We start from the raw sequence: 72,089 nt of genomic DNA on the forward strand, positions 1-72,089 counted from the left end.
ATACGCTAGTTCTGGGCACTGGACCCCTGGCGCTATACACACCTGGTTTGAGCTCCGAGACCTATTCCGTAGCAACTTCCAGGGCACCTTCGTCGAGCCAGTAACCTACAGAAGCCTATTCACTATCAGACAGGAGCTAGACGAAACCCTCCAGGATTACTTATGAAAGTTCTCCTAGATCAAGGCCCAGATTAGGGGCATATCAGACTCTTCGGTCATCGATGTTGTGATCCAGGGCCTGGCCAAAGGCCCCCTATATGATTGGTTGAACTAATGTCCCACACGCACGGTGGAAGTCCTTATGAGAAAATTCGAGGAATATACAGGTGCAAAGGAGGAAAAACTCCGCCATAGGCACTCGCAACCTACCGAGAGTCAAACTCAAGAAGTCACACTCACAGGCAGGACCATCACAGGCCCCCTCTCCCCTAGCGAAGAGGGGCTTCGAGGAGGCTCATACCTCCGGGTCCCAAAGGGGGCAGCAGTGCCAATGCTAAAACATCAGCATAATCAATCTTAGCCACAGGGCTCCAAACCAAAACCACCCTAGGGGACGCGGCCGAGGATGTCTCGGAGGCATCTCGAAGCGAGGCTGCTCTCCGAACCTAAGTTCCGAGGAAGAATCCTGGTGCACTCTACATGGTGCGGGACAAGGACAAAACACCGACAACTGTCGGACCCTCACTACCTTCTGAAAAGAATACCTCGGGAGGCAAGCAGTCTTCGCCTCAACTGAGGGGGCCACCAAGGAGTGGTCCGAAGATCATAGGCTATCGGCTAGCCGACGGGTTGATCATCTGGCCTTGTAGAACCCTCCGCAGCTGGCCCTACCTTCTCCGCCCCGGTCATCCATAAAGTGATACAACAACGAGGGGGCACGAGGCAAATAGATCATCCTTGCTATAACCGGCAGAGGGAGCTTTGGCTATGCTTTGAATGGTAGCAGCGAGACTACGCGCGCGGGGTGCACCACATCGGAGCAACCAGTATCCATCGATAGGCCCCCGAATGGACCGTTGCCCTCATGAAATTCACCATCGACGGCTCCGAGGGGATGAAATTTCCCCACTCTGATCCTCTGGTCATCTCAGTCAACATCACTAAAGTCGAGGTCCGTAGAATACTGGTTGACAAAAATAGCTCGATGAACCTCCTATTCATACATGCCTTTAACCAGCTTCGAATCCGACGGAGCCGGCTCTCGTCAGGCCACAAACCCCTCCAGAGGTTCAATGGGGCCCCCATCGACGCGCTAGTCCAGATAGAACTCCCAATCATCTTCAGTGCAGGCCCCGCAGCACGGACAGAAGTAATCACCTTCGACGTTGTGGACGTGCCTTACGCCTACAATGCCATTCTGGGATGAGAAACCCTAAACAAATTCAGAGCCATACCCAATCACAATTACCTCTGCTTGAAAATGCACGGACCCCAGGGATTGATAGCCATTCATGGTGACCAATACCTAGCTAGGCACATCAAGTACGCGTACCCTGCTCCACTCCCTGGTCACCACATCCATGCAGTAACCCAAGAGGGCTCCAAGGACCCTTCATCGGCGTATCCCGGGCACGACGGCCATTCATACATCAAGAGGGAGACATAAAGCATGTCCCCATACATCGAGACCAACCCGACCGGGCCTTCCAAATAAGGGTAGACCTCACCTCTGAGTAGGAAGCCCAGCTTCTGGCCGTCCTACAGCGTAACCTCAACAAATTCGCATGGTCACCGTAGGACATCCCAGGAATCGACCACTGCATTATTGAACACTCTCTCCAAGTCGACCCGAAGGCCCGTCCTGTACGCTAGGGGCTTCATAAACTCTCCCAGATCAGGTAGAAGCTGCAAAAGAGGAGGTCTAGAAGCTACTAAAGGCCAGTGTAATCCGAGAGGTAATCCACTCTGATTGGCTCTCCAACACCGTCCTGGTCAAGAAACATAGCGGAAAGTGGCGTATGTGCATTGATTTCACATCGCCAAACAAAGTATGCCCCCTCAGGACCCGTACCCTCTTCCTCACATCGATCAGCTAGTAGATTTCACCGCCGGTTGCGAGCTGCTAAGCTTCCTAGACACATACTCTGGGTACCACTAGGTGTGGAATGCGATAAAGGGTGAGAGCAAGACCAGCTTCATTACCCCCTTCGGGGGATACTGTTATGTCCGAATGCCTTTCGGTCTTCAAAATTGTGGGGCCACCTTCTCTTGCCTACTGCACAAGGTACTGCCAAAACCTACATGGATGATATTGTGGTAAAAGCTGGCTTGAAACCAACCATGTTGCCGACTTGCAAGAAACATTTGATAGCCTCCAGGCTGTAGGCATATGGCTGAACTCGGAGGAAGTGCGTATTCGGCGCCAAGGTGGGAAAGATGCTGGGATATCTCGTCTCCCAGAGAGGCATTGATGCCAACCCTGGCAAGATTTGTGCCATCACAGAGATGTCACCTCCCACCAATCCAAAAGAAGTACAATCCTTGGTCGGCCACCTCACAGCACTTAGCCGCTTCCTAGCCAAATTCGCCGAGCATAGCTTCCCCGTCTTAGAAATGTTGAGGGGCTCTGAACCATTCAACTGGACTTTGGAGTGCCAGGCAGCATTCGACGCCCTCTAGACCCACCTTTCACACCTCAAAACACTCTCAAAGCCCCTTTACGGTGAAGGGCTGCTCCTAAACTTGTTCGTCTCTGCCTCTGCTGTCAGCACCACCCTGGTACGGGAGGAGAAGAGTGACAATCACTCTGCTCAAAGGGTCATATACTATGTCTCGGAGGCCTTAGCCGGGGCCAAGGTGCGCTACACCGAGCTTGAAAAAATAGCATACGCTCTGCTGATGGCCTCAAGCAAACTTTGGCATTACTTCCTTGCCTACATCATCACTATCCCAACCTCTTACTAATCGAGCAAGAGATCGACTTACCCCAACAAGTACAGAAAGAGTTTCTTCTAAGGAGAAAACTCAAGCTTGGAGACAAAGTTTGAGAGGAAGGAACACCACAAATGTATTGATAGTAAAAAAATGGACCGGGATAGGGGGAGTATCATAAGAAGACTTTGTGATTGTGCTCTTCCGTGCCGTGTTGAGCATGCTCCTTGTGACCTCTCTTTTCCCAATAACCACGACCCCCTATTTATAGGGTAGTACATAGCTTAGTGGACAAGTTATCACGATGTACAAATATCTAGGACCTGGCTGAATTATTGGGCCTTATCCTGGACAACTACCTTTTACCCTACATAGAAGATAAATATCTACCGTGGTAACTATTGTGGTGTCTGCCCCTTGAGGGGTGAGCCAGTTGGCAATTGCGGCCCAGCGTCGCTCTACTGGGGGTGTTAGGACGACTTGCATCTCGCTAGGGTGTGAGGATAAGCACCACTTGCACTGACATTAATCGCCCGTCACCTCGCGTCAGATCGGCTGCAATGGGTGTCCTTTCTTCCTTGATATTATCTTCGGAGGCCGGCTACATCTTTAGGCTTCGGAAGGCTGCATGGGAACCGGAGGGGTCGCCTGAAGGGGTCTGCAGCCTCCGGGGATAAGGCCTCTTGCTGAGTCTGAAGGCTGAAGGCTCTGGAGGGACTTGCTATAGCTTCAAGTCTTCGGAAGACCACGTAAGTGGCGGATAGGTGGCATGAAGGGGTTCATAGCCTCCAGGGAAATGGCCTCCTATTGAGTACTGAGGCCGAAGGCTCTGGAGGGACCTTTGATAGTGATCGTCAACCATTATTCTAAGGCTGGTCTGTTTCCCCCCAACAGTACCCCCTCATGCTCTAGCCTCGATGTTTGGAAGGGTGAGAGGATCTAGAGGAAAACTAACTCCAGCCTAGGTTTGTAATAAGAATGCCCAAAGGCCATTCCCCATCCCTGAGGAGCTTTTCGGCGGAAACTGCTGGCGTTGATGGTGAGGCTCAAGGCTGATGGTGCATTGGTGGTGGTGGCACACCCTGGGGTTATGCTGAGGTCAGATGTGCAGCCGGCATCGAAGTCGAAGTCGAAGAGCGAAGACGTATTAGCATAGGAGGCACGCTCTGGAGCCTATTGGAGTTGGTGTATGCGGTATCGGGACCCGAGGCCGGAGGGGTGTCGGTGGAGGTAATGTGGTCCGGGGTCCATGCCTAGGCCAATTTAGATTCTTTGGACTTTTTTGGTGATGGGTCTTCTCACCATTTGAGTTTCTAACTAGATAATGTGTGGGTTCATTTAGGGTCTTGTGCCCATGTCCCTGGCATGCGCCGAAAGGAGTCTAACTCATTAACATGACGGGACGTTCATGCAAGAAAACATGGCGTTACCGTGGGATGTTACCATGTCTCAGTGGAATGACCGGGATATGGCCACGGTCCCTCAGAGATTAATATGGGGCGCCATGGAGTGATGCCGCATTGGTTCCTCTTCTCCTCCTGGGCATACGTTGCTGCTTGGCATAGATATAAAGCTGGGGTCACCCGGCTAGATTTGCCACTGCCCCACGAGCGAGCACTCAACCTTGACTTTGAACATGGCATCATCTTCCTCCTCATCCTCTTCGGAAATGTCGATGATCTCAACTACTTCTACTGGGGCTGGGCCATCTCGGCCACTAGCGGTGGCGCCAGTGGCCGTCCTGCTTCCATCCCTGCAGGGTGGACAGCTATCACACCCAGTTTCAATGGACAAAACCAAGTGTGGCTTATGTGTGCCCAGGAAGTTAACACACATAAGGACGTCATAGGTGAAGTAGCAAAAGCAAATACTTTTATTAAATAAATGTTCACTTCTTACAGAATAAAGACTTCACCTAAACAACCTCAAAAATTAAACTAAACGACAGCATCTAAACGACGGCAACGGAACAAAAACATCGGCGGCTAAGCACTCCACAAGCACCAACTGGAAGACAAACTCCTAGAACACCAGGTCCTCATCTTGGAAATCTTCAAAATCTTCCACTGAGCAGCATATATTTTTGTAGGAGAAAGCAAGGGTGAGCACATAGAGCACTCAGCAAGTGTGGGAAAATAATGACATGCAGGCTTATATCAAGAATAGGCTAACATATGGTATATGTGCGTAAATGCGAGTAATGAAAACACATTTGAACTCAAAAACATTAAGCAGTTATTAAATGAATGTAACCCAAACAGTTCAGCATCCAGCATCCAAGGCTCCCCACCTTGCACACCATAACCGTCTAGTACTCCTTGTACTTTATCCAAAACCATCTAGTACTCCCTGTACCAGAACCATCATCAACTAGTACTCCCTATACCAAAACCATAACCATAACCCTCTAATCATGTGAGGATCCAAGTCTCTCATATCCGTGAGCACGGCTGTTATATCAGTTTTACACTATGCAGAGGTTGTCCATCTTTCCCCACGAGTCAGTGAATTCCATGTTGTCGTGTTTGCAAGACACTTAACACACGTCAGTGGTGTGCCGCCAAGCATCACTGTATGACACTTTCCACTAACTAGAGACTAACCCAGTATGTATCTACCCACTAGGTTTCACCGCCAGGCTTTATGCGAGTTCAACTCCTACCCAGAAGCCCCCTTTTGTGCTGACCTAACACACACTGGATAGACTCTAATCAGTATGTCAAGCCTTACCCATATCAGCCTCGTGGTTGGTACGTTACTTCTTGGGTTGTCGCTCCACGAACCGGTCCTTACTTAGGTTACTTGAGCACACACTAAACCAATATCATAACCATGATAACCATCAAAACCACTTTGCTCAAGGCATAAGGTTCCATGTTGCTAGACCATTAACAAAATAACGACCATTGTTGTATATGTTCATTAGTCAAGATTATGACACTTCTCAACATCCCAAAAGCATGGCTAAGCAATCTACCCATAAAAGACACCTAACCATAAACCATCTAGGTTCCAAGGGATGATAAGGGAAAATCTAGGGGAAACCCTAACATAGGTGACTACCCATCATATTGACACTACATGCAATTTTGTAAAACAAAACATTTAAAAACAAAGGTTCAAGATGATCAAGGACACTTGTCTTCTCCTTGCTGCTGCTCAGTGTATTCCTGCTCCTGGTCTTGATGTTCCTCAATTTGATCCGGGCGTTGTCGGCTGATCGCACAATAACCAACAAACAAACAAACAAGATACACCAAGAACAAAGAACAAAACAAAAGAACAACGAGATAAAATCTGTTTAGAAAGAAAGAGCACTGAAAAACTAATCTATCGACGCAAGAATCGCCTAAAACGGAGCTACGACGAAAATGTTAGGGCTAAAACAAAACTAGGGTTTAATCTGAAAAAGAAAAGGGCTTATTTTGAATAAAACAGAAAGTTTAGGGACCTTTTTGTAAAAACAAGGGACCTAATTGTAATTATGAAAAAAGATCAAGGACTAATATGTAAAAAGGTAGGTGCTTTTTGCTAAAAACAAAGAAGTTCGGGGGCTTTCTTGCAAAATTACCAATTAAAAGGATTATCTAAAATTATTTTTAGATTGAAAAACCTCTTTTATAATGTGGCTGCTGACTGGTTTGACACATGGGCAAGAGAGTTGAGATGGTAGCTGAGGTGGCAGGATGACGTGGCAAAACGGCTGACTGGGTTCAAGTATAAACACTTGGCGCTACACTATTGGTTGCTGAAGGGGTACGTTCGGATCTAATCTCGGCCGCACAAAACAGATCCGGCAACTCAAAGGAGCTTAGCTATTGGAGAAGGATGTCACGGCGGCGCCGAGGGGGTTCGCGGCGGTGCAAGGCCGTGAAACTCGCCAGAATCAGCTCCAGCTTGCCGGCGGAGATGACGAGCGGCGAAATCCGAAGAGGGAAGCATGACAGATCTGGTTTAGGGCTTACCTTGGGCAGGGCGGCATGGATGGGCTCGACGACGGAAGGGGCGGCGGAGAACCTCGGGATCTTGTCAGGAAGGGGTCTCCGGCGGTGCAGGAGCCAAGGCGAGAAGGTTTATTCTTTTCTCTTTTTTTTTTCTAAACTCAATTTCAAATTCAAATTCAAAACAAATCCATTTCAAATAAAATCCATCAAAAGCCAAATAAAAATCATATTTGCCTAATTCAGCATGAATGCATAATAATCAATTATATCCTATGTCCAATATATTTTTCTTTTATATAAAATAGAATTTTACCCTTTTTAATTATTTAAACTCATATTAAATTCTAGCAAATTTTAAGAAATTTCTAAAGGTGGAAAAATTAGGGTGTTACAAACCTACCCCCTTTGGAATGAATCTCGCCCTCGAGATTCACATGGAGCAGAGAAGAGATGAGGAAACTCCGCCTTCAGATCTTCTTCTCTTTCCCAAGTTGCTTCATCTTCCGAGTGGTGACTCCATTGCACTTTGCACATTGGTATTACCTTGGTTCTGGTTACTCTTTCCGATCTCTCAAGAATCTTCTCAGGATACTGTGTATAGGAGAGATCTCCCTGAACATCCAGTTCCTCCATTGGTAATTGTTCCTCCGGCACTCGAAGACACTTCTTCAACTGGGAAACATGGAAGACATCGTGCACATATGATAGTTGAGGCGGTAATTCCAACTGATAAGCTACTTCTCCTCTCTTATCTAATATCTTGAAGGGTCCAATGAATCTTAGTGATAACTTTCCTTTAACCTTAAACCTATGAAAACCTCTTATAGGTGAAACCTTAAGATAGACGAAATCTCCAATTTCGAAAACCAATTCTCTTCGCTTGTTATCAGCATAACTTTTTTGTCTACATTGTGCAATCATCAGATTTTCTTGAATCATTCAAGAACAATGGTGTTCTATATTTCCTTCCATACAAGGCTTCAAATGCGGACATTTGGAGGCTTGTCTGATATCTGTTGTTATACGAGAACTCTGCATATGGCAGACTTTCTTCCCAACCCTTACTATACTTCAGAGCACACGCTCTTAGCATATCCTCGAGTATCTGATTTACCCTTTCTGTCTGACCATCCGTTTGACGGTGATAGCCAGAACTAAAATTCAGCTTCGTGTCCATAGACTCATGTAGCTTTTGCCAAAACATGGAGGTAAACTGAGTTCCTCTATCCGAAACAATTTTCTTTGGTACTCCATGCAAACATACTATTCTCGTCATATACAACTCTGCTAGTCTAGCTCCACTATATGTAGTCTTTACTGGAATAAAATGGGCGACCTTAGTTAAACGATCGATTACAACCCATATAGAATCATATCCATTATGGGTACAGGGCAATCCGACAATGAAATCCATACCAATCTCCTCCCATTTCCATTTAGGTATCTTCAAGGGTTGCAGTAATCCTATTGGTCTCTGATGTTTTGCTTTGACTTTCTGAAAAGGATCACACAGGGCTACGTATTCTGCAACTTCTCTTCTTATTCCATACCACCAATAACGACTCTTAAGATCATGATACATCTTTGTACTTCCAGGGTGAATAGAATATGCTGATTCATGAGCTTCTCTCAGAACCATCCTTTTAATATCCTCCCGGTTAGGCACGCAAATTCTCTTTTTGAACCACACAGTACCTTGACTATCATCCGTAAAACCTGGAGCTTTATCCTTCTTAATAAGTTGTCTAATTTCTTTGAGCTTCTTGTCTTCCAGTTGACTTTTCCAAATTTCTTGTTCAAGAGTGCAATCTATTCCCATGGTGGTTGTTTCCATATCTGCCACAAATCCAAGGTTGAGCTTCTCAAACTCTTTCCATAACCCAGGTTGACTATCTTGAACCATCACCAAGTTGCTATAACCCTTCCGGCTCAAAGCATCGGCTACAACATTTGCTTTTCTTGGATGGTAGTGAATTCCCACATCATAGTCCTTAATTAGCTTCAACCATCTGCGCTGACAAAGGTTTAGATCCAGTTGAGTGAAAATATACTTTAAACTCTTATGATCCGTGTATATTTCACATCGTTTTCCGATGAGATAATGCCTCCAAATCTTCAATGCATGAACCACAGCTGCTAATTCTAAATCATGTGTAGGGCAGTCCTCTTCATGCTTACTTAATTGTCTTGACGCATAGGCCACGACTCTACCTTCTTGCATGAGAACACATCCAAGTCCTTGTCATGAAGCATCACAGTAGATATCGAAGTTCTTGCTAATGTTGGGTAGAATTAGCATTGGGGCCATAGTCAATCTCTTCTTCAATTCTTCAAAACTTGCTTGACAAGCAGGGCTCCACTTAAAAACCACATTTTTCTGAAGCAAAGAAGTAAGAGGTCGGGCTATCCTAGGGAACCCTTCTATAAAACGGCGATAGTATCCTGCTAGTCCAAGAAAACTCCTGATCTCTGACACGTTGGTAGGTGGCAACCAATTCAATACATCCTTTACTTTACTGGGATCTACTGCTACACCTCCAACGATTAAGATATGGCCAAGAAATGCGACTTGATCTAACCAAAAATCACACTTGCTAATCTTGGCATACAACTGATGTTCTCTGAGTGTCTGCAGCATAATTCTTAAATGTTCTTCATGTTCTTCTTCACTTCTAGAGAAAATTAGAGTATCATCAATGAACACCACTACAAAATTGTCCAAATAATCCATAAATACCTTGTTCATGAGATTCATGAAGTAGGCTGGAGCATTGGTTAATCCGAATGACATAACAGTATACTCATATAGCCCATATCGGGTACTAAAGGCAGTCTCTAGTACATCTGATAGTGGAATCTTTAGCTGATAGTATCCAGACCTTAGATCAATCTTGGAGAACACTCGGGCTCCTCTCATCTGATCAAACAAATCCTCAATCCAGGGCAACGGGTACTTGTTCTTAATGGTTACCTCAATGAGCGCTCTGTAATCTACACACATCCTTCGGCTACTATCCTTCTTATCCATGAAAAGAACTGGGGCTCCCCAAGGTGACGCACTTGGTCTAATGAAACCTTTACTTAACTGTTCTTGGATTTGCTTCTTTAACTCAACTAGGTCGTTAGCCGACATTCTATATGGCCTTTTTGCTATAGGGGTCGTACCAGGTACCAACTCAATGACAAACTCAACTTCTTGATCAGGTGGCATACCTGGCAATTCCTCAGGGAAGACATCGGGAAACTCACAAACTACCCTGATCTGATAAATGGCTGTTCCTTCAAGCGAATTGAGAGATCGATCCTCTGTTGCTGGTAGAGTAGCCACGAACTCAACTTTGGTACCTTCTACATTGGTTAAGTGAACTGCCCTTCTAGCACATTCTATAATTCCGTTGAACTTGGCTAACCAATCCATTCCAAGGATAACATCTATGCCCTTGGTTTCTGTGAGGAACCGTCCAAATAGTATTCTAATTAATCATCAGGAGGATCATTATTCATAATCACAACCTCGACGATTAACCAGAATACCATTCCGGTAGTCCCGGCACGTGTTTTGTGCCCAGGATCGGAACACATGCCTTCCAACTCAAATATCACAACACAGTTTAATAGAGAGCAAATAATTAAACTAGATTACAATTATTAAACATGCAACTGCTTCCACAATTTACAACAAAAGAGGAACAACAACAACTATGCAGCGGAAGAAAAACCTATACAACAAAAGAGTATGGAGCCGTATGCCCTTAGGCTCCATACCAAAAGCGCCGGAGTTCGGAGTAGAAGGTGCTACTCCTGCCCGCCACCCTGACCGGCAGGCACAAAGTAGCCGAACACAGCCTCTTCCTCGCCAACCTGAGAACCTGAAAACAACTTAAGGGCAGCACCCCTTAGTACGAAGGTACTAGCAAGTCTTACACAGTATGAGTATATATATTCTCGACTCCAAGGATCATGCATTTAAAGCTGTAGCAAGGATTAAGACATGTTTAAGTTCATTAAGCGGTAAGCAACCTAGACTCTAGGTGTAAGCAACTGACTTAACCAACCACCCACTCAAACCCTGCCAACCAACTGATCAGAACAGATATATAAACAACAAGTGTATAAAAGTAAACCATTACCACCAAACCGCCAACCACATCCCGACCAAACCACCCAAACCAACCATGCCACAACCCACATCGAAACTCTACGACCGAAACATGGTCGCTCGGTGGAGATAAGCGATAGCGATGCTCATGACTGAGAGCGTGGCAGTTCGAACTGATTATACACCCTGCAGGGGGATACTCCTGGACCCACACGACACAGGGACCATACGGCTTGTGCCACCCGCTAAGATGCACACAAGGGGGTACCCGTGACAACCTTTCCCAACCAGGCCCAACCATGTGGATCAACCATAGCTCGGCACGGCGGTATTAGAACTACTCCCCGAGCAAACTAATACCGCTAAAAGCTCAGACTCAAACCGGACTCACACCGTCTATGACGAGGCCCACATGACCACGTCTGCGAAGGTAATCGGCTTGCCTACCATTCTATCAGCATGTGGTGAGTAAGGTAAGTGCTAAAGCCGACTACACCGACGATCGGTGCTTAACCGGTGCAAGCGGTCTACGGTGTCCAGGTTCCCTTCCCGAACTGCCTGAGGACTCCTCGTGAGCAGATGACACCCCTAACACCGCCCACACCTCGTCTCAACTCACCATTCAACAACCGACACATCATCAACATAACCACAAATGTCAACAGGTAAAAAGCCCTAGGCTCGCGACAACGGTGGACGCCGTCGTCGACTTCTACCGGAAAGCCTAAGCACCCCTAAGCATAGCGAACTAAAATTAGACCGCGACGACACCACTAGGCTCCAATGGAATAACACATGACACGTGAACGAAATGGAAGAATGCATAGGCATAGGTTCTACCCAACTCGGAACCCGACACATGCAATGTATACATAAGCGTAGATAACATATTAGATTTTCAAGTAGACACGGTGCAATATGATAGATGCTTGCCTTGCTGCCCTAGCTGCTGCTCACAGCTACCCGAGTCACGATCACCACTGCGGGAACCTCCGGGGACAGACTCGTTCGCCTCGCTCGCCGGGTCGAAGCTCCCTAAAAGAATCACGCGTGCAATGTAATGAATATGAATGACATGCAATGAAAGACGCTTCACTGTAAGACAACAGTGGAGATGCAATGCACTTATGCCATGAGTTAAAAGCCTTAAGGATTTCCTTATTTGAATTATTGTTTAACATTTAACAACTTCCTAGATTGATTAAGCTTAACTCTAAGCTTAAACCTAAAAGAAAACTAACTATACTTAACACGAGGATAACTCTTTTAAGTGAACAGGGAACCCACTAATAGGATTTACACAATTTGATTTATGGACCAACCAATTATGAAATGATTAAAGATTGAAACCATTTTGATAATTCATTAATCCTCAATAAGCATTTCATAAACCCTAGCATTTTTAATGAACATGGCATAATTTAACAAGATTAACAAAATTGGATTTACCAATTTTGCACTTGTCCAAAATTGTTTATGAATTATTGAAGATTAAACACATTTCATTAATTGAATAAATTTAATTACATATTTCACAATACCTAGTATTTTTCATGTGCAGAGTATGGTGATACAAGGCCAACAAAATTAGTTTCATGAATTTTGGAGCTCTACATAAATTCCTATGCATTTTTCAAGTTTTCAGCCGATTTATCAACTCAACAGATATTCATTTCGCAATTTCCGATTTTCTCTAATATTCAAATGGGCCCACACCTTTTTCTACTGACCGGTGGGGCCGGCTCCCTTGACCGAAGTCAAAATCGGCCACGGCAGCTGCGCGCGCGCAACTGGAGGACTGCCGGTGGCCCTTGCGGTGGCTGCTAGCGGCGAGTGGTAGCCTGCACGGCTCGGCCGAGGGTGAAAACGGCACTAGCGCGAGCACGCGGTCACGGTGGGGGCACACGTCAACGCCGGCGATGGCCGGAGCACGGCGAGCGACGGCGAGGGGCAAAACTAGCACGGCGGCGGCACGACTTTGACACGCCGACGGCAAACGGCGACGTAATAAGCCCGGCCGAGCACACCAATACGTTCTACGTGAGCGCATAGAGCTAACGGTGCGCTTCCCGACTGACGAGCTCGATGGCGGCCCGACCGGCGGCGTGCATGGGGAGGCGGCGGTGATTCAACCACCGCGGAACACCGCGCCGGCGACGGGACAGAGAGAAGACAGCGCGCGCATAAGGTGTACAGGAGCATGGGGAAGCTCACCATGCAGCGGTTTAGGCCGGCGAGGCTGTAGAATAGCGGGGCGATGGAGGACGGCGGAGCTCGGCTGCCGCCGTTGGGGAAGAAGGCGCGGGCTGCTCCAACCCGTGCGGGAAACGACCGGGGAAGGAGGGGAAACGGCGGAGAAGGGCCTTGGCGATCCCCCTCTGTGCTCTACCTTACTCGGGCTCGGCGGAAAACACCGGCGGCGCGGTGATTTGGCCGGTGGCCAGTGCGTGTGCTCTGCGCTTTGCTTTCCGGCCGCGTGAGAGAAGGAGCAGAGAGAGAGAGAGAAAGCAGAGGGCGGGGAGGGGAAAAATAAGGCGCCCGGGGCTGAGATCTTTTGGCCGGAAATTGCGGCTTGGCGACCGACGTCAACAAAGGCGGCGCCGCATTGCTCTGTGAGAGCGGGAGAAGGGGGAGCAGAGGCAGTGTCTGAGCGAAGGGGATGACAGGTGGGGCCGTGAACAGTGCTGGCAATGCAAAATATCCCCACTACTTTAGCCATCCATTTGAATGCCTTCCCAAAGTCCAAAATTTGCAAAACAAATTTTGCTTGAAACTAAAACTCATAAGGAACCCATTTGAACTTGTTTGACTCAAAAAGCTTGCACCAATTTCAAATGAAAATTCTCCAAAGAGGCAAGCTTTTCTAACTTGTGTTGATTTTTATGCCTTTAAAACAATCCCCAAAAATTTGGGAAAATTCAATTATATTCTTATCCTGGCATCTACTAATTTCTAAAATTATCACCAGCCCTAGGTTCCATAGAAGTTTTAGGAGATGCTTCACAACGCATCAGTTAAACCCAGTTCAACTAAATTCGGTTTAATCCACACTGCAAGTCTATATGGCTCAAAACAAAAACAAATGATGCTCATTAGCACTTAATTACGTGTTTAGAAACTCTGGGCCGTGACAGTTTCCAAGACTATGAGATTCGCTGGGATGTCTACCCCCCTTATGCTAAGTCTTACCCTCAGACATATATATTTTGCGTTCAATTTCCCTCCAGGAGAGCTAATAAACATATTATTCTTCATCATAACCATAGGCAACCCATGTTTTGCAACATACTGAGTGGTTATAAAGGAATGCGAAGCTCCAAAATTAAACAAAACAAATGCAGGTCGGGAGTTAACGAGGAACATACTGTACACCACATCCTGAGCATCAATAGCTTCCTCTGCTGTGACATGATTGACTTTCCCATGAACATAATTCTGTTGTCTGCGATTGTTCTGACCGGGATTCTGACTCCCACTGTGTGACTGGGCTAAGGCTAGAGTTGACCTTGGTGTGTTGTTGGTTCTGGCCAGATCCTGCACCTTTTTAGGGCATTTATTCACATAGTGCCCTTCCTCTCCATAATAAAAACATCCTTTATTTGGGCCAGGAGTTGCTGGACTATTCTTGGCTTGAGGAGTAGCTGGTGGGGTTGACCAGGGCGTCTGATAGTTGGAGCGCTGAACAGGGGTTTGCGACTGAGTCCGGTACTGAATGTTAGAACGAAACATAGGGCCTTGCGAAGACATTTGTGTTGCTCCACAGGATCGTGTGTTGCTTCCTTGTCCTTGGAAAAACATCTTCCTTTTCTTCTCATCCAGTTGGCGGTGCTTGTGCTCAACTATTAGAGCTTTGTTCACCATTGCTTGGAAATTGGGAAACTCTTGTGGAAGTAGAGCATATTCTATGGCATCATTCAGAGCCTCCAGAAAACGTTCCTGCTTCTTTTCCTCTGTGTCCACTTCGTTGGGAGCATACCTGGACAGCTGAGTAAACTTGGTCATGTACTCCCTTACAGTCATTGGTCCTTGTTTCAGGCTCATGAACTCCTTCTTCTTCAGACGGACATCTCCAGATGACAGGTGATGAGTGCGGAAACTAGATTTAAACTCCATTCATGTGATAGCTACTGGATTTTCATGTGCAGCGTAGTATGCTTCCCACCAGTCTAGGGTTTGATCCGCGAGTTGATGTGAGGCGTAGAGAACCATCTCCCTATCGTTGCACTGAGCAACATGTAGCTTCCTTTCTATATTCTTTAGCCAATCATCTGCATCCATAGGTTCCACTATATGACTGAAGACTGGGGGGTTGAGTTCTTTGGAATTCTCCAAGTCTTGATGGTTGATGCGGTTGAGGAACATGATTTGGCTATTGCTGCTACATCTGCACCATGGTTTGGGCTAGATCTTGCAAGATATGAGTTTGCATAGCTATCTGTAGTTCCAAGGTTGTTGGAGGGGAAGGGGGTGGATTCTGGTTGTTGTTGTTCTCTTCTTGAGTATTAATACTCCTCCTTGTGTTAACCATCTGATTAGGGTTGAAGAAGGGAACAAGAGTAGATAAGCCAGTTTGGAAAAATAATTTAACTAAAGAAACCCATCTATATTATATTATATAGGAATAAAGATGCGTCTGTGGACAAGGTGCCAAAGCATTCCACAGCTCACATCAGCACTCAAACAAAAAACTCCAACTTGCACACTTAGCACCATAACGAAGCTCACACTAACAATATTATTATCCTTAACGATTACATCGACGCTTGGTTCTAACAAGGTTAAGACTACCTATAGAAAGATCATACTATTGGGACTCCTCTCTAATGCGGGACCCTGAGGGGGAGGAATCAACTGATCCATCCTCAAATGTGGCGAGGGTGTTGAGGTAGATCCTCTTGCGCAGGGGTGAGTGGATAGACAAGTCTTCTTTGTCATCTTCAGATCCTTCTTGATTGGCATCTTGTTCATCCTCAAGAAATGCGAAGACGAAGGCAAGGCGTTGGTGAACTTCTCCCAGCTCCCATAAAGCGCAGTCTAGTTCATCTTCCAAGGCCACAGTGAGGGCTACTTGTTCTCATAGCTTGGGGTTTTCTCCAAAGGGGCTCTTCACGAACGATTCATTACTTCCACAAGTTCTACGGGAACAATATGTATAAGGAGAGTTGTCCATCTTGCTGTTATATTGATCACAAACACGGGATATGGCGTGACGAGCTGCATCTCGAACACCAGCGGTGAAGGTTGCTCTTGGGACCATTGCTAAGTGAATGCCCACCACCCTTCGAACTTCCAAACCTTCATCTTGACTTCGCTCGTAATCATAGATAGTGACTTCAACCTTCTATTCCACATATCCAAAGAGTTGTTTCTTAAGTCCCCTGTAGACTGGCTTTTGTGTATGTCCAAGTCCAAAAAGTATCCCCCATAGTAGGTGGGGAGGGTGTCCAGCATCAAGGCCATCACTTTCATAGATGTCGGGAACGAGATCCATACTCTGGAAAGTGGGGTCACCAATCTCCTCTTCAGTTGGAACACGTTGAAGAATGGGTCGACATCCTCTGGTTGACTTGCGAGCAGTAAGTAGCTGGCGAACCATATATAAAGGAAGAGATGTGATATAAGAAATAAACTTATGGATAGCAAGAGACAATTATGAGAACTATGGAAAGGCTCTGATGGGTTTAGACGAACTAGGTAATTCCTTAAGACGACCATTCTATCTAGGCTTGCGATCCTACAGTCAACCTGACTCTGATACCACCTCTGTCACACCCGGTTTTAACGGACAAAACCAAGTGCGGCTTATGTGTGCCCAGCAAGTTAACACACATAAGGATGTCATATGTGAAGTAGCAAAAGCAAATACTTTTATTAAATAAACGTTCACTTCTTACAAAATAAAGACTTCACCTAAACAACCTCAAAGATTAAACTAAACGACAGCATCTAAACGACGGAAGCGGAACGAAAACATCGGTGACCAAGCACTGCACAAGCACCGACTGGAAGACATGCTCCTAGAACACCAGGTCGTCGTCTTGGAAATCTTCAAAATCTTCCACTGAGCAGCATATGTTTTTGTAGGAGAAATCAAGGGTGAGCACATAGAGCACTCAGCAAGTGTGGGAAAATAATGACATGCAGGCTTATATCAAGAATAGGCTAACACATGTTATATTTGCGTAAATGCGAGTAATGAAAACACATTTGGACTCAAAAACAATAAGCAGTTATTAATGAATGTAACCCAAATAGTTCAGCATCCAGCATACAAGGCTCCCCACCTTGCACACCATATTTGTCTAGTACGATCTCTTCCCGGGGGTACCCCCCAAAAGGAACCTTCTTCTCCTCAGCCATTTCATTTCGGGTTCCTTGTACTTTATCCAAAACCATCTAGTACTCCCTGTACAAGAACCATCATCAACTAGTACTCCCTGTACAAAAACCATAACCATCACCCTCTAATCATGTGAGGATCCAAGTCTCTCATATCCGTGAGCACGGCTGTTATAACAGTTTTACACTCTACAAAGGTTATCCATCTTTCCTCACGAGTCAGTGAATTCCATGTTGTCGTGTTTGCAAGACACTTAACACACGCCAGTGGTGTGCCGCCAAGAATCACTGTATGACACTTTCCACTAACCAGAGACTAACCCAGTATGTGTCTGCCCACTAGGTTTTACCGCCAGGCTTTACACGAGTTCAACTCCTACCCAGAAGCCTCCTTTTGTGCTAACCCAATACACACTGGATAGACTCTAATCAGTATGTCACGCCTTACCCATATCAGCCTCGTGATTGGTACGTTACTACTTGGGTTGTCGCTCCACAAACCGATCCTTACTTAGGTTACTTGAGCAAACACTAAACCAACATCATAACCATGATAACCATCAAAACCACTTTGCTCAAGGCCTAAGGTTCCATGTTGCTCAATTTGATCCGGGGCGTTGTTGGCTGAACGCACAATAACTGGAAAACAAACAAACAAGATACACCAAGAACAGAGCACAAAACAAAAGAACAACGAGATAAAATCTGTTTAGGAAGAAAGGGCACTAAAAAACAAATCTATCGGTGCAAGAATCGCCTAAAACGGAGCTACGACGAAAAAGTTAGGGCTAAAACAAAACTAGGGTTTAATCTAAAAAAGAAAAGGGCTTATTTTGAATAAAATAGAAAGTTCAGGGACCTTTTTGTAACAATAGGGTACTTGTAATTATGAAAAAGATCAGGGACTAATATCTAAAGAGGTAGGTGCTTTTTGCTAAAAACAGAGAAGTTCAGGGGCTTTCTTGCAAAATTACCATCTAAAAGGATTATCTGAAATTATTTTTAGATTGAAAAACTCTTTTATAATGTGGCTGCTGACTGGTTTGACACATAGACAAGAGAGTTGAGATGGAAGCTGAGGTGGCAGGATGACGTGGCAAAATGGCTGACTAGGTTCAAGTATAAACACTTGGCGCTATTCTATTGGTTGCTGAAGGGGTACGTTCGGATCTAATCTCGGCCGCACAAAAGAGATCCGATGACTCAAAGGAGCTCGGCTATCGGAGAAGGATGTCACGGCGGCACCGAGGGGGTTCGCGGTGGCGCACGGCCGGGAAGCTCGCCGGAATCGGCTCCAGCTCGCCGGCGGAGACGACGAGATGCGAAATCTGAAGAGGGAAGCATGGCAGATCTGTTTTAGGGCTCACCTTGGGTAGGGCAGCACGGGAAGGGCTTGGTGACAAAGGGACGGCGGAGGACCTCAGGATCTCGTCGGGAAGGGGTCTCCGGTGGTGCAGGAGCCAAGGCGACGGCGGGGAGAGATTTGATGGTCGGCCGCGGTTCTGCTAGGCTGCTCGGGTGAAGCTCAACGGTGCTAGGGCTACTCGGCGGCGTGCTCAACCGAAGGGCGGCGACAATGGTGGCAGTGGGGCTCGAGATCGGCGGATTTGGGACGACATGAGATCGGGAGAGGGGTTCTGCTTATATAGGCGGGGTCTGACGTGGAAAAAGGGGAAGGCGGCGGCTCATACTCCTCTCGGACTCGGTTGACGGCGTGGCGGTAGACTCCGGGTCGGAGACGACGGCGACGGCGAAGGCGGCTTCTGCGTAGGTGTCTTCGGCGCGTTCAACTGGGGTGCGCGACGCTGGGCTGGACCGAGGCCCAAGTGGAGGAAGACCGAGGCCGACTGGCTAGGCTGAGGCTGAAAGAAAAGAGAGAGAGGTTTGGGCTATGGGGAAGAAAAGGCAGCCCAAGAATTTTTATTCTTTTCTCTTTTTTTTACTCAATTTAAAATTCAAATTCAAAACAAATCCATTTCAAATAAAATCCATCAAAAGCCAAATAAAAATCCTATTTTCCTAATTCAACATGAATGCATAATAATCAATTATATCCTATGTCAAATATATTTTTCTTTTATATAAAATAGGATTTTACCCTTTTTAATTATTTAAACTCATATTAAATTCTAGCAAATTTTAAGAAATTTCTAAAGGTTGAAAAATTAGGGTGTTACAAGAGCTGCCTATTGCCCCTGCCCAACCCCCGGTTTGGGAGACTACGCCTGTCGAGATCATCGATATTTCTAACGATGATGAGGAGATTCACTGGGATCTCCTGCGGAGGGAGAGTGACAAGGAGGAGCAGGCTTCAATGCCGAGGGGGGCCGGGAAGAAGCAGGAGGAGGCCCCAATGGTGGTTCCTTTGGTTTCTTCTTCATCTTCTGATAGCTCGGGGGCCAGCTACTGTATCAGCTTCTGTGGCAGCAGGCCACGGATGAAGTGCATACGCTGCTCCATGCACAGACCCTACTGGGATCTGTAGGAGGCGAAGGTAGCCTTCGGGGGTGCTTCGTGGACATCCCTATTTTGCCGTTCAACTATGGCCCTACCGCAGGCCATAGTTGTCTCTTGCCACCTTGTACTCTTTGTCCCCCTGGTTTGCTCCTTCGGGGTTTGTCTCCTCTGTAGTGGCCTTTGTACTGTTTGCTTCTTTGTACGCATCCTCCGGATGCATGATTTGTTTAATAATATAATTTGGACCTTTGAGGGCGATTGTATCTCTTTTTGGGTCGAAGTGTAAGGGGATCCTTTGAGAAGGGGACCGGATGTCTTTGTGCCTTCGTAGGTGATGGCTAGTTTTTCGGATGACCAAGGTACCGAGCCTTCACATAGATCATAGCCAGTTTCATTCCTTCCAGGGGAGAGGTGGCCTCGGGAATCTGGTGGTAGTAGACACGTAGGGTAACAAAAGAGGGCCAGGTGAAGTAGTGGCTACCTCGTCATTTTCGGTTATTGCGTACTCTTCGGGTTCAGCGTTGGTAGGGCCTTCTTTCAAATTTGTTCTAGATTTCTAACCCAACGAAGTCCATCTGTGACCTTTGGAGACAAGCTCCGAAGGTGGTCCTCGACCCTCCGGGTTCCTAGGCGCTGCCCAGCTTCAGAGGCGATCCGTTTAAAGCCTAGCAACAGCGTTTCGGAGGTGAAGTTGAAGGCTAGATGGGAGAGATGGTCCTCAACCCTCTCGGCCCTTAGACGCTGCCTGGCTCCAGAGGTAGTCCATTCAAAGCCTGCTGACGGTGCGTCGAAGGCGAAGCCAAAGACTAGACGGGAGAGGTGGTCCTCGGCCCTTAGTCGCTGCTCGGCTCCGGACGTAATCCGTCCAAAGCCTGGCGATGACGCGTTGGAGGCGAAGCCGAAGGCTAGATGGGAGAGGTAGTCCTTGACTCCCTCGGCCCTTAGCCGCTACCCAGCTCTAGAGGTAATCCATCTGAAGCCCGGCGACAGCACGTCAGAGGTGAAGCCGAAGACTAGGCAGGAGAGGTGGTCCTCAACCCCCTCGGCCCTTAGCCGTTGCCTGGCTGCAGAGGTAATCTGTCCGAAACCTAGAGATGGTGTGTCAGAGGTGAAGCCGAAGGCTAGACAGGAGAGGTGGTCCTTTACCCCCTCGACCCTTAGTCGCTACTTGGCTCTAGAGGTAATCCGTCTGAAGCCTGGCAACATCACGTCAGAGGCAAAGCTGAAGACTAGACGGGAGAGCTAGTCCTCGACCCCCTCGCCCCTTAGCCGCTGCTTGGCTCTTGCAATAAATAGTTGGGATTCCATACTATTACCCGTGCCACACAAAGTGGGCTTTTACTTAATATTAGCATGATCTTCATAAACAACGTGTGAATCGTGTCTTAGGTGAGACTGTAGGGTAATGATCTTACCTTCGACCATATGTGTTTCAATCATGTGGGCAATACTTCTTCCTTCGGGGAGGGGGATTTATACCCCTTTCGTCTGTTGGTTGTGCCTGTCGGGGGCTAGTGGATTTTGCACCCCTCCGGTACGGAGGCGCTTGCCTTCGAGGTACCAGGGGATTTTGTCTGATAGGTTTTTTAGAACCTCTCCGTCTGGAAGATGTTTTTGGAAGACATTCCCACTTATGGGGTTTTTTTTGAAGATTCTCCATATTGCGGAGGTTTTTGGAAGGCTCTCCATCCTGTGCAACTTTTTGCAAGACACTCTGTCCTGTGGAGGTTTTGTAAGACTCTCTGTGTTACGAAGGTTTTGGGAGTCTCTCCGTTTTGGTGGAGGTTTTGCAAGACTCTCCCTTGTTTGTGGAGGTTTTTGTAAGACGCTCCATCTCGTGGAGGTTTTCGAAAGTCTCTCCATTTTTTGCTGGAGGCTTTGTAAGACTCTCCGTTTTTGCCGGAGCTTTCGCAGGACTCTCCATTTACTGTAGGTTTTGTAAGTTTCTCCATTTTTGCCGGAGGCTTTGTAAGACTCTCCTGTTTTGCCGAAGCTTTCACAGGACTCTCCGTTTCTGTCGGATGTTTTGTAAATTTTTTCGTTTTCGCCGAAGGCTTTGTAAGACTCTCTGGTTTTTGCCGGAGCTTTTGCAGGGTTCTCCGTTTTTGCCAGAGGTTTTGTAGGACTCTCTATTTTTGTCGGAGGTTTTGTAGGACTCTCTGTTTTTGCCAGAGGTTTTTTAGGTCTCTCCATTTTTTTCAGAGGTTTTACAGGACTCTCCGTTTTTGCCACAGGTTTTGTAGGTCTCTCCGTTTTTGCAGGAGGTTTTGTATCCCCTTTGGCATGTATTAATGCCAAAGGCTCTACATACTATCGGAGCTACGCAATACCTTCCTGGAAACCTAGCAGTATTGCCTTCCAGGTGACCTAGGCATGCTACGCCTGCGGTGTGTAGGCTTGTCGTGCTCCCGAGGAAAGGCCCCGGGTGCACCGCAACACTGTCCACCAAGAGTGTTCCCTGGTGCATGGCATTTATACGACTGAAGTTATGCAATACCTTCTAGAAAACCTAGGCTTGATGCCTTCGCGGTGACCTAGACATGCTACGCTCGCGGTATATAAGCATGTCGTGCAACGAGGATTCCTTGCGACAACATTCCTCAGAATAGCACATCCTCACATCAAGGTCATCCCTTGATATGCGGCATCCACTCTACCAAGGCTATGCAATGCCTTCCAGGACACCCTGGCATAATCTGCTCTCTGGGTGACCTAGGCATGTTGTGCTGCTACAGGTATGTGGGCTCCACTGCCTACCAGGGCAAAGCCTCGATAGACTGCCTAAAAGGGCTCCAGGAAACCTTTTTCAGGTGACTTTAGGTTTAGGCAAGCAATTCTTACAGGTGTGTGGGCGTGTCACATCTCTTGAAGAAATCCTTCGGGGGTGCCACAACTACATTACCAAGGAAGTCCCTTGATAACAGGCATCTATACACTATCGAGGCTATGCAATGCCTTCCAGGAAACCTAGGCTTGATGCCTTCGCGTTGACCTAGGTTTTCTGTGCCCGCGGTGTGTAGGCATGTCATACAAGGAGGATTCTTTGCGACAGCATTCCTAAGAGCACCGCATCTCCACCTCCGAGAACATCCCCCGGGCATGGCTTCGACACAACCAAGGCTATGTAATGCCTTCCAGGACACCCTGGCATAATCTGCCCTCTAGGTGACCAAGGCATGTGGCGCAGCTGTAGGTCTGTGGGCCTCACTATCTACCGAGACTATGCGATACCTTCCAGGAAACCAAAGCGGTCTTGCCTTCTAGGTGACCTAGGCATGCTGCGTCCACGGTACGTGAGTTTTTGCATGGTTATGTACTAGTTAAGTTTTGCAGTCTACTGTTGGTAATAAGGAGCTAATTGTAGTGTAAGACATAGCTAGGTCAGATGACTATTCCTAACTTATGTCGAATGAAGATGTAACTTAAGTTCTACTGCTTTTTGCTAAACAGGGACGTAGTCTAGATTTACCATTTTTGCCTAGTGGCTATCTATTGTAAAAACTTCTAGTAGTAAGGTTGGAGGCCTCCAACATATTTTGATTGTACTATACAAAAGATAGACCAACTAGGTAAACTATAAATAGGTAATAGTGGGCGTACCTTTGCCAGAATAAGGCCTCTATTATGAGGCTTGAAGGCCTCGAAGCCTACAACTAGGCCGGGAGAGGCGATCCTCAACCCCCTCGGCCCATAGCTGTTGCCTGGCTCTGAGGGTAACCCGTCCGGAGCCTGGCGACAACGTGTGTCGGAGGTGGAGCTGAAGGCTAGTTAGGAGAGGTATTCCTCGACCCCTTCGGCCATTAGCCATTGCCCTTCTCCAGAGGTAATCTATCTAGAGCCGGGCGATGGTGTTCTCGGACTCAGTCATCATCACTGGGATATTGCACCATCGGTAGCAGAGTTGGTGGCGATGGAGTGGGGTCGGAGGGCTAGGGATTTTCCCGGGAGTTTGCCCTGGGCTTCCGACCCTTGTGCCATCCTTCGCCAGTTACCTTTGTGGCCAGGAATGCTGCTTGACTTCCGAGGTACTCCTCCCGGAAGGTCGTGAGGGTTCGGCAGTCATTAGTGTTGTTACACCCTGGTCCGTGCAGGATACACCCATATGCCTCCGGGGTACCAGAGCTTCTGGTTGACGTTGAGGTCACTACTAGGGCTTGCATGCCCCAGAGCCCGTGGTTTCCCCAGGGCCTCCTTTCCTTTGGGGATACCGTCATGATCATCTAGTGAACCGATTTTCAGAGCTGGAGTGGCTCCAACTACACCTCCCTAGAAGAGGTGGACTTGGGGTTCCCTGCATGCAATTGGTGTCATGTGGGCTACGTCGGGGGCGCTAGTGGGGTCTGCGCACTCTGGAGCCTTGCGCCTCCTCGGAATCCTCTTTCGCTGACAGGACCCGAGGAGGACGCTGGGTGGACAGATTCTCTAAAAGTGTTGGCTCGCCTGGGGCATCCCAGGTGCTATCGAAGGAGATACTTTGGGACCAAGTCCAGGCGGGAACATTCTGGGCCTCGACCGCCTAGAACCACTGGAAGGCGACCTTCTTGGCTGTTACCACGGCCACGACGTCTTCTGGTGTAGAGAGGTCTTTGCCATGCAGAGGTTGGGAGGGCTCCATGCCATCTAGAGTTTCCGTACCGACCCAAGGTTTTGGGTCGGTCAAGGCTGGAGGAACGCCGTCCCAAACGACAGCGGGGTTGGAGGGTATACGTGGTGTGCATGGCTGAGACAGCCACGCATATGGTTGCATGGTTGCAATGATGGATATGGCGGCGAGCGCGTTGGTGGTTTTTTTGGTGGATTACTACCTCTCTTTAGCACTTCTGTGTCAAATCCCTACGGACAGTGCACTATGGGAGCAAGAGATCATCTTTCCCCATCAAGTATGATGAGAGTTTCTTCTAAGGGGGAGACTCAAGCTTGGAAACAAAGTTTGAGAGGAAAGACCACCACAAATATATTGATAGTAAAAATATGGACCGGGATAGGGGGAGTATCATAGGAAGACTTTGTGATTGTGCTCCTAAGTGATGTGTTGAGCGTGCTCCTTGTGACATCTCTTTGCCCAAATGATCACGATTATTGGGTAGTACATAGCTTAACGTACAAGTTATCACGATGTACAAATATCTACGATCTGGCTAGATTACTGGGCCATATCCTGGATAACTAACTTTTACCCTACATAGAAGATAAATATCTATCATGGTAACTATTCTGGTACCTACCCCCTGAGGGGTGAGCCAGTTGCCAAATGCGGCTCGGCACCGCTCTACCATGGGTGTTAGGATGACTTGCATCGCTTTGGGGTGTCAGGATAAGCACCACTTGCACCGGCATTAATCGCCCATCACCTCACGTCAAGTCGGTTGTAGGGGGTGTCCTTTCTTCCCTAATATTATCTGCGGAGGCTGGCTGCATCTTTAGGCTTCGGAAGGCCGCATGGGCACTGGAGGGGTGGCCCGAAGGGGTCCGCAGCCTTCAGGATAATGTCTCCTGCTGAGTCCGGAGGCCGAAGGCTCTAGAGGGACTTGCTAGAGCTTCGAGTCTTCAGAAGGCCACGTACGTGCCAGAGAGATGGCCCGAAGTGGTTCGAACCCTCTGGGAATAAGGCCTCCTACCGAGTCTGGAGGCCTAATGCTCTGGAGGGACCTTTAATAGTGATCGTCAACCATTATTCTCTGGTTGGTCTATTTTCCCCCCAACACTTACCCACTTGGCGACATGTTTTGCAACCTGGAGGCAACAGGACGCATCGGTAAATGGGAAGTAGAGCTAGCCCCCTTCGTGGTAAGGTTTGTGGCCCGCACCGCTATCCCAAATCTTGGCAAACTTCATTGCCGAATGGACTCCGGTGCCTGCCGAACCCACCACTACCCCTCCCCAAGACATCTGGACTATCCATGGGCGCTGGAGCCGGTGCTGTCCTCATCTCCCCCACATACCAGCAGGTCTAGTTTGCTCCTCATCAGGATTTCAAGACAACTAACAACATAGCCGAATATGAAGCCATCCTCTTGGGCATAGGGGGTAGCTAGAGTCATCATCCGGACCGACTCTCAGATCATTGTCGGCCACTTCGACAAAAGCTTCCAAGTTCAACATCCAGACATGGCAATATACCTCAAAGCCATTCGCAAAGCCGAAGCACACTTGCACTTCATATCAATACGCAACATACTACGAACGGACAACAGCCAGGAAGACGCCATGGCAAAAGCTGCTTCCACGGGCAAAGACCCACCTCTGGACACCTTCCTCGAGACTCTACACTAGCCGACTGCTAAAACTCTTGACGAGACAGCTGCCACCATCCTCCCCATCGTAACCACCAAGTGGAGAGCTCCCCTCTTATCCTTCCTCAGTGGAACAGAAGAGCTGGAAGACCCAATTGCAGTCCACCGCATTCAGCATCACGCCAGGGGTTGCCGTATTATAGAAGGCACCCTTTACAAAACAGGTGTCTGCACTCCCCTCCTTCGCCGCATCACCAGACAAGAAGGGGTCGACCTCATCTAGGAGATACATGAGGGCCTTTGTGGCAACCATTTAGTGCCCCACACCCTAGCCGGCAAGGCCCTCCGCCAGGGCCTCCAGAGGCCTACAATCATGTCCGATGCAGAAGACCTTGTCCGCACCTGCTAAGGATGCCAATGGATGGGATAACGAAGCCACCAGCCCCCGGTTCCCCTACAACCAATCACTCCCGTATGGCCCCTAGCTCGTTGGGGCATGAACCTAATCGGTCCATTCCCCATGCCAAAGGCAACCTTTAGTACGTGGTGGTAGCATTGGAGTACTTCTCCAAATGGATTGAGACCGAACCCCTCACGACGATCACATCAAAGAATGTTTAGAAATTCTTCTGGAAAACCATAATCTACCACTTCGGTGTCCCACGACAGCTCATGGTCGACAACGGCACACAATTAGACTCCGGGGCTTTTAGACAATTCTGCAATGACCTCGGTATCGAATTATGCTTTGCTGCAGTTCGACATCCTCAGTCCAACAGGGTCGTTGAATGGGCCAATGGCAACATTCTCTCTAGCTTAAACTGCTGACTCGTCGGCCTAGATTGAGGCCTGTGCATTGAGGAACTCCCCAAGGTTTTATGGTCCCTCCACACCACTATCATGCGAGCAATAGGGTTCACCCCTTTCCGCTTCCTATATGGCGACGAAGCCATGACCCCCACCGAGGTCAAGGGATGCTCACTCCGGGTACAACTAACACAAATTAATGGAGAAAGAGAACTCTCCCTTGATCTCACTAAAGCAACGCAACTCCATGCCGTCTAGAACCTCGATCACTACATCACGAAAACCAAGTCCTGGTATAATCCAAGGTTGCGCCATGAAACTTCAAACACGGCGACCTAGTACTTCGACATGCCCTAGCTCTGGAAAAACTGCACAACAAATGGGAAGGCCCATACCTGTCCTTATGTCTAACAGGTCCAGCTCCTACTGCCTAGCCAACATTGAAGGAACCTCCCTCCCACACAGTTGGAATGCAGAGACCCTCCGCAAATACTATGTGTAGGGGCCCCTAGGCTCCGCCCTCTCCAAAGGTCCAAGACAAATAAAACCGTAGATTACCCACCCACAAATAAAACACCAACCCTGCAAAAGCAAACCCACACAGAGCCTACGAAGACCCTCCGGCATCTTGAAGGCACTACCTCCGTGCTGAAGGGGTAACACCCTCCGGTACCTTGAAGGCACTGCCTCCGTGCCGGAGAAGTATATCCCTCCGCCATCTTTAAGAACTGGCTATCCTAAGTGGTGGAGAGGCAAAGACCGCTTCAGCATCTTGAAGGCTTAAGCCTCCGTCCTAGACAGGCATATATCCCTCTGTCATCTTTATGATCTAGCTAACCTACGTGACGGAGAGGCAAAGACCGCTCAAGCATCTTGAAGGCATTGCCTTCATCCTGGACAGGTATAAGACCGTCTGTCATCTTTAAGGCCTAGCTGACCTACATGGTAATGGGATAACCTTCCTGGCATCTTGAAGGCCTAGTCTCCATGCCAAAAAGGATTCACACAAAGTACTAATCCTCTAGCACCTTGAAGACTAAATGTCTCCGTGCCAAAATCATCTCACCCCTACAGTATCTTCCCTGCTCACACCTAACACTACGTTGTACCCCTCAGATCTCGCACCCCGTGGCCACTAACAAACCGCAAAATGCGAAGGGGCTAGGATAGGGGGCACAGGCTAAACATTGATACGATAACAAAGCATTGATGCGATAAATTATAAAAACACGAAAAAAACAAAGCTAACACAATGCAAATTTATTCATACACGGCATACAAAGAGTTTGCACTCAGCTAACTCCTGTACATCAAATCTATGCCTAGCAAACTTGCTAACCTATTACGCCTCCAAGGAACACTACGGGAGGATGAGGGCGCTCGACCGCCATGCCTCCTAGAAATACCACGGGACCTAGAGGATTGAACCCGGTAACTATGCACAGGGGGTCGACGTGAATCCCCTCCACAGAGGGAACCACTGCCTAAAGCTGAGCCACCTCGGCCTCGGGAAGATGAAGGATCCACTGGGAAGGGATACGAGTTGAAGGCTGAGAAATCTAGATCATCCTCCTCCTGCTCTTCTGGCGGGGACTCCGCAGCCTGCACCTCCTCCGCCTTCACCTCGACCAGGATTTCTAAAGGCACCCTTCCATCAGAATCCCGGGGGAGGACAAAGCATTGGAAGAAACATGAACCGGCAACCTCCCTGGCTATTCGAGCTGCACACCAGTTGTCCTTTACAACAAAACATACATCCGGGGTAGACACAAGGGGCTCTTCCGGCTCGGCCTTGACCAAGACATCAACAACCACCTTCGGATCCACACGCCCCTCAGAATCACGGGGCATAACAAAGTGACTCCACCGTCAGACAGATGGAGTGGCCCCAGATGCTCCGGACACACTCGATCCCTCGCTGGAGGCACCATCCCAAATACGAGCAAGGCCCCCTCCAGCTTTGAACCGACGTACCTATACACATAGATCGGACTCCAGTTAGCCTCAAAGGCATGAACACTCCAGAACAACACTGGTGAACCACAAGAAGGTAGACATGACTCCATTTAGATAAGAAAAAAGCCCAAATGATGAGTAATGTTGGCCTGATCTTCCGATAGGTAGCGATAAGTCGGTGGGTGGAGAACTCGACGTTGATGATCCAAAGGCTTCGGCCCGAACAGATCATCTCCCTTGCAATCACTACACCACAGCTCCGATGGTTATCAACCGTGTCGCGCGGTTGACCTCGCCAAGAAGGCTCAATCCCTGCAAGTGTACCGAGAACACAAGCAAGAACGTAGAAGATGCAATCTGAAATATTGTGAATTGAATTCAAGCACTCGAAGTCAGGGTTCCACAAACACTTGCGGCGGCCTAGTCGGTCCGGAACAAGAGTGAAAATCTCACAACTGTGTGTAGATCAATATCTAAGCAAAACCTAACCCTAATTAGGGCGGCGGCTACTGTATATAAAAGACTAGGGTCGGCCAAGGACCCCTGGACATGTCCCTAATAGACTCCAACACGTTACACGGCCTAACGGCCCAAAAGATGGTGGCGCAGCACCCTGACAGATTCTGGATGTCGCCTTGTTTTGATGATTCCTGTTGACGCAGAAAGAATTTGGACATGAGACTAGTTCCGTTAGAAAGCTTATCTCCTTAGCTTTCCAACCATGTGTAGAACGTCAAAAACGGAGTCCGTATGCGTCCTGGGCGATGATTTTAGTGCAGGATGGTCCTGGACTCCGAAACGGACTCGAACTTGATTGGACCTCCACCTTGGCTTGGGCGCCCTTGCTGTTCTTCTCCTGTGTTCCTAAGTAACAATACATCACAATTATTCAGTAGCATCCCATCCTTATCAAAATATAAAGGAACACTAAGGAACAAGCTCACCTCATGATTTAGTTGACGTGTACGAGCTCGTGTCAATGGACCTATTGTTGGAGGAATACTCGGTGTGTGTGTATCCGAAAGAGTGATGTCCTCATCACCAAATACATAAAGCAGACGGGGGTAGTCAACATACTAAGAATTTGACCCCCTTCCAAAAGAAAAAAAGCAAAACACAGACAGCCTGCAACATAGCTACACCTCTGAGGCATCGACACACGAAGACTGCTCTTGCTGGGCAATGGTGTGAAGCGAGAGGCCTCCAGAGGGCAGCGGTGTGCCTGCAGGCTCCGGATGAAGGGTCAGACCTCTCGACAAAGAACCCGGACAAAGACCTCCTGGAGCAGCTAGAGTCACCTAACATGCCATATAGCGTAGTGTCACACCCCGGGCGTGCCTTGCCCACAAGTTATGATAGAAGTTCTCCAGAGCCACGCGAATCTCCACTAGAGGTGCCTCGGGCCAAAAACCCTCAATCACGGAGTTCGGCACCTGCTGCTCCAGTACTTCCAGAGGACCAACCCCTTTGTGCAGCAGGGTTAGCTAGAGCGTTGCCGCCATGCGTGCGTGAGACCTCGCGTATGTCTTCGTAGCTTTAACCATGACCTTCGCGGCAGACCGAAGCCAGAAGAGCGGCATCACCAACGCCTCTGAGTTAGAAGGTAGTGGCGAACACCTAGCCCTAAGGCTGCTCAGAGCATCGGAGGTGATCCGGGCAACCTCCAACACAAGTGTAGCTAACCGCTGGTACTCTGAGCGCAGTGCTCCCTCAGATGCCTGAGCCTGCTCCAGCTCTCACCGCACCTCAACCACCACGGCTTGAAGGGTCTCAACATCACCTTCGGCCAACACCTAGGCCGCATTGGCCACATCAGCGAACCCACTTTCCTCCCGATGGTCTTCGCCAGCCTTCCGCGCCTGAACCTACACACGCTCCCACTTCAAAGCCTCCTCCCGCCAGAGACCCTCCTCACGCTCACGGAGTGCCATCTCCTCCTGAAGACAATCCTCTGTAGACTCCACATGCTTCCAGGCCTCCTCCAAGGCTTGACGAACACCGTCAACCTCATCACGGGCCGCAGCAAAGGCCTGACGCCCCCGATCTCCCAGTGCCCTTGTAAAAATTACTTTCTACGAGGCACAACAGAAGAAGGAAAAGGACAAAATAAGCTACTCAGAACCAGACACCGGACCTAGTAAATCACGACTAAACCACAGACCTGCAAGGCCGCCACTATTAGATGCACCTCCACTTCCTACAAAGGACGCTGGGCCAATGATCACTCGACCTCTCCACTCCGGAGAAGAGAGGAGGCCACCACGAAGGCCCTTGATGCCTCCGGGCGCAGCGTGAAGTCATCCAAAGTCAATGCCCCAAGGCCAGGGCCCCCCTCGATCGTCGTGAAGGAAGCCCCGCGGAGGGCACAGTGCCCCAAGCACCGGCCACCCGGGGCAAGTCACCAGCCGGCTCGGGGCTCTGCGGAGACAAGGCAGCGTCCCCCAAGGAGGCCTTCGGGGACACCTCCAGAGGAGTCCTCGACCCCTGCCGGAGCTCCCTACCCTCTGAGGGAGGAGTCGAAGACACATCCACCTCGGCAGTCGCTACGAAATACCATGAAACATAAGGTCAAGATCCCGGTGCACGACCAAAATAGGATACCTAAATTTTATGGCTAATTTTTCTAATTCATTAAAAATAAAAAATAAACAGGCTCGTACCTATAGCTAATGTAAAACAATAATGAAGACACTTTTCACAATAGGCACTTAGATAGTGTCGATGATACTAGATCCGAGGGTTCCCGAGTCCCGAGGTCAGGACAGCGCGGTGCCACATGGCACCTTCCCTCGGGGACCACCTCCCCGAGGGCCCGGGGAAAGCAAGGTCCGGGAGTGGGTGCTCGGGGCTAGTAACAGGTGGTCTCTGAGCACCCAGAGAGCCCCGAGGACCCAAGAAAAGTAAGGTCCGGGAGTGGGTGCTCGGGGTCAATGATAGGTGACCCCCAGTACCCGGAGAGCCCCAAGGACCCGAGGGAAGTAAGGTTCGGGAGTGGGTGTTCGGGGCCAACAACAGGTGACCCTTGAGTACCTAGAGAGCCCTGAGGACCCGAGGAAAGCAAGGTCCGGGATCGGGTGCTCGGTGCCAATAGCAGTTGGTCCCCGAGCACCCAGAGAACCCCGAGCACCCAGCAAGTCCCATGCCGGTGGACCCCATAGGGACTCCACGATGAGGTGTCAGTCGGTGGGAGGCCCAATGCCGCATTTAATGGGGAGCGTGGACGGTCACATCCAACCACTCTCTCCCATGCCTGCCATACTGAATACGCCAGTCCCTGCCACCGCCTGGCAGGAAGGCGTCGGCACAATTAATACAGCAGGTCCCATCGCATATCCCCTCACGGGACCCATGAAGAAAGACGGTTTGAAGATATCTTTCATGGGCACGTGGCTTGTCGCCCTGTCACATCAGACCGCATCAGACGTACTTTGCCCAAATGGGTATGAGAGAGTAGGTCCGACGTTGGCTGCTGGGCACCCCTACGCCTGCTAAAGCTGGAACGCGAAGACCAATGGAACCGTCCGAGGGGTGTATTTTCAACCCTTTGTAACATCAACTGTAGACCAATAATGGTCATTTTCCATTTATTGTTTACGGGAACTTGTGCCCTCGTTCTGGGCACTCCCTGAAGGGCCTCCCCTCCCCCTGGTAGATAAAAGGGGGGGAGGGAGCACCTTGTAAGACAGATCAAAAGAGATCTAGAGAAAGATAGAGATCCGAAGAGCATTGCTAACATACAGAATAGACAGGAGTAGGGTATTACGCCTCCGTACGGCCTGAACCTATCAAAATCCTTGGTGCATTCATTTCCATTAGCTGACAACAATCTATCCTGCCTAAATCCCACACACATTAACCCCACGTACGAGGTAGTTTTAGGACCAGCCCTCTGGCTGAATCTCGAAGGGGATCCCTCGAGATTCCTGCTCGCGGTGTTCATCCACCGATAGATAGTGTCTGGGGTCAAATTATATGGAAAACCTATGTAACAATATTTTTCCTAGATGGAACAAGTCAATAGAGAGTAAAATCAATGTGCTTTGATTTCCATCTTGATTTCCAACAATTTTAAGCTATCCAAAAGGTCATTATAGACTTCTAAATTCTTTCATATGGTTGATATTGGTCATTATTTGACATGCTTTGAAGATTTGCCTAGGGTCTTCATAGGGATAGGAAAAAATTTGGCTTTTAAGCTAAAATTTTTAGTAAAAATGCTAAATATAGGATTTAACTTGGGGATTTCAACTTACTTCAGCTCAAAGGCTCCTAGAAGCTTACTTGCTATTGAGGAAAAATCCAAGGTTCACATGACCTAAAAAATGACGAAAAGGCAATTGAGTAAATGGAGATGAAAGAAGAGATTTTGTTTAGATAGCTAGAGAGAGCTCATCTAGACCTTCTTCTTGACAAAAATTGAGCTTGAGTGGTAGGAGAATCAATGGGGGAGAACAGATGAAGTGGTTCTACCATAGGAGAGTTTGTGAGGGAGAGAGTTCTAAAGTGGTCTGTTAAGCTCGTGCTAGAAGAAGCTGGAGAAGAGGAGGGCATCACTGCCAGCTCATACTACCAGCTAGCAGTGATGCCCTTCTATCATTGTCAGCCGGTGGATTAAGCCAGCAGTGATGAGGAAGAAGGGCATCACTGTCGGCTCAATCCATCAGCCAGCAGTGATAACCCTTATTAGTACTACTATATAAGCCCCGATTGTTGATTCTTCCCGTGTAGCTTATGAATCGACAATGAAGCTATATTACTATCAACCCATTAGAAACCAGTAATGATGGACCGACATATAAGGCCAGATCTATAGTAGTGAGTTGTCGATCTAGTAATAATAAAATAAAGGAATTCTCAAGACATCGAATGAAGTAAACCGATACTTGAGATGACTTAATTGGAAACGTTCCCTTGAAATTTAGAGCACCGGACCTTCCCACTACTACAGAATCGGTCATCAGTGGTGGTTCAAAATCACTATCAGTGGCGGGTATTGAACCGCCATTTATTACTCGGCACTCCCCAATTGACATTCGACCTTTACTTTTGAAGCAAATGAGGAGATACATCTCGAAAAAAAAATATTGGTGCGACACCCGTATCTTTTTTGACCCAAAAAAGGCTTAGAAGACCGTCGATAGGACCTCTGAATTTTTTGTTGACAAATTTACCTTCTCCAATTTACCTGAAAAGAAACGTAATGCTACATCTGAAAGTCAATGCTGCACATACGTTTCATCATTTGAGTTACCAAACTCATGATAAAAATCTTTTAAGCTGCAATTTTCAACTTTATAGTGCTATGTGTAGCTTTTTTTATCTTGCCTACTAGTATTACACTAAATCCGGTGCGTAACTTTGTTGTTCAGTATGTAGTTTTTCTTATTTTTCCTACACAAATATTTGGACGATTATCTAGGTATTTATATAGCTTCAAATAAAAACTTATCAACTACAAATTTGTAAAACTCATCGAGAGCTACTATTTTCATATAAAATTTCTCTTTATCCAACTCCGTATAAAAAAATTATAAATTTTCAAAGATGAGATGTATTTTATTGTCAATGCTGATTGATAATGCCTCTGTTAAAAACCCATAGTGATATTTTCTTACTATAGGTTATTTTCAAATAGACAGGAAAAAGGGTACGACTGACCCATTCGTTCCACAGTCAAATTGTATTTACATAAAGTTCTTCTTAGTACGGTCGAATTACTCGTTTCGTCAAATTTATGACCCAACATGCATGTGCAATAAAAGTTCAACGACTCCCACTGTTGCCACGTGTATATTTAAACAAAACTAAATTCGTGATGTCGGTTTTACCCGTTTTTCTACGTGAATACTTCATTGCTATGGACCGGCTTAAAAGACGATAAGAAGAGAAAGGCTGCAAGAAGTTAATCCTGAGCACTGAACAAAAACGGCGTATGGTCCAGTTTTTATTTATTTTGGCTTCTTTATGTTTGATATGTGGTGCATTTTCTTGCCATAAATTTGCAACGACTGGGGTAGGTATGGGCATAGTATTGTTTGTCATTTCCAATAGGATTCCAGGTAGGAAGCTGACGGCATCTGCATTCCCTTTTTCCCTCAGCATATTTAAAAGGCTTGTGCATTGCATCAGTTCTTATGCTGGGCACCATTTAGTAAAATGTTACTGCTACCATTACAATACTGGCCTCGATTATTAGCATTGAGAGTAAAATGTCTTTGTTGTCGTAATATCGCAGGCAACGTGTTAAGGTAAACCTGGAATTGCAGTACAAGAAATTAACCAAATTAAACTACAGTAGTCAGAGGTCAGCAGCGGTGCAGTGCTACTTGCAATTCCAGTGGTATGTGTAGAATCCAGTCCAGAGGGCATATACCCTATTATGCTTGAGAAGCTCTTTTTTAATTTAAAAGGTTGAGAAGCTACTTTTCAACAAAAAAGGAGAATGATTGAGAGGAAGCATCTACACTGAGGCCCCGTTTGGTTCGTAGAATCGGACCCGTTTCCGGAGCGAAACTGGCCGATGCGAACCAAACGGGTGGCCGACTCCCGTCTGTCTTCAGTGCTATCTCAATATTTGTGTTAATGTTAAAGAAAAAGTCAAATAAACATTATTTGTGTTAATGCTGTTATTGCAAAAAAAACACCAAAAAAACATCTTATCAGCAAAGAGCAAATTGGTCAATTACACCACCATCCTCCCTTTAAAGAAATTGAATCCAGCTAGCTAGCCAAATGATTTCTAGATTTGATTCTAAATTATCAGAGAAATATTTTTAGAAAGAATCCCTACCATACGGACCTGATTACTACTTCGCTAGTCATGCACTTTTGTCGGACAAATTTCTTCTCTGGCGCCTGACAATTTGGTGGCTTGGCAATATAGAATTAGGCGTATATTGTGTCACCCTAGAACTCATGTCTTGTTTTTTCTATCACAACTGCAGCCTCTTGCTCCTTTTTTGCAGCCTCTTGTTTTTTCGCTCCCTTTTTGCAGCCTCTTGCTCCTTTTTTGCAGCCTCTTACTATGTGACAACGTATAATTTAGCAGAAACAGTTCTACCTAGACCTGAATTAATCGTCAATATAACTCATGTCTTGTTTTTTTATCACAACTGCTGCCTCTTGCTCTTTTTGCAGCCTCTTGCTATTTGATAACGTATTAGTAGAAACGGTTCTACCTAGACCTGAGTTAATTGTCAATAACAGTACTCATGAAATAGCATGAAGGGCATCGCCGACACTAAAAAATGAAATAGCAAGGAAAACATCACCCGTGCAGCACGATTAAATAGGAGTAAAAGAAGGAACTATACCACCTCCGCGCAATCAAACTTGCGCGTCCTGATCCCAAATATTGATTGCGTTCACTGCACTACAACTATGAGGTCAAACCGAGATTTATTAACCATGATGGAACTGAAAATCGAGTAACTAATAGAATCCAAAAAATAATATATGCTGCCAAATAATATTCAACTCTCCGATGTGAACTACTACAACAGAAACAGTCATCCGTACCACTCCATCAGGGTCAGTTATGATAGAACCGGTACTGATGAAGTATCAGTGCCGGTTCGTAACTTTCCGCACTTGATCAACGATTGAGCTGGGTTGAAATGGCACTGATACTCACTATCAGTGCCAGCTCTCGGAACGAACCAGCATTAATACTTCAATGTCGGCTCGTAACTATGAGCTAGCACTGATATTGAGTATCAGTGCCGGTTCATATTACGAGCCGACACTAATAAGTCGAGTCTATATAAGGCGTTGTCCTCTTCCTCAGCTCTTCGTGCCAACTTTCGTCTCTTCGCGTCAACCGAGCTGCCTCACCGTCGAGCAACCTCACCGTCGTCTATTCGCGCCAACCGAGCACACGGTGAGCTTCGCGGGGTCGTGCTCTTCCTTTAGCCCCGTTTTGCATATCGCCATGTTCACATGCCCGTGTAGATCCTTCGGCCGCTGACCCCGGCCGAACGGCACCACCGTCGTCATCGGCGAGATCGGCCGAACGCCAACGGCAATGGCTGTGCGCCATGTTGATCGAAGTGAACCTGGCCGGTCCCACTTTGCATGTGTTGGGCTAGGTATCATTGGGTTAAAAAATTATTTTAGAGCTTTAGATATTATTTTTATTTTAGTTAAATCAAATTTGCGAAATAGAATTATTGTTCAATGGTTAAATCGGCTGAAAAATTGTAAAATGTGTAGAAAAATGAATATTGCTCCACAAATTATGAAACTAATTTTTTTAGCTTTGTTTTAGAATACTCTACATGTTACAAATGCTAGGAGAAATGAAATATATATTTAAATTTCAATGGTTAATAAAATAGGTTTAAGCATCAATAATTCATAATTAATTATTGGTAAGTCTAAAATTGGTGAAATCAATTTTGTTAATCTTTTTAGTTTATTCCCTGTTCATTGAAAATACTCACCCTCATGATAAACATAATATTCATCTTTTTATTTTTTTCTAAATAGGATTAAGGTTTGCTTAAGTGTAATTAATTCAGAAATTATTAAATGTTCAACAATAATTCCAATTAATATTCTAGTTGAGCTCTAATTGAGTATGTGATTATGCCATTATTATCTATATCTCCAATTTTGTAGTAGTGATTTAAGGAAAATATGTTAAAATCACCTCTAAATAGATTAAAGCCTAGCTCCAATTTTGTAGTACTGAATTAGTTAAAAAGATTAAAATTACCACTAAATAGATTAACATATTGAATATGAATATTATGTTGTAGTATTTAGAAGGTGGCTCCTCCGACCGAGACCAAGTGTCGGAAGATGATGGGCCATCTATCATGGAGCAATCAATTTGCGAGGTAATTCAATAAATTAGATGTGCATTTTGAAATATTGAATGGTTATCATTTCATTGGATTTTTATTGATTGCTAAAACGTAATGATAATCATAAATTTGCAGATGGACCGGATATGGATGTACAAGTCTGACCGTCACGGCCAAGAGTTCTTTCATAGCATGGATGCTTATTTGAGGGCTGCCGTGGTGTACAGAAAGCCAAAAAATAAGAGTGATGATCACTATATATGTTGTCCATGCATTGATTGCAAGAATGAGAAGCAGTTCTCAGGCATAGAGCAGATCCGTGCACACTTGCTTCGTAGGGGTTTTAAGCCTAGCTATATCCGCTGGACTGTGCATGGTGAACATGAGGAGGTTGTGCATGAAGAACAATCCACAGTCAAGGAAAACAGAGGCAACAATATGATAGCTGACGAAGACATCGATATGTCAGCGCTCGAAGATACTTTTGTTAGCAATGATGATAATGACCTACACGAAATATTGCACAATGCGGAGGGAGACTTCACCAGTGATAGGCAACACGAAAAGTTCCAGCGCATGATGGAGGATATTGAAACACCAGTGTTCCCGGGCTATAAGGAAGAGCACAACAAGTTGCACATTGTGCTGACATTGCTGCAAATGAAGTCTAGCAATGGTTGATCTGATAAGGGCTTCAATGATTTGTTACAATTCATGAGGGACTTGCTTCCAAAGGGCAACAAGTTGCCTAAAACCACGTACCATGCCAAGGAGGTTATCTGTCTGTTGGGGTTGAAAATAGAGAAAATACATACATGTCGAAACGACTGCATGTTGTTTCGCAATGGGGATGCAGACTTGGAAGCGTGTCGCGTTTGCGGTGCATCATGGTACAAGTGCAACGTTGACGATATCGATAGCGATGATGTAGGGGAGAAGAGTAAGGATAAAAGACCCCCCGCTGAGATGGTTTGGTATTTCCCTATAATCTCCCATCTGAAGCGATTATTTGCCAACAAAACGAATGCCGAGTTGATGCGATGGCACGCCGAAGGGTGCAAGAAAGACGAAATTCTTAGACACCCTGCTGATGGAATGCAATGGAGGAATATAAGGTTCAGGTTGAGTACGGATAGGATGAATCCTTTCGGCAACATGAGCAATAGTCATAGCACTTGGCCCGTGACTCTCTGTATCTACAACCTTCCATCTTGGTTGTGTATGAAGCATATGTTCCTTATGATGCCTTTGATGATCAGTGGTCCGAATCAACCTGGTAACAATATCGATATGTATCTCCAACCATTGCTTGATGATCTCCTTGTACTATGGACAGATGGTGTACGGGTGTGGGATGAATACAAATGCGAGCATTTCAACCTACGCGCAATGTTGTTCGTAATGATTCAGGATTGGCCTGCTCTTGCTAACCTATCGAGAAATACTTTAAAAGGCTACAATGGATGTGTCTAGTGCTTGGATGAAACAGAGGGGCTATGGTTGAAGAATTGTAAGAAATGGTCTACATAGGTCACCGTAGGTTTCTGCGCCCGGGACAATGGAAACTCGTCATGCTCCAAAGGTTCACACTGGGGAGCATGTATATAAGATAGTAAAGAATCTTAGAGTTGTCCATGAAAAGGGGAAAGGCAGTACAAAATTCTCAGCTGGAAAACTCGCTCCTATGTTTAAGAAGCGATCAATTTTTTGGAACCTACCTTATTGGAAGCACTTGATGGTCCGACACGCGATCAACGTCATGCATGTGGAGAAGAATATGTTTGACGGCTTGATTGGTACCTTACTGGACATACCTGGCAAAACAAAAGATACACTCAATGCACGGTTGGATCTGGAAGATATGAAGCTAAGGAAAATTCTTCATCCTAAAATCCTAGGCAACGGGGCAAACGAACTTCCCATGGCTTGCTACACCCTGAGCAAGGAAGAGAGGATGAGCTTGTGCAGTTGCTTGCATGGAATCAAAGTTCCAACCGGTTACTCCTCCAACGTAAAGAGATTAGTGAACATGAAAACTTTGAAGTTAGTTTGCATGAAGTCCCATGATTGTCACATGATGATGATATAGTTGTTCACTGATGCAATTAGAGGTATTCTACCGGATAAGGTTCGAGACCCAATCATAAAATTATGTACATTTTTCAATGCAATGTCACAAAAGGTCATCGATCCGAGCAATCTAACAAAGCTACAGGAAGATGTGGTCCATACTATATGCCAGCTTTAGAGTATTTTCCCTCCATCGTTCTTTGACATAATGCCCCATCTCATTGTTCACATCGTGCATGAGATAAAGTACCTTGGCCTCGTGTTTCTACATCAGATGAATCCTTTCAAAAGGTTCATGTCAGTTCTGAAGAAATATGTTCATAACCGAGATCGACTGGAAGGTTGCATGGTCCAAGGCTGGGGAACAGAGGAGGTCGTTGAGTTCGCCATCAACTACATGGATCTGAAAGCAATTGGTAATCCTATATCTCACCATGAGGGAAGGCTTAAGGGGAAAGGACACTAGGTCATAATATAGTCTATTCCAACGATTATGTTTCATTCAACCAAGCACATTTCGCAGTTTTGCAACAAGCAACTATAGTGGACCCGTATGTTAATCCACACGTGCAAATGCTACGGGCCACAAATCCAACAAGGTCAGACGATTGGATTGCAAGAGCGCACAGAGATAACTTCGGCAGTTGGTTACGTAGACACATGATGGATAAAGATACAGATGATGCACTCTTGGAAATACTGGCTAATGGGTCATCAACTATGATTCATACATACAAAGCATACAACATTAACTGCTATATATTTTATACGAGAGCACAAGACAACAAGAGCATTAACCAAAATAGCGGTATCCGTATTGATACGTACGACTGCGGTGGCAACAGGGAGACCTACTATGGATTCATAGTGGAGATTTGTGAGCTTCAATATGGAGAACAGTTGAACGTCCCCCTGTTCCGGTGCCAATGGGTCAGTCTCGTAGGTGATGTGAATACCGACAAGTACAGTATGACTACCATCAACCTCAAACTCATCAAATACTGGAAACAATCATTCGTACTTGCAAAAAATGTTACTCAAGTCTTTAATGTAAAGGACACGGGCCTAGTTAACAAGGAGAAACGCCATGTGGTTCTACAAGGAAAAAGAAAGATTATCGGTGTTGAGGATCTCGTCGACGAGGAAGACTACAATCAATTCGACGACCTGCCTCCTTTCGGAGAGAATGTCAACCTGTCTCTCATTGATGACACTGAGGAACCTACATACATATGCCATAATCATAACGAAGCTATAATCATTGAATGAAAATAGCTTTGATGTAATAATTAATTCAGGATTCACTGTAATTTGTATCAGGAACATGTAAAAAGTGTGACCGATATTGGGGCTATTGTATAATTTAAGATAGTTATAGATATATTTCTACTAAGAACGTACCTTAATTTCTATTAAGTATAAAGCTTGAATTTTTTATAAATAAATACATTGCCTTAAGTAACGAAGATATAGTACACAAATTATAAACCTAATATAAAATAAATTACCTAGTATACAATAAAATACAAACCTAAATATACAATAAATAAGTTCCAGTAAAAAAATTAGAGCTTAAGGCCTAGATATAAAACAAAAAGTTTTGTCAAAAAAAGTAAAAACAATATCAGTGCTGGTTATAGGGAAAAACCGGCACTGATAGACCAAATATCAGTGCCGGCTTAATTATAAAACCGGCACAGATACTCCAAGTATCAGCACCGGTTGGGTTATACAACCAGCACTGATGCTAGTATCAGTGCCAGTTGTAGACCACAGCCGGCACAGGTACTCTATCCCTATATAAGCAGGACTTAGCCGCAGCCTCTCCATTCCTCCCTTGCGCGCCCTGGATTCCCGCTGTCTCACAACGCTACCCCCTCGTCGAAGGCACATGCTCGTCGCCATCCCCGGAGCCGATGCCGCCTCCCCGTCATCGTCCCCTTGCCCGTCGCCATCCCCGGAGCCCCGCCGTGCTCATCCCCATCCTCTTCCCCGGAGCCCACATGCCATCCCTAGAGCTGCCCATGGAGTTGACGCTGTCCCCAGAGCTACCCACGGAGCTGACGCCGTCCCCATCACCGTCCCTGGAGCTGAGGTCGGCTACGGAGCCGACTACATCCCCGTCGCCCTCGGAGCTGACGCCGTTCGCTGCCGCATCTTCCCCGTGCACCCTCGCCGCCTCCCTATGCTCCTCGGCATAAGATTTCAGGTAAGGTTGATTACATAATTATGATCCTATTTTTAGAGAATGGTAAGAGTTGAATTATATGTTTATAAAAATTCAATACGTACAGGTCGATGAAATATATATATTGTATGAACTCAACAGTTTAAATTAATTGCATGGATGATATAAGTATATGGATGAAAAATATTTACATGCATGCATCAAACAAAACTTATTACTTTCGATCTTCATTCTAACTGTTTAGCCTAAGAATTTTCTTACCTATTTTGCATAGCACCCTCAGATTATATAGGTAGTATAACCTTTTATATCTCCATCATTGTGAGGGTTAATGAATAAGTTTGAGGTTGCTATATATGTCATTGTGCTGCGTATAAAATTTTGATGTTGCTATCAGGCAGTGGTGGGGAACTTAGCATGTTTGGCAAATCACATATTTTCATCCATATTTTCCTGTCGTGTTGGAAGTAACAATATCTTATCTTCAAACATGGTTTCATTAGAGTAAGTGGATACTCAAGCACAATAATATAAGAGTGATTGCACAAAACTTGAGTATCATAATCGAACACTACTGCAATATGAAATGGAGCCTAGATTGTATAGGAAATAATTCTATGTGTGTGCTGATCAAATATCAAATAAACTATAGAAAGAATTTTCTACATCTTGGGTCATTGACATAAAGTATATATATTAGTTATATCATTGTATTATGGAAAATATGTTAATTCATATGCCTAGTTTGGTGGCATTTAGCTTTCAACTGAATGGAACAGCACAGCTCCCTTTGTCTACATGTGTCCCAAGATCTGTCTCTTCTTTTCCATGTTTCTGTCATGCACTGGTACCACTGCTATCCTCTCTTGTGTAACAATTATGTGCCGATCACCAAAAGAGAAGAAATATACTACCGATCAAGAGAAATATACTACCGATCAAGTTGGACTGTCAAATAAAAATGGAAAATTTGAGGATTGCACTCTATTCTTTGGCATCTTAGGAATTGTACACCCTCACTGACATGTGGCCCTCTTAAAAAACTTTCTTTCGGTTTCAACTATTTCTGCATACCAAACAATCTTTGTCCAATTTGATTCTACAAAATGTTAGGTGCTATTTCTTTTTCTTTTTGTTAAGGCAGTCATAGCCCTATGTTTCATGCATTCATTTACGCTCGAGTTGTATAGAGTGGGAGCCTAATTGTATGTGTATTTTGATGTGAGCAGTCAGCTCTGAATTTCAGATTTTACTTAGGATACTGGACACACTGCTTTTGGGGAAAATTTAGCTCTTTTCCGATGTGAGCAGTCAGTTCTGATTTTTAGAAATTGCCATCGTATTTGTATCATGTGAACAGTCAGTTCTGAATTTCTTAGTAACGAGGATAATATGAAGAAATCATATTTGTATCATGTTTTGGATTTTAGAGTGCTTCCTTTTATGTCTTCACAGAGATGCTCTAGTAAGAAATCTTTCTATTTTGCACTTTGAGTTGTTGTTAAATTCTAGGGCAGATGAATTTATTTAATATATTAAGATAATTTCTAAAGATGGCCAAATTAGAATATGATATTTTGTTATGAAAGTATATATATTCAGTATTTTTTTTAACTATCTTTCTCTTTGATTGGAGCTGGATGTGGTGAAGTTGAGTCGACGGCATGGAATGCCAATTCATACCAAACGCCGAGGGCATGGACCACCTTAAGGGAAGCATATCGAGAGAGGAGCTCACTAGGACAATCATTGCTCGCAACATCCTTCAGTCATTTGGCTGATTTCTAGCATATGCACTTCCCTACAGGCTTCCTTTTTAGTTAGCTTTGTTTGGACAATCCATGTTGTATGTTGAATAAGCTTGTGTGTTGCAAAATGATATTGCGCAAATATATTTTCATTTGTGTTTTCTATCTGAACTGAGTTTTGTTGGGCAGAGGGGCAAAGGAAACAGACTTTATACCCTTTTGTGTGCACATGATGTACCTGTTTGAATTGTGTTCTTTTTGTTTTGTGTATACATGTCAAATTTGAACTTAAAACTCTTCGCTCATGCCGTACATGGGCTTAATTCTAAGGTACACAAAGATGCCCAACAAAAATTCAAAAAAATATTCCTTTCAACTAACTTTGTCATGTCCTAGCTCACTACTTCCTGTTATCGTCCCATCCCCATAATCCTTTTTTAATTGCTCAATTGAACCTTAAACTCGTGGGCCGTTGAGTTCAACAATTGCAAATGATTAAGCATGTGAGTTGCATCCACTTTGACTAACACGTACATGATCAATCCTCAAATGTGTCTGAAAGAAAAACCTTTACAATTGTTTAATCCTCCACTTCCTTAATCTCACCTTGTCATTTAACTTTGTTTTGTTAGTACTTGTACTTATATCGATGTTACAAGAAATCTGAATAGATCAAATTTTTATGTAGGAATGGCTCGTGCAAAATCATGTCATCGCCCACGGACGTGCCCCCCGATACAAGGCCCCTCCTTTGACTAGGCGCCAGTCGTGGATGATGCTCAGGAGGAAAGCCCAAGTGCATACCTCAACCTGAATCAACCTGATGATGATGCTCTAGAGGTTCGGATCACTGATGCTGCTGAGGACAGTCTGACCACTGATGCTCCGAAGTGTCCGACCACTGAGTCTGCACCGGATGGTCAGTCGTCTGAAGGACCGAGGCGTGGTCGAGGTCCTAACAAGATGCCTGAAAGCTAGTTTTCATCATGGAGGTCGATTCAACCAGGGAGCCCGTAAAACCACTACACATACTCGGGCCATTCAAGACAGCATGCGGGTGTCTCGTAAGGGACCACGTCGCAATCACTTACAGAACTTGGAGAGGCAAACGAGGTGACAAGTGGGTGGTTCCCGATACCATCAAGGATTTCATGTGGGGCAAGTTGTCACAAAAGTTTGAGTACCCTGAAGGATGCAACATGGCATAGCGAAGCATCAGGCCCTAGTCATAATGGGTAGAATTTTTAAGAATTTTAAGGGTAAATTGTACAGAGATTAATACTTGAAGGGTCGAATGCCGGACTGGGATGATTATCCGACACTGAAAGATTTTTTGGAATAATTTCGTGGAGTACAGGGATTCGGAGGAAGTAAAAAAGATAAGAGAAGCAAACAAGACTAACTCCTAGAAGAACATATAACCCCACAGAACCGGCTCACGCGGGTACGTTAGGAAACTTGACCAGTGGGAGATGATGAAAGAAGACGTAACTAAAAGTGGTGTCACACCTGTGACGGCTGAGTTGATTCCACGAGCAAAGAACTACCTGTATGGGAGAGGGGTGACTCTTGCGCCTGATGGAACCCTATGCTTCAAAAGCGAATGAGAACTGGAAGTCACGTAGAAGATTAGAGATGCCCATGCCCAGTGTTCCCAGGGCTCATTCTAGGCAGATAGGGAGAACGATGAGCTAACACTGGCACTGGGAAACAAGGAGCACACCGATCGTACACGCAGCAAGGGTTTGAGTCCTTGGAAGGTCGGATTTGAACAAAACACCGACACTTACAAGAAATGAAGAAAATAAAATATTTCAAAAATGATGGCCATGCTAAAAGAAGAACTTCCAGAGCAGAGATGGATGACAGACACGAAAATAGAAGCAGCTATGCAGCAAGCTAGGTAGGAAGCAAGGCAGGAGCTGTTAGCCGTCATAGAGAATACTTTGGTGCCAAGACCTAGTGGTCCCCAGAGCAACTGCGTGTCCATGGGGCTTCCAGGAGAGGCCTCAATCCGTCACCATGTGGATGACATCACAGAAAGCACACCATGCGAGCTTGTCGTGCCAGTCTTTTGTGTTCCCACCACGGTGGTTAGGGGTCTGGCTAAGCAATGAGTGGAAGGGACCCTCTTCAACGGTAGTTTGATACCATAGGGATACGCCAGGGTATATGTGGACACTGTAATATATAAGTACCATAAAAGCAAGCTGGATTACCCTGGAGAGGTGGGGGAAACGAGGCTCTCGAAAAACGTAGGCCATTACATCCTGTGGCGCAAGCACGACATATTATTTGGCAAAAACACAAACGAGTCTGGGTCTAGTTCGGAGTCATCGAACACACCTAGAGGATCTCTGCCTCCTCCGTCGTCACCTCCACAGCCACCCAGATGCTCTCCACCTCATCCGTCGCTACCTCCACAGCCACCTAGAAGATCTCCACCTCCGTCGCCACCTCCACTGGCACGAAGAAGATCTCCACCTCCTTCTCCTCTGTCGTCGCCTCCACAGGCACTCAAAGGACCTCCGCCTCCTCCGCTGCTGCCTCCATAGCCACCAAGAAGATCACTAACCCCTTCGCTGCCACCGCCTTTCCCACTACAGAAGCCGATAACACTTGCACAAGCTCGGAAGTCGATGTCTTCTCAGAAACCGACTTCGTCATAGCAGCGAGCAGCATCTAAGAAGTAGCGGTCAACATCTAAGAAGCTGACATCTCCTCTGCCTTATGATTTAACTGAGGAGAAAACCAAAAGAAAAGTGAGCACCGACGTCACTGCACACTTCAAACGTACTGAGCCAGAGAAGATTCTTATGGATCCAGCAGTGGTCGGCAAGTTTCTTAACTCTTTGATGACAAGACCCGAGCCTCCATCACAAAAATCTAACTACGCCCGCATCAAGGGTAAAAGCCATATGAGGAAGACGTCGATCAATAAGGTAAAAAAAAACAAAGAGCACTACAACAATAGAAAGAATTAGAAAGAAACTTTCTAATGTTGGCTGGGCTGACAAAAGAAGCGTTTCATGACGAGTCCAAGGTTGAAAAGGCAAAAAATTTATGGCATTTTAAGCTTGGCGAATCACTGGTCAAGTCCATATTGGAGCTAACAACCCAAATGTGGAGATTCCATGCCTAGTATTTGGAACAATTGAAGGCCGGTAGAGAAATGTTCGCGTTCAAATACAGACATTGTGATTTCCTCCACAGGGACGGCGAAGTCTAGATTCATTTTGACGAAATGTATCAACTATATCACCAAGACAACCTCGGCGTTCAGGTCTTAAGTTTGTGGACTCTGTAAGTGTTTTACATGTACCATTCACAGTATAAATTCTTATGCCATTAAACTGAATGTCTTAACTTCTTGTGTGTGTAGAATGGAGATACAAACATGTGGTCAAAAGGGAATCACTCATGTAGGATTCCTAGACCCAATGAGGATAAACCAGACGACGGTCAAAACCAGGCCACAGGAAACCAAGGATTATGCACTTCAATTTATTCAAACGTACCAATTAAAGCGATACATACTTCTACATTACAACTTTGCGTACGTGTTTTCCTTCATGTTTGTACTACTCTTTTTGAGCATCACGATGTTAGGACTTACGACTAATTATGTATGGTGACATATGTGTAGATTTCACTAGACCCTCTTTGTCATCCAGACTGACTACAACTATATCATTGTCCTCGACGGGAAAAGAAATCCAGTAGCCGAATACCAACCTGTCATAGACTTGTTACAACAGTAAACTATTATTTCATTAATGCTTTAGTAAACTTTGAATTGATTGTATCTAAGTATAGTTACGGTCAATAATCACACTTGTACATGGTGTACGTGCGCTACATCAAGAGGAAAGGATGTCACTTTCCGTTCCGGAAGGAATGGATGATCGTAACAGACTTTCCTTGTAGGTTTCAGACCTAGGGCAACAATTTATGTGGCTACTATGTATGTGACTTCATACATGGATGGACCGAAAGCAATTATAGTGACATTCTCAAAGCTGAGGTTAGTGGTATAGATATTGCTGTTTAATTTTCAGTTCTTACTAGTGTTCAAATAGATTGATTTCTTCAATTCTGGTAATTGCAGGACCTTCAGTTGGAAACAGTTATCCTCACGCCCAGACAATTAACATAATTCAGGAATAACTCTGCGGGTTCATCAATGACCAAGTCATTCTAGAGTCTAGGTGGCACTATGTTCCCAAATGGTGTATTTCGGACAAAGCCGTCCCTTCACAAGACCCGTGGAGTTCGTTACCTGATTCTTCAAAAGGCAAAAAACGTAGTTCAGGGTCCTCGGTCAACAAGAACAATTGAATGACATCGTTTCTTACCCTTTTGTTGTATACTTTTGTTAATTATGAACTTGTGTTGCAAATTATTAAGTTATGATCTGTAGTCAATGACATGTGAAATAACATTGTAACGTATGCATGAATGAGATGAGATGAGAATTAATTATGTATGTGTGTGATACATTATGTGCTGAGATGATTATATGTGCATGTATTTATGTGATATTATTTGTGCTGTTGTCGGCAAAGGCTACATTCTGTACAGGGGAGCGGTTGTGCTGGCTCAATATAAACAACCGGCACTGATATAGATAATATCAGTGCCGGCTCTTACTAAAAACTGGTACTGATATTTTCTATATCAGTGTCGATTTTTATTCGTCAACCAGCACTGATACTTATTATCAGTGTCGGGTCAAAAACCGACATCGATAGTCCATGACTGACTATTAGTGCCGGTTCAAAAACCGTCACTGATGACGCTTTTGAGCCGACACTGATGACCATTTCTATTACAGTGAACCCATCTTAAGTCATGTGCTACGGTACCTGAGCTAGTGTTTTTTAGAATGAGGAGACATATATGTTATCCAAAATAGGAGTTCGTACAATCGCCACGGATCATCTGTGAAGCAAAGTTGGAAAGTGATCCAAGCACGCAGCCGAATGGATGGATCAACGAGAATGATGGGCCAGCTCATGAGCTATTCTGAAAACGATTACATTTTTCAATTCAAATCTCCCTCATCCCACTCAGCAGAAGCTGCAATTCGCACAGATGAAAAGCATATCCCTAGCGATCATCGTTGCCGGACTTCACCAAAAGGGTTGACGATTGACTGTCTGTCTCCACCAGCGACCGGAAGGTGAAACCACCGTAATGCTAGCGCGAGGAGTACCCAAAGCATTGCACATGACACCTTGGTGTTCATTGTTGCAACCCTTGGAAGCCCGATTTTGTCGGAGGACCATGGCGTCAACATCATGGTTGATCGTCGATAACGGTGGACAATCTACACAAGTCTAAAGTCTTATTTCTTGAGCACCCCATTGGAATAGTCAAAACAAGAAAGCTTCAACTCGGTGGATGTCAGCTAGCTCGGCTCGGCTGGATAAGCAAATGAGCTAAGAGGCGGGCTCAACTATTAAAAACTCAAGCCAGCTCGTTAGGCTTGTGAGTTCAGTCTTGAAACAACTTAAGTATTACAATTTCTAACTAGCCAAAATATTGCATGTTACAAATAGCTCGAACATAAATAAATTTTTAGAAAATAGCTCAAATATTTCAGCTTTGTGACAAGTTCAAAACAGTGCACTACATTTCCACCAGCTAAGTATAATATATTAATATTACATATAATATATATGAAATCTGGATACAAGCCAAAAGACCAATAGAAAATTAAGCACATTATGAACAGCTTATTGCTCCCTCTCCCTTATCTCAACTTCTCAAGACCCAGTGAACCTACAAGAAGTTGATTGGGGACCCTTCAGTATATGCATTGAACTTGCAACATTGCAAATACAAATAATTAGATATATGTTGTAGGGATGGGAAAAAGGGGATGAATTAGGATACTTAAAACTTATCGGTCTAAAAACTTCACAAGATAAACATATATCAATTTATATCTAAATGTGCTCTAGATTTATCTAGTGTGTTTACTCTACTGTTAAAAAAAGTTACAACTTATAGCCAATCCTAACAAATACTCAGGAAGGTAAACATGCAAAGGTAAGTTAAAAGTATGTAAATGCGGAAACGTAAATATGGTAAAGAGAACACATTTGGTATAAGAGATTTTTATCCAATGATATAGATGGTATAAACGTCACCTCTAGTTCATATTGGAGCAGCCACCTAGGCTGTAGCTCCTGAACGGCACCTGGTTACAGCCCTTGAGCCACCTAGGTCTCAAATAGGTTGAGCCGCCAAGCCATCAAGGTAAGGCATCATCATAAGTCTATCTTCTGGTCACTTGCCATCATATTCACTTCAAATTTTCGGCCACCAATCCTCGTACAAGCTTCTTGCCGCCACTCCACATCAAGTCAGGGAGGTTCAACAAGTATGAGCCACCAATGCTTACAATGCCAGCAAGTCACTGAGACTTCAAGGTGCCGGTATACCACTTGGTACAATATAGGATCACTGCTTGATCCCTTCTCTATGCAGCAACATCTAGCAACAACTTTTTTAGGTCTATTAGCACTAATCACTCTTTAATCTTGTGCTTAATTGCATTAGATGATCACTTTTAGCATTTTGGTGGCTTGGATATCTTTTTAAGTGTCTATGAGCTTCCCTGAACTTCCCTGAACAGTCAAATGGCCGAGTGGAGGTATTTATTACCTCAAACAAACGAACTAACCGCTGCTCCAATGGTTCAAAAAGATTGTGAACACCGGATAATCCGGCGTCAATAGTAGTATAAACATTGAACCATCTAGCGTGTATAGTTGCAGGACTATTATCTAGTCATTGGACCTACATTCAAACTCATTGTGAACACCAGATATATCGGAATTAATTTGAACCTCATCATCGGACTATTTGGTATGTAGACTTGAGTCGACCGAGCTACTTCTCACAATGCATTTGTTCGGCATGCAAATCTTCTTATCACCGGACCATCTAGTGTGTACAATTACACCAAACAAGCCGTTGCAACATCTCCTGGAAAAATACTCCGGTGTAGCCAACACCTCATCGTCGGACCATCCGGCGTATACAGCATTTTCACCTTCCGATGAGAATGCTCCAACGTGTATAAGTCTCTGAGCGCCAGACCATCCGGCATTCAAACTCCTTTTGCCACCGAGAAATAGCTCCTGGAAAATACTTAGGCGTGTTTATCACTTCAGCACTGGACCATCCGATGTGTTCTTCATTTTTCTCTTCTAGGCCGAAAACACACTAGCGTGTATATTTTACTCAGCATCGGACCATCCGATGAGTATAATCTTTTCTGAACTTATCTAATTCAATCTTTCTTGAGTTCCGCTTCAGGTAGCTTCTTCATGTATTATATCTATAAGATCTATAAAAAATATACTTAACAAACATATTAATTCTATTGACCATATTATTATTAATCATCAAAATTACATGCCTAACTAAAAGATCATGTTCTATATATATATATATACTTGAGCTAAACCCTAGATTAGGATCAGGAAATGAGAAATAGTGCAATACTAGTGTAGACGTGTGTTGGTTGTTGCTTGTTAGGCTAGGTTGACTGCTGAGCTATTGGACTGCTTTTTGTGCTCCTTCTTGGCTCGTGTGGCTCATGAGAAGCTCACAAGCTGGTTCGGCTCGCCTCTTAGGCTGGTCCTAAGATTTTAGTAGCTTGGGGTGAAAATAAAAATGGGTTTATTGAATTGAGACATTCAAAAATTAATTAATATATTCAGTGTATTAAAAAATTATTTTCGATAAACACTTAAAGTATATCTTAAAAACAACGCTTTTTCTCGTCCTTTCTAGAAATCTTCTGAAATATATAATTTCTTTTAACATTTGTAGATGCGAAGTCATTGATGATGGTATCAATATCAATCTCATCCAACAATTTTTCTCAATACACAAAGTTGCCAAATCAATGAGTCTTTCTTGAGACGTTTAATCTTGCCAAACAAATTCTTCTCAATTTTTGCAAACGGCAAACGCCAGTCGCCAAGTTGTCGAGTCACTGATTAGGACCCTTACGACTTATGCTTAGCCATAAACATCGTTGTGTTCGTCGCTAAATCCGATCACCATCAAACACAACAGGTAGGACTGCACGAGAGTAAGCAATCTCATCGACTTCTCTATGCACGAGAGATTGCTAAATTAGGGGGCTGCTAACCTACTGCGAAAGAACTAAAGCAACAAAGCTACTTTTTTTATCGGCCAAAGGCCAAAGCCTATGTATGATCATTTAATTACGACCACCAACTCATTAGAATTTTGACTATTGTACTTTGTTTATATTATATATAATATATACTTATATAAGAGGAGCCCTTCGGTTTTTGGCAAAGGCTGCCGTCCCGTTTGCCACCCTCTAGGGCTGGCCCTGCTTGGCTCATTAAACAAACGAGCTAAAAGCTAAGCTCGGTCGACTCGTTAATGAACCGAGTCGAGCCAACTCAACTTGCAACCTTGGAGCTTCTCATCCACTCCTAGCTTCACCTGATCCTCTTTCGAACCGGATGTACGTAATGTATGCTAATACATACATAATGATGTAAATACCTCCAAAAAAAGGCTTGGTAGATACAACTTTGATTTGGATCGATGAAGGAAACTGCAGATAAGAATAGCCTGGTGTTATTTTCTCCTTGCTTCTGGTGAACCTTGTCCGAAAGGCTGTCACGCACCAGACGGAGTCTTCTTCCTTGTACCAATACTAAACATAGTTATTCATCGCAATTAGTCGACTGGATGCGGTTTGTGGATGCAGGTAGTAGCCATGATCGCAGCACAGACAACAGCTTTTTATGTGGAGCAGGTGCCACACCAAAAGTGTGCCACCTATGATTAGGACCTTAGGCGCCACAGCTCAACACCCGAATTCAACACGTGTTCTCAAAAAAAGAAAGGAAAAAAAGAACCTGAATTCAACTCAACGAAAAGAGCACAGTGTACGTATTAGGTCCTTTCAAACAGGAAAGGCATTCCATCCGTGTTTGTGTGGTCTCATGACCATTCGGACCACAAGATCTCACCAGCCGAAACGGCCGGCTGCTCCACGCATTATCCCTAAAAGGGTCATCCTTAGCTTTTTTATTGTCAATTTAGTAATAATGATAATAATAATATATTATCGTCGATTCATAAGCTTTAGCGTATATAAAAAGCTAATTCAGCTAGAATCAGCAGTGACACTATATAAAAAAATTTCTTCAATAATAGGTGATAACTATCGTAAGTAACGGGTCCTGCATTCATCACCCTAAAAGTATCACTGATGACTAGTTATCGATGACGGATTATGATCTATCACCGATAACCATATTAGTGATAGGTTATAATAATGACCTGTCACTAATATGGTCATCGGTTATAACCCGTCACTAATGTGGTCATCGGTTATAGCCCATCACTAATATGATCATCGAAGACTGGTCAAAATTGTGACCTTATTATAAATAACGAGTTGTAATATTAACGTGTCACTAATGACTGATGAACATTTTTCGTATTTTTATATGAAAAAGGTCAAAAAAAATTTACCCGATTCATCCCAACGCAGGGACCATTACCACTAGAAATTTTGTTTCGCACGCACGCATGGTGCGCTGCTCACGCCTCCCCCGACGGGCCCACTTTCGATTTTTGGAAAAAAAATTCAAAAAAATTTCCTCAAAAACTCTTCTTGTTAACTTTTCCTCAAAATTTTTTTCATTAACTTTTTTGCAAAACTTATCAAAAAACTTATCTGGATAAGTTATTCAGAAAACTTTTCCAAATATAGAAAACATGAGAAGGAAAATTTTCTAAAAAAGAAAGGTGGGAGGGGCTGTCTGAAAAGTTTCTACTTCTGCCCCTAGTGTGCGAATTAGCCTTATCCCATCACCACTCACCATAGGTCACTTGCTATTTTTATACTATATATTCTATGGTAATCGAACTCGCGATCTCCCCTTGTGCGTACAACCCCTTACCACCACACCCTCACATGCGGTCGGCCTGATGAAGCCAAATAATTTATCCTTTAATCCTTTTTTGACGAAGTCATAAGTGACAAGTTATAATTGTGACCCGTCATTAATGATTGTATAACAATAACAGGTCGTAAAATGGGCATAACTTGTGTATACCGATTTCGATTTTGACATTTTTTTTGACTCTATGGACATCTACAGAAAAAGTTACATCCGTTTTCCTTTGACTTTGTTAGGTTCTGCAGATTTTTTGAGGCCAAATTCAACTTGGAAGATTGAGTTCTCACTCCTTGAAGTTTTTGCACCGTTTTCAAAACACGCGTTTATATCTATAGTTGTCATCCCTTACATTAAACTTGAGAAAAATGTACAACAGTTACTATTCTGGTGCTAATGAGTGACAAAAAATAAGAGAAAAATAAAAAAAATATTTGTACCTACTATGCCGTCATATCCTACACTAATTTTGTTCAATATGTGAATGAAAATTCATGAAATAGGCTAAAAATAAGTTGTAACTTGTTGATGCATTTTCAATAAATATTTGTAGTCTCATGCCTCTTTTGTTTGAATCTTAGCTATATCATGGTTATAAGTTTAGTATTTATATTTGTGCTTTTATGCGTAAATGTTTAGCTATAATAGGGTTGTAACCTTTATGTATAATATCTTTTCATATATGCACAATACATTTTCTTTTTAGTTGGCAAATTAATTTAGAAAAGACAATAGCTGTTCAGCTCTAATAATTGAGCTGAATCATCAATGATAGGTTATAACATCACCTGTCGCTTATGACTCGTCTTTTTGAGATCCATCACTGATGAGTTGGTTATAAGTGACACGTCACAATTTCACCCGTCACTAATCTCATCAATAACAGGTAACTTAATGACCCGTTATTGATGGCATATCATAAGTGACGGGTCATGGTGCAGTCCAGACCTAAGGCTATATAAGTAACAGATCTTGTTATGACCTGTCACTTATGACTCTTAAGTGATGGGTTCTGGTGACTCATTACTTATATAGTGTTTTATTTGTCTATTTTTCACGTAGTTGATAGTAGTTATCACTATCGGTTCTTATTATGAACAGACAATAATACATCATTGTTGGTTTATAATATATTAAAAATATCACTGCCGGTTCTTAAAAAGACGTGCATTTAATAATCGGTAGTGACAATATTTATTCTAATCGGTTCGTATTACAAACCAACAGTGATAATATTTATCCCTACCGTCTCATAATCCAAACCGACAGACCAATAATTGATAAAGACAGATCAACAGTCTTAATTATTATCATTGCTGGTTTGTATTCCAAACAGGTAGTGGTAATTTTTCTATAAATAGAGTCCATCTCCCTCAGCCACCCCGATCTCATTTGCTTCCAATCTCCCGAAGCTGCTCCCATGGGATAGTATTGGTCGAAGTGTAGAAGGTGGTAACTATCTCTATTGCCGTCGCCTCTAAATGTTGTGGCCAGTTTCAACACATCCTGTGAGCCATGCATAGCCACATTGTGTCCATCGAGCTTGCCGTGGTCAAGCTTGTCGTGTGCTTCCAATATGAAAAAGCCGCTCTCGAGGGGTAGTGGTGATCGGTAGAGCGGTGGTCACCATCTGCACTGTGGCTGCCTCTACCTCATGGGTCTGGCCTCACCCGAGCCAACATGCGGTCGCGCGCCCTCCATGTCTTCTCATCCTCTCTCCCTGTCTCTTCGCCTACTCTCCTCGTCTCCACTGCACACGCGAAGGTTGTGTGAAGATTATTGTGGCAATAGATAGATCTAAATAAATAGCAAAAAATCATAAATGTGAAGAATATGGATTGTGTTTTTGCCATTCATATAGGCATACTTTATAACTGTGAATGTAGATTTAGATATTGTCATTCGCTCAAGCTATGTTGTGGCAATAGGCACATCTAAATAAGTGGCAGAAAATACTCTACCTCGAACATTTCAGTATTGGGTCTCCATCTAAGTTTGAGATGGCAGATCCCCATGCGGAAAAGTTTGTGGCAGATTATTTTTACATATGTGAATAGATTATCAGCCTTGAAAGACAGTAATAGTTGAATTATCAATGCTGGTTAAGGCTAGAATCAACAGTGATCGTTAGATTATCACTACCGGTAGTGATATATACTATTACTGTCGGTTCATAAATTATCATCATCGCTAATTCACTTTTGGTTAAAAATGATAGTAATGCTAATTTTAAATTAGCAGTTATGACCTTATCTATAATAATGATGACGAGCCACGAGCGGTGTGCCACGCGCTCGCCATAAACCAGGTGCATACTTAGCTGCCTTCACAAATCGAAAGAAGGGACCGGGGTCTCGTAAAGAGCATTGAGCACCACTAGATCGAGGGACAACGAGAGGCATCTTGGTTTACAAGGTCGTAGGGTAAATCATACGTGGCAGCCTATTGACCACTCTAAGGCCCTGTTGAGGTATAAGGATGCGGCATTGCAGCAAAATGGGTTTATGTTGCGCTCCAATTAAAAGGCGGTAGTGTCTAGTTTCTGCCTATGCAAGCAAGAACCTATGGTCACTCACAATCCTAATACTTTATTTCTTAGTGATATCTAAGAAAAAACAGTAAGAAATTAATATTAAGAAATAAATTTTTAATGAATGCATTGGTCTTGTTAGTTTGTTAAGGTTTCCAAAAGTAATTTATTATCTTACAATAATCTAGAATTGCTTAAAAGCTAGTTTTTTCTATAAGAAGTTCCTTCTCTTTCATCTTTAAATTATTTACCATATTATCTTTTTACTTAAGTGAACACCTAGTTAATATCTAAGAAATTAGCATTAAGAGTGACCTAAGAACCATCCGGACATATGCTTGGAGACGTACTTCTATGGCTCGACATACGTGCATGTAGTTTTATTTAGCCGATATTATCTTTAGTTCCATGTAGCTCCACCTGTTCTTGTCCTACCTCCCTTCGAATTTACAAAAGCGGGTTCAAGAAAAGACAAAAGAAAGTTAAGCTGCCTAGTATTTATGCTGATTAATATTGATTTCACCGCTGAACAAGAATGGTACTCCTATACTACGTGCATGATCGAGTAATTCACCATTTTGTTGGCTTATTTATCCTTTACATGTAGCTGATCATTTTCGTACTATTAATCTGCAATAACATGGTAGGTAATCAACCGACCATAATCCGTACCACGTATGGGCAGCATTCATGTATTCCAGTAGGCAGCAGCCATGTACATTTTAAGCAGGATTAATCGGTGCCGTGTGTACGCATTCTGATAGAGACACACACGTACCCTGATCCATGCATATACATAGTCAGTATGCACCATGTTTTCCTTTTTTAAGAAGAATATGCGTGGTACTATTTCATTAACAGAATATACCATGTTTTCCAGTTGTTTCAAATATTTTGTTAGCGGCTGTTATTACAGAATGGAACTTGTACGCCGAAATCAAGACTGATTTACATGTCTTTCTGTTCTTCAACAGTATAATCTTTCCCAGTGGACGATTTCTTATCCCTACTTCTTAGGTCGCACCTAACATGGACACTAGCCAAGACACAAACACCCAGGGTGCACTATATCCATAGATGGGCCCAGCATTAATTTTCGGTTTAAGCCTTTTTTTTCTCCCCTTTTCACACTACTACTGTAGTTATCAGTGTCGGTTCAGAACATCATTAGTACCGGTTTTTAAACCTACACTGCACAATCAGAGTAACCAATAGTGTTGCCAACTTTGTCACTATCAGTTTGAACCACAAACCGGCAGTGATGGAGGCTGGAGAGGGTTGAGCTGGCGCGGCTCGGCAGCTTGAGCTGGCCCCGCAGAACAGAGAGGGTGGGGGCGGCAGCCAGCTTGGAGAGACTAGCTCGGCCGGATGGGCTCAGCCCAAACTGAGAGAGGGCGGATGGGCCTCGGCCTAGGATAGAGATTGAGAGGGGAGAGGGGTTTTGAGCCAGATTCTGAGGCAGTTTTGGCACAGGAAGGATTTGAGAATTAGGAAATTGCTTTTCTATATACTTTTGAACTCTTTTTGCAAACAGTTTTTAAACGAGCACCTTTTAGATAATTTTGCAAACATTTTTCACTCAAAAAACATATTGCAAACTACTGCAACATGAATGCATCAAGCATGATTATAACCTACGGCAACTAAATTTGGATATTAATTTTCTTTCTAATTGAACAAGAATCTATTACCCCTATTTAATTCTAGTAAAATTTTAAACTATTGAGAAAACTTGAAAGTTAAGGTCTTACAGACAAGAGTCGTGGACGCAAGTTAGTCATTCGACTAACCAAAAACCCTAGCTACCACCTCTTCTCGAACTCTCTACGAAACGCTAGTCGAGTGCGGCGTGCTAGCACACTGATGTACGGTGTTTCATCCCTATATGTGTGGATATCAGGTGTTGTTGCTGTTACTACGGTGCTGATCAACGACGAGATCAACAACTTCCTCCACGGAGTTGTTGTTTCCTCCTTTTAGTCGAGGAACATGTGTTGCTGCTCGGAGCTTGTTGAGAAGTGCACGCACCTGCTCGGAGCTAGTCAATGACATCAACAAACATGCTTGGAGCTATTCGAGGAGTGCATGCACCTGCTCTGAGCTAGTCAAGGAATACAACGAACTTGCTCAAAGCTAATTGGTTAGCTGCATGCTCTACATCGACCTACATGATGTTGGATTAGTCTACTCAAATTCTTCTTTTGCTGCGCTGCGTGTCTTGTGGTAATGATCTATGATTTTCTACTAGCATAGCTTCTTGGTTGAATATAGTAGAAATTTTTGTTTCATGTTAGCATAGCCTACCTATTCCCCAACAATTGATACATCACTGCCACTGCCAGTTGGTGGTATGAACTGGCAGTGATAAGTGATATCTGGCATTCATAATTTTTCTGTGGTCTGCTTTTAATTGAGGATTTTGACTTTTGCTAATCTATAATAGTGTTGGAGATGCGCTTATCTTATGTTGTGCAGGTGATGGATGCAACTTAGCAGTTGATGGTGGGATGATCAAATCTAAGTAGGTTACTTGGTGTTGAACGATCAAGGGTGGTCCTAGCTGTTTACATGGAAATCAAGCAAAGTGTGGAAGCATGGATGAAGACGACGTGTTGACAAAGTCAAGCGAAAGGGATGTCGGTGAAAGTGACAAGGTGGTCCCAGGGATCGAGAGTTAGAGAGACTTGCCAGCGGTCAAGATCACAAGATGGAGTACACGTGTCGATATCAGAGCGCTTTCTTATGGTGCAAGAAAGTGGCAGTGAGTCATGCTTTGAGAAGCATGCAAGTTGGTTTCGCGGTTTGGCCTAAAAATGTGGACGGATGGAGTGCATGTGGCATCATCATGAATCTTGTGTCGAGGCAAAGCTAAGTCATGAAGGCATCACGGCAATTCGATGGACGGAGCAAAGGATGGACCAAAATCCCCTGGTGGTAGGTAAGAGTGTATTGGAAGTGAGAGGTATTTTAGGTACAACGAAACTTAGGGCCAAGGAATCTTCCTAGGCCTATAAATATAGGGGTAGGGTTGTAGGAGATGTTCTAGCCAGCCATATGAGAGCCTTGTACTAGGGTTTTAGAGGTAAGGAAGAGGAAATCTTAGCCTATATACTAGGTGAGAGTTTTGGTGAGCTAAATACTTTGTAATCTACCGAAAATTGGGTTGTCCTTTGCAAGCAATAAAATTTATGTTTCCTCTCATATTTGTGCTCATCTCCTTCTAGTTTCCTTCTATCGGCTTCCTTGCTTTGGTTGCAAGTCTTTTGGTTTTCGTTGCCATTTTCGTTTTGGTCTTTGAGCTGAATTTTTTGTACCTTGTGAAGTTGTTCTTGTTGCTAGAGATATAAAATTCACATACAAAGTTGGTCTTGAATTCTCTTGGCTCTAGATCATCAACTTGGAGAGTTTCTTGCCCCAGGTGCTTTCTTCTTTGGATTGAAGTGTTTTCCCATCAAGTTCCTATCTTGTATGGCTATGACTCTTGGAATAAGTCCCAATGAAACATAGGGTTCCTATATATCCAAGAGAGCCCTGACTTCTTTGATTTTTTTAGTTGCAACTTGATTTTCTCTTTGTTTTTGCTTCCGCTGTTTGTTTTGAGGTGCATTGGGTGAAAAAAATAGGAGAAGGCCACCCGTTTCAAAAGAAATTAGTAAGACACCTATTCAACCCCTCCCTCCCCCCCCCCCCACGCTATAGTCATCATTTGTGGTCCTATAGTTAGTATTAGAACCGGTTTGATCACTTGTTGACCTTAACCATAATAATAGAGAGATATGGGAAGATCCCGCTCTTTGAAGGTCGTGACTTTTTTTTATTGGAAGGTGCGCATAAAGGCTTATCTCCTAAGACAAGGAAGTGCAATATGGGAGATTCTAGAATCCAATTATGAGATCCATGCTGCTCGTATTTCTTAGGCCCAAATTGAAAAATATGAAGCCAATAACAAGGCTATAAATATACTATTCACCAGCCTGAGTCGTAATAAGTTTAACAGAGTTCAACACTTCCGTACTGCTCGTGAGATTTGGTCCACTCTTAGTGTCTTTCATGAGGCACAAACCAAATCAAGGCTCGGCGCGAGAGCACATACAATCAAGAATATCAGATGTTTGTGTAAGGCCCTAGAGACTCTTTAGATGCCATGTTTGCTCGATTCCATGGGATTGTTAGCAATCTCAGATCCACTGGGGTTTTGCCTTACTCTGATTATGAGAGAGTGATCAAGCTTCTTTATGCTCTTGATCGTAGCATATCGGAAGTAAAGATCTCGAGCATTGTGGAGTTATCTAGTTCTGACATATTGAGTTTTGATGAACTCTTCAACAAGCTCAAATCCACTGAGATAGCCAAGATGGCTAGTATATGCCTAGAAAACCCTTATCTCAGAACATGACATTGGTTTCAGGACCTAATGGTGGTAGTCAGGCTAGAGTTGGTTTTTCTTGTGCTAACCCTTCACCTAGTGGATTTGCTTTTGTCTTGTTTGGTCTCTATCACAGAGGAGTAGGTGGACGTACTTGATGATGAAAACTTGGCATTGATTGTGAAAAAGTTCACCCGCTTCTACAACAATCGTTGAGACCGAAGGAGGGTGGGTCTCATGCTTGTTTTGAACAGTGACATTACTCATTTAAAGGAGTATTGCCTCAAGCTCAAGAAGAAGGAAGACCACAACCATGACCACGACAAGCACTAGAAGAACAAGAAGTCCTTCTTCAAGAACCGTGACAATATGGTCAATAAGGTAGCCAAGGTGGTCTCATGAGCTTTTGTGGTGGCGCTCAATGACATCGACACTTCCTCAAGCGAGGATGGGAGCTTGAAGGAGGAGGAGCAACCCTTGAAGAGCAAGAAGAAGAACAAGGACTTCACCGGCCTTTGCTTTATAGAGGACGATAATGATAGTGATCACGAGCTTGATCCTTCTGAGGTATTACCTTCCTTTTACTATCTTTCCATTTAGGTTGATACCTTGAATGATGCTCTTGTTAGTTAGGATAGATTGCTTAAGAAAGCAGTTCGTGAGGTCAAGGAACTCAAGTCTAGGCTAAAATGTTCTTCATATGAGCTTGAGTTATTTAAGTATAGGGCCAAGGATGAGGAGTGTGATAGTTGTCTTGTGGTCATGAGTGAACTTGCTGAGCATTAGACTTTGCATGCTCAAGTAGACAGTCAACTTGAGACTGTTGAGAACAAGCTCCTTAAGGAAGAGTCTAGACCTACTTTCATAGGCGCTTGCTAGAATTGTCCTTTGCTCACAAAGGATGTTGAAGTGAATGTCAAACGCATTAAGGACTTAGAGTCTATATTATAGAGTGCTGAGTGTTCTTAGGATGTACAGCTGAACTATTCCACATACATCGTCTTTAATGACAAACATAGTTGGGTTATAGGGAAAGTTCAAAAGCTTATGGTCGAGAATGAGTATCTCCTTTCTTTTGTGGAGAAATACTCAGAAGGTAGAGCAAAATGAATCTGATTTTGGCCAAGACCAAAATGTGCACAGCTAAGGCGGGTTTGGCTCTGGAGTTACATTTTGACAAGGTGGCTTTACAATGGGGATGATAAGGCTATTTTCACCACACCTACTACTCTGGAGGCCAAGAAATCTAAGATCAATGCCACACCACAACCCACCAAGAAGAAACCCACACCACAACCTAAGGAAGCTCCATAGACTAAGAAGAAAGCCCCTGTGAAAGAGTCTAGAGTGATCGGCAGTCAAGTACTTGAGAGACATTATCACTGCACCTACTACGAGAGAGAGGGTCACCTAGTTGGGTTTTGCTTTCACCGTAGGAGGGATGAGTGGCGTGAGTGGGAGTGGAGCACTCGGGACATATACCGCCTCTCTTTTGGTGTACATGAGCCTTTTCCTTGCTCTTACTCATGAGGTTCTGATCGCTTTTCAGTTTTCTCCTAGAGGTTGCGCCCAGTGTAGATCTTACCATGATTCATATATTTTTGGTTCACACGTCAGAGGCTTTGAGTTCAGCACTTTGGTGACCCACGTTTTCCTCATCGTGGTACTCGCCCTCAACGTGTTAGTGTTAATTTGCATGCACCTGCTTTTACTGCTTCAGAGCGGATGACCTAGTACTAGATTCCCAAGAGGTTTCTATCTAACCCCAGTACTGAGCCATTCACCTATTATTCTTCTCATATGTAAGTGGCAGGTGGATGCCTGCAGAACAAGTGGCTCATCGATTCCGGTTGTTCACGCCATATGACTAGAGATGCATCATGGCTCTCCAGCCTCACCCCGATGAAGCAGCACAAGTACATCACTTTCAGGGATGCTAGGAAGGGAAGGGTGAAGGACAAAGTTTTGGTAAAGGTAAATGAGAATTTTACTCTCAAAGATGTGACTTTGGTGGAGCATCAGTGATACAATTTGCTTTGTGTATCTCAGTTGTTGGATGAGGACTTGGAAGTGCACTTCAAGCGTGATTCTTCAGGCGCTTTGATTTGTCAGATTTCTCAAGTTGGAAGAGTCTTTGGAGCTGATTTTTCTGATTCTTTTGGTTCTTCTTGATATTTGATTGCTCAACTTTCTTGTGAGCTTTGGATGTGGCATAGGAGGCTAGGGCACATCAATTTTGATTTATTCACTCGTTTGAGTTCCCTAGACTTGATTTGAAGATTGCTTAAGCTCAAGTTTGAGAAGAACCTTGTTTGTTCTCCTTATCGGCATGGCAAGATGGTTGCCGCCTCTCACCCACCAGTTAATCTGGTGATGGCTGAATGATCGGGAGAACTTCTCTCTATGGACATTGTTGGTCCATCCCGAGTTCATTCGACAGGTGGGAAGTGGTATGTACTTGTTATTGTTGATGATTACTCTCTCTACTCATGGGTGTTCTTTCTTGTGAGCAAGGATGAAGTATTTTCACACTTTTGGAGCATAGTTTTGAGATTGTTCAAAGAACACCCTGGTGCAATTCACAATGATAATGGCACCAAGTTTGAGAACTATCTCTTTGATGCTTTGTACCTTAAACATGGAAATGAGCATCAATTTTCTACCCCACGTGTTCCTCAGAAGAATGGTGTGGTTGAAAGGAAGAATTGGACTTTGGTTGACATGGCTAGGATGATGCTTGATGAGCATAGGACTCCTGGGGAAATTGGTAGAGGCTATTAGCATAGATTGCTATATCCCCAATCAAATTTTCTTGCGCTCGATTTCGAATGTGACTTCGTATGAGTTGCGCTATGAGAGGAGGTTGAAGGTTTTACACTTGAGAGTTTTTGGTTATTGTTGGGGGTCGTTATCAAGGACCCCTGATGGCCCCTTGGCTTAATCAGCTCAGCCTCCCAAAGGCTCGGCCACTCAAAGCCTCCGCCTTCCGAAGCCCCGACCTTCCGGAGCTCAGCCTCCCAAAGGCTTGGCCTCTCAAAGCCTCTGCCTTTCGAAGCCTCGGCCTTTCGGAGCTCTGCCTCCTGAAGGCTCGGTCACCGAGGCCTCGGCCTCCCGAAGCCTCCCCCTTCCGAAGCCCCGGCCTTCCGGAGCTCAGCCTCCAGAAGGCTCAGCCTCCCAAGGCCTCGGCCTCCCACTGCTCGGGCCGACCTCCCGGAGGTTACTGGGTGAGTCATCAGGCCTTAGGAAAAATTTACCAAAAGGGAAGAACCGGTCATACTTTGCCTGCGAGGAGGTGACCAGCATTAAATGCTTAGGCTAGTGGATGCCACTCTGACACCCCAGCATGACGGTGCCTACTTTGACGCCCCTGACAGTGCGGCACCGAGCCATAGTTGGCAACCGGCCCACCCCCTTCAGGGGGCATGCACCACGATAATTACCATGGTGGACATTTATCTCCCAATAGGATAGAAGGTAGTTATCCAGGATAAGGCTCAGTAATTTGGTCGGATCCCGGATATTTGTACATTATGCTAACTTGTACGCCAAGCTACGCGTGGCCCTATAAATAGGAGGCCATGGTCCTATGAGCAATGGGTGGACACAACGGAAAAGAACACGCAAGACAGTGAACGCTGTGATACTCCTCCCAGAGTGATACATTTGCCTATCATCAATATATTCGTGGTGTTCCTTCCTCTCAAACTTCATCTCTAAGCTTGAGTCTCCTCCTTAGAAAAACTCTTGCCGTACTTGCTAGGGCAAGATGAACTCTTGCTCACACAGCGCGCCGTTCGTGGGGGCTCGAACACATAAGTGCTAAGAGAGGTAGGATGCCACCCAAGAAAAAGACCACCAAGGCCGCATCGGCAGCGGCTGACCCCCTAGTCTCGCCTGTGTGGCAGTCCAACCGGGTGTACGAGGTCAGCACCGACAACGGCCCCCCAGCCGGGGGGAACGGGAACCTTACGGCCACCACTGACCCAACCATAACTACAGCTGCGGACGACACAGAAGGGTTCTCTACCCTGGAGACCTAGCAGCAGCAAGACGAGGCCCCTGCTGCGCCCCTAGGGCTGCGGCCAGCATTGCCACCGGAAACACCACTCCGCCCGAGCAACAATCATGCTTGCCGGCACTCCTGGCGCAGATGGAGGAGCTACGGACGGCACTACGGGTCGAGCAGGAAGCTTCCACACCTTTGCCGTTGCTCCCGGGACGGCTGGCACGTTTTCAACCCAAGCTCCACGAACAGGCAAGCCCCTCGGCGCAAGGACACAACCCGTTCGGTCCCTGGAGCCCCGGGGCCGGCGTCGTGAGGACCCCCTGCAGGACCACGACTCTCCCCTACGAGCTGACCTGCAGTCCATGCCCTTCCCAAAAGGTTTTCAGACGCCAAAGTTGCCCAAGTTTAAAGGCGATTCAGACCCCGACGAGTTCGCCTGATCCTACGCCCTAGCCATTGAGGCCAGCGGGGGTGAACCAGCCACCATGGCTAAATGTTGTTCTGGGTGCTGGACCTCGGCACCATTCACACCTAGTCCCAACTCCGAGACCTCTTCCGCAACAACTTTCAGGGCACCTTCATCGAACCAGTAACCTCTGGTAGCCTGTTCATTATCAGGCAGGGGCCAGACGAAACCCTCCGGGACTACTCTCAAAGGTTCTCCCAGACTAAAGCCCAGATTAGGGGCATATCGGACTCTTCGGTCATCCATGCCGCAACCCAAGGCCTAGCCGATGGCCTCCTATATGATCGACTAAACCGACGCCCAATATGCATGGTAGAAGTCCTCATGAGCAAGTTTGAGGAATATGCGTGGGCAGAGGAGGAAAAACTCCACTGGAGGTGCTCACAAGCTGGTGAGGCTTCCCGTGCCAACTCCGAGAGACCACACGCATAGGCCGGATCGTCACACGCCCCTACTTCCCCAGCAAAAAGGAGCTTCGAGGAGGCCCTTACCACTGGGTTCCAAAGGGGGCGGCAACGACAACGCTGAAACGTCAGCAATATTAGCCCAAGCCGTGGGGCTCCAAACCAAGGCCACCCCGGGGGAAGCGGCCAAGGACGCTCTGGAGGCTTCCCGGAGCGAAGCCATGCCCCAAACCAACGTTCTGAGGAAGAGTCCTGGTGCACTCTACATGGTGCAGGACGAGGCCATAATACCGATAACTGCCGAACCCTCACCACCTTCCGAGAGGAGTACCTCGGGAGGCAGGCGGCCTTCACCTCCAATGGTTGGGCCCTCAAGGGGCAGTCCAAAGATAGCAGGCCATCAGCCAACCGACAGGTCGACCACCTGGCCCTACAGAATCCTCCGCAGCTGGCCCTACCTTCACCACCCCAATCATTCCTAGAACGGTATAGTGATGAAGGAGCGCAGGGCAAACAGATCTTCCTCACCATTACTGTCGGAGGGAGCTCCGGTGGCACTTCGAAATGACAGCAGCGAGACTACGCACGCGGGGTACACCACGTCCGAGCCACTAGCATCCATCGATAGGCCCCCGACTGGGTCGACGCCCCGATAACATTCACCGTCGACGACTCCGAAGGGGTAAAATCTCCCCACTCTGATGCCCTGGTCATCTCAGCCAATATCGCCGAAGTCAAGGTCCGAAGAATACTGGTCAACAGAGGTAGCTCGGTGGACCTCCTATTCGTGCATGCCTTCGACCAGCTCCGAATCCCACGAAGCCAGCTCTCACCGAGCAGCAGACCCCTCCTAGGATTCAATGCCCCCCCCCTCAATGCCCTAGGACAGATAGAACTCTCGGACATCTTCGGCTAGGGCTCTGCATCACGATCCGAGGTTATCACCTTCGATGTCGGGGATGTATCGCACGCCTACAATGCCATTCTGGGACGGGGGACCCTTAATAGATTCGGAGCTGTACCCCATCACAATTACCTCTGCCTGAAAATACCTGGACCTGAGGGGCTAGTAACCATCCACGGCGACCAAGAACTGGCAAGATGCATTGAGTATGGGCACTCTGCTCTGCTCCCCAGTCATCATATCCACGCTATGACATAAGAGGACTCGAAAGATCCTCCGACGGTGCACCCCGGGCACCGCTGCCCTCTGAGGCCACAGCCAAAAGGGGACATAAAGCGGGTCCCCATACTCCAAGACCAACCCGACCGAACCTTCCGAATAGGGGCGGACCTCACCTTCGGGCAAGAAGCCCAACTTCTGGCCGTCTTGCGGAGTAACCTCGACATCTTCGTATGGTCCCTGTAGGACCTCCCAGGAGTCAACTGCAGCATCATCGAGCACTCACGCCAGGTCGACCCGAAGGCAAGGCCCATACGCTAGGGGGCTTCGCAAGCTCTCTCCAGAGTGGACAAAAGCCGCAAAAGAAGAAGTCCAAAAGTTACTAAAAGCTGGTGTTATCCGAGAGGTCATCCAATCCGATTGGCTCTCCAACACCGTCCTGGTCAAGAAACATAGCGGAAAATGGCGTATGTGCATTGATTTCACATCATTAAACAAAGTATGCCCCTGGGATCCATACCCTCTCCCCCGCATCGACCAGCTAGTGGATTCCACGGTCGGCTGCGAAATGGTAAGCTTCCTTGACGCCTACTCCGGGTACCACCACGTGTGGATGGCAACAGAGGATGAGAACAAGACCAGCTTGATTACCCCCTTCGGAGTATACTGCTACGTCCAGATGCCCTTCGGTCTTTGAAAGGCCGGGGCCACCTTCTCTCGCCTAGTACACAAGGTGCTACAACAGCAGTTGGGCCGCAACATCGAGGCCTACGTAGATGATATCATGGTGAAAAGCCAACTAGAAGCCACCCATGTTGCTGACCTACAAGAAACATTCAGCAGCCTTCGAGCAGCTGGCGTACGGCTGAACCCAGAAAAATACGTATTTGGCGCTAGAGGTGGAAAAATGCTAGGATATTGTCTCCCGAAGAGGCATCGAGGCCAACCCGGGCAAGATTTATGCTATCACAAAAATGTCACCTCTCCCGCCAATCCAAAAGAAGTACAATGCCTGGTCGGCAACCTCGCGGCCCTCAGTCGCTTCCTCGCAAAATCCGCTGAGCACTACCTCCCTTTCTTTTAAATGCTAAGGGGCTCCGAGCCATTTAGTTGGACACCGGACTGCCAAGCAGCATTCGAGGCCCTAAAGGCACACCTTTCCCACCTTGAAACACTCGCGATGCCCCTCCCCGGCGAAGGACTACTCCTGTTCATATTCGTCTCCGCATCCGCCATTAGCGTAGCCCTGGTACGAGAGGAAAAAAAGTAACAGTCGCCCCACTCAAAGGGCTGTATACTACGTCTCGGAGGCCTTAGTTGGGGCCAAGACACGCTACATTGAGCTCGAAAAAATAGCATACGCCTTGCTAATGGCCTCGTGCAAGCTCCAGCACTACTTCCTTACCTATGACATCACTGTCCCAACCTCATACCCGCTTTTCGACATGTTTCGCAACTGGGAGGCAACAGGACGAATCGGCAAGTGGGCGGTAGAGTTAGCACCCTTCGTGGTAAGGTTTGTAGCCCGCACCACCGTCAAATCCCAAATCTTAGCAGACTTCATCGCTGAATGGACCCCGGCACCCACCGAACCCACCACTACACCCACCCAAGACATCTGGACCATTTACACTGATGGAGCATACTGCTCCACAGGCATCGGAGCTGGCGCGGTCCTCATCTCCCCTACAGGCCAGCAGGTTCAATACGCTGCTCGCCTAGATTTTGATGAGGATATCCCAACCATGCAGACCTCGGCGACCTCCTCGCAGACCTCACCGACCTCTACTCCGACATCGCCGACCTCCACACCGACCATGCCGAGCACAACTACACCAGCCCAAGTCTTTAAAGGACCAATTACACGTAGTCAGGCAAAGGAACTACAACAAGAGGTGAACGCGCTACTTTGTGAAGCTCATTTAAATATTAATGAGAATTATATACTGCCTAAGTCGAGTACATTGCTATTACTCAGGTTTACCAAGGAGGATGGGAAGAATGGGAAGAGTGCTTGCCACATGTGGAATTCGCGTACAACAGGGCAGTACACTCTACAACTAATATGTGTCCCTTTGAAGTTGTATATGGTTTCAAACCACTCGCTCCTGTCGATTTGTTGCCTCTACCATTGCAGGAAAGGAGTAACATGGAAGCATCCAAGCGCGCGTCTTATGTCAAGAAGATTCATGAGAAGACCAAAGAAGCAATAGCGAAAAGGCCCAAGTATTATGCTGCATGGGCAAACAAGCATCGCAAGAAGGTGACATTTGAGCCTGGAGATTTAGTGTGGGTACACCTTCGCAAAGACCGCTTTCCAGAGAAGCGCAAATCCAAATTGATGCCACGAGGAGATGGTCCATTCAGAGTGCTGTCCAAGATCAATGATAATGCTTATAAGATTGAGCTCCCTGAAGATTATGGTGTTAGCAGATCCTTCAATGTTGCTGACTTAACACCATTCTTCGGACTAGAAGGATCAGAGTCGAGGACGACTCCTATTCAAGAGGGGGAGGATGATGAGGATATCCCAACCATGCAGACCTCGGCGACCTCCTCGCAGACCTCGGCGACCTCCTCGCAGACCTCACCGACCTCTACTTCGACATCGCCGACCTCCACACCGACCATGCCGAGCACAACTACACCAGCCCAAGTCTTTAAAGGACCAATTACACGTAGTCAGGCAAAGGAACTACAACAAGAGGTGAACGCTCTACTTTGTGAAGCTCATTTAAATATTAATGAGAATTATATACTGCCTAAGTCGAGTACATTGCTATTACTCAGGTTTACCAAGGAGGATGACAAGAACACACAAGGCGATGAATACAAAGAAGAACCACGTTCGAATTCGTCCAGTCCTGCAGAACAGTCTGAAAGAAATAATCATAACTTTTGATTCCCAAAAGCTATGAAGGCCAATGGGTACTTGTTGGAAAGCTGTTGAAGTCTAGTTTCCAATGACACCAACCCCGACCAGTTTGGAGAAACCGTTATGGCGCCCGACCAGTTTTAGTGCATACTGGTCAGAAGCTCAACAGTCTGCATGAAGCTAAAGTTGCCGTGTAAAACTGTATCATTCTACAAAGTTCCGAGATGCATACTATACATGGTGTGAAATCTTATCAAGTTAGCTTTCCAACGCATCCAGCCGCACGTCATTTTAAGCTTCCAAGGTGGAGTTATTGCCTAAACACTGAAGACTGCGCCGAAGACCAACAGCTACGCGGAAACTCTCCAGAAGCTGATTTCGTAGAGACCCTTTCACATAGTCTATCTTTTCATTTCCATTTCGTGTTTTCACTTATCAAGGAGGGTTGTTCCTTGTATAAATACTCCATTGCTTCATAGCAATGATAGACTTTTGATAATCGAAATACAAACCCCTTTGTTCAGCTGTGTGCTAACAAATCCAGAGAGAGATCTCTACCCCTTAGCTCTTGTGTTTTCCTTCGCGGAGATTACAGAAGCGGCCGCGTCATCGGCACCCAATCCGTGCTCCTGGTCCATCGATTCCAGGTTGCGTAGGTTGGTTTCTTTGAGAGTGTGGTTGGGCGAATCCTTGGTTCAGGCTGCCGTATAGAGACGGTGGTTGGCTCCTTGTGCACGTCGTCAGGTTGCACTAGTTATCGCTGCTTGCAGCAAGTTATCGGTCGTTCTTCGGCTAGTTATCAAGACCGGGATCCTACATCGTGAAGATCGGGACCAAGACTCCATCTAGAAGAATATAATCTACCACTTTGGTGTCCCACGACAGCAAACGGTGGACAACGGCACACAATTCGACTCCGGGCCTTTTAGACAGTTCTGCGACAACCTCGGCATCGAATTATGCTTCGCAGCAGTTCGACACCCTCAGTCCAATAGAGCCGTCAAAAGGGCCAACGGCAACATCCTCTCCGGCCTAAATCGCCGCCTCATCAGCTTAGCTCGAGGTTTTCGGGTCGACGAACTTCCCAAGGTTTTATGGCCCCTCCGCACCACTGTCACGTGGGCCACCGGGTTCACATCCTTCCGCCTCCTGTACGGAGACGAAGCCATGACCCCCACCGAGGTCAAGGCCTGCTCACTCAGGGTACAACTTCCACAAACTGAAAGAGAAAAGGAACTCTCCCTCGACCTTACCGAAGGCACGCGGCTCCATGCCATTTAGAACCTAGATCACTACATTAAGAAAACTAAGGCCTAGTATGATCCAAGGGTTGCGCCACGAAACTTCAAACCCGGCGAACTAGTGCTTCGACGCGCCCTAGCCCCAAGAAAGCTACGCAACAAATAGGAAGGCCCATACCTGGTCCTCAAGTCTAACAGACCCGGCTCCTACCGACTAGCCAATACAGAGGGGACCCCCATCGAACACAGTTGGAACGCGGAGACCTCCGGAAGTACTATGTATAGAGAACCTAGGCTCGGTCCTCTCCAAAGATACCAAAAAAAAGACCCCCCGCATCTTGAAGGCATAAGCCTCCTTGCTGGACGGGCATTCCGTCCGCCATCTTTAAGGTCTCGCCAACCTACGTGGCAGATAGGTAAAGATCGCTCCAGCATCTTGAAGGCATAAGCCTCCGTGCTAGACAAGCATTCCGTCCGCCATCTTTAAGGTCTCGCTAACCTACGTGGAGGATAGGCAAAGACCGCTCCAACACCTTGAAGGCATAAGCCTCCGTGCTGGACAGGCATTCCGTTTGCCATCTTTAAGGTCTAGCTAACCTACGTGGCGGATAGGCAAAGACCGCTCCAGCATCTTGAAGCCATAAGTCTCCGTGCTGGAGAGGCATTCCGTTCATCATCATTTGGGCCTAGCAAAGCTAAAATAGCAGATAGGCAAAGACCGCTCCAGCATCTTGAAGGTAGTGCCTTCATACCGGACAGGTATAACACCCCCCGTCATTTCTAAGGCCAGACCGGCCTAACATGGAGAAGGAATAAACACCCCAACACCAGCACGACTAAAAGTCTGTATCACCCGACCCTTCCGATGCCCCTCGAAGTCTCACACCCCGTGGCCGCAGAGTAGCCACAGGATGCGAAGGGGCTGGGACAAGGGGCACAGGTGAAATGTCAGCATGATCAATCATAAAAATGGGAGAGGAAAAGAAACAAAAATAACAAGCTAACACAACGCAAGTTTTACATACATGACTAACAAAAGGGTCTTTTTATACAGTTAACTGCTGTACATCGAATATATGCCCAGCAAACTGGCTAGCCTACTACGGCCCCCTGTACCACTACGGGAAGACGAGGGTGCCCAATCGCCATGCCTCTCGGACACACCGCGGGACTTGGAGAGTCGTCCACGACAACTGCGCACGGGAGGCCAACGCGAGCCCCCTCCGCAAGAAGGGCTACTGCCCGAAACAAAGACTCGGCCTCGGGAAGACGAAGGATCCACCGGGAAGAGATATGAGTCGAAGGCCGAGAAGTCTAGCTCTTCCTCCTCCTACCCCATCGGTGAGGCCTCCGCGGCCTGTGCCTCCTCCACCTTCACCTCACCCAAGATAGACTCGAGGATTTTCGAGGGAACCCTTCCGTCAGAACCCTAGGGAAAGAAGAAGCATCATAAGAAGCTTGAGTCGGCAACCTCCCGGGCCGTTCGGGCCGCACACCAGTCAACTCTTGCGGTAAGACATATGTCCGGAGACACCGGGGGATCCTCCAGCTCGACCTTAACCAAGACGTCGGCGGCCACCTACGGGTT

The sequence above is a fragment of the Phragmites australis genome, chromosome 5 (genome assembly GCF_958298935.1).
Source record: "Phragmites australis chromosome 5, lpPhrAust1.1, whole genome shotgun sequence".
Lineage (NCBI taxonomy): Eukaryota > Viridiplantae > Streptophyta > Magnoliopsida > Poales > Poaceae > Phragmites > Phragmites australis.